Here is a 72089-nt window from a genome sequence, read left to right as displayed (position 1 = left end):
TTATTCAGGTAGTGAAGGGAGACGAAAATTTAATAGTTATGGGTGACTTGAATTCGAGAGTAGGAAAAGGAAGAGAAGGAAACGTAGATGAATATGGATTGGGGCTAAGAAATGAAAGAGGAAGCCGCCTGGTAGAATTTTGCGCAGAGCGTAACTTAATCATAGCCAACACTTGGTTCAAGAATCATGAAGGAAGGTTGTATACATGGAAGAACCCTGGAGATACTGAAAGGTATCAAATGGGTTATATAATGGTAAGACAGAGATTTAGGATCCAGGTTTTAAATTGTAAGGCATTTTCAGGGGCAGATGTGGACACTGACCACAATCCGTTGGTTATGAACTATAGATTAAAACTGAAGAAACTGCAAAAAGGTGGGAATTTAAGGAGATGGGACCTGGATAAACTGAAAGGACCAGAGGTTGTACAGAGTTTCAGGGAGAGCATAAGGGAACAATTGACAGGAATGGGGGAAAGAAATACAGTAGAAGAAGAATGGATAGCTTTGAGGGATGAAATAGTGAAGGCAGCAGAGGAACAAATAGGTAAAAAGATGAGGGCTAGTAGAAACCCTTGGGTAACAGAAGAAATATTGAATTTAACTGATGAAAGGAGAAAATATAAAAATACAGTAAATGAAGCAGGCAAAAAGGAATACGAACGTCTCCAAAATGAGATCGACAGGAAGTGCAAAATGGCTAAGCAGGGATGGCTAGAGGACAAATGTAAGGATGTAGAGGCTTATCTCACTAGGGGTAAGATAGATACTGCCTACAGGAAAATTAAAGATACCTTTGGAGAAAGGAGAAACACTTGCATGAATATCAAGAGCTTTGATGGAAACCCAGTTCTAAGCAAAGAAGGGAAAGCAGAAAGGTGGAAGGAGTATATAGAGGGTCTAGACAAGGGCGATGTACTTGAGGACAATATTATGGAAATGGAAGAGGATGTAGATGAAGATGAAATGGGAGATATGACACTGCGTGAAGAGTTTGACAGCACTGAAAGACCTGAGTCGAAACAAGGCCCCGGGAGTAGACAACATTCCATTAGAACTATTGACAGCCTTGGGAGAGCCAGTCCTGACAAAACTGTACCATCTGGTGAGCAAGACGTATGAGACAGGCGAAATACCCTCAGACTTCAAGAAGAATATAATAATTCCAATCCCAAAGAAATCAGGTGTTGACAGATGTGAAAATTACCGAACTATCAGTTTAATAAGTCACAGCTGCAAAATACTAACGCGAATTCTTTGCAGACGAATGGAAAAACTGATAGAAGCCGACCTCGGGGAAGATCAGTTTGGATTCCGTAGAAATATTGGAACACGTGAGGCAATAATGACCTTACGACTTATCTTAGAAGAAAGATTAAGGAGAGGCAAATCTACGTTTCTAGCATTTGTAGACTTAGAGAAAGCTTTTGACAATGTTGATTGGAATACTCTCTTTCAAATTCTGAAGTTGACAGGGGTAAAATACAGGGAGCGAAAGGCTATTTACATTTGTACAGAAAACAGATGGCAGTTGTAAGAGTCGAGGGAAGGGGAAGCAGTGGTTGGGAAGGGAGTGAGGCAGGGTTGTAGCCTATCCCCGATGTTATTCAACCTGTATATTGAGCAAGCAATAAAGGAAACAAAAGAAAAGTTCAGAGTAGGTATTAAAATCCATGGAGAAGAAACAAAAACTTCGAGGTTCGCCAATGACATTGTAATTCTGTCGGAGACAGCAAAGGATTTGGAAGAGCAGTTGAACGGAATGGACAGTGTCTTGAAAGGATGGTATACGATGAACATCAACAAAAGCAAAACGAGGGTAATAGAATGTAGTCGAATTACGTCGGGTGATGCTGCGGGAATTAGAATAGGAAATGAGACACTTAAAGTAGTAAAGGAGTTTTGCTATTTGGGGAACAAAATAACTGATGATGGTCGAAGTAGAGAGGATGTAAAATGTAGACTGGCAATGACAAGGAAAGCGTTTCTGAAGAAGAAAAATTTGTTAACATCGAGTATAGATTTAAATGTCAGGAAGTCGTTTCTGAAAGTATTTGTACGGAGTGCAGCCATGTATGGAAGTGAAACGTGGACGATAAATAGTTTAGAAAGAAGAGAATAGAAGCTTTCGAAATGTGGTGCTACAGAAGAATGCTAAAGATTAGATGGGTAGATCACATAACTAATGAGGAAGTATTGAATAGAACTGGGGAGAAGAGGAGTTCGTGGCACAACTTGACTAGAAGAAGGGATCGGTTGGTAGGACATGTTCTGAGGCATCTAGGGATCACCACTGGAGGGCAGCGTGGAGGGTAAAAATCGTAGAGGGAGGCCAAGAGATGAATACATTAAGCAGATTCAGAAGGATGTAGGCTGCAGTAGGTACTGGGAGGTGAAGAAGCTTGCTCAGGATAGAGTAGCATGGAGAGCTGCATCAAACCAGTCTCAGGACTGAAGACCACAACAACAACAACATAATGCACGGCAAGAAAATGAATGGGTGAATGGTGGAGAAAGTTCACACCATCACAGTATGGAATGACGGTCAAGTAAGTTGAAACACCCTCTACATATCTACATCTGGAGGCGAGGAATGAGTCCAGAAAACTTGTTCAAACAACCAATTTTAAGACTGGTGGTAAAACAAATTTGATATGTGTTGTTACTTGGTGGAGGAGGGTTTACATGCCAACTGCCACTGTAGTATCATTGTAATTAGTACGCTGGCCCGAGTGGCCGTGCGGTTCTAGGCGCTACAGTCTGGAACCGAGCTACCGCTACGGTCGCATGTTCGAATCCTGCCTCGGGCATGGATATGTGTGATGTCCTTGGGTTAGTTAGGTTTAATTAGTTCTAAGTTCTAGGCGACTGATGACCCCAGAAGTTACGTCGCAGAGTGCTCAGAGCCATTTGAACCATTTTTTGTAATTAGTACAATTAGTGGTGACTGGTTTTGAGATCCTGTGACATCTGCCTAGGGCATATAGACTATTTGTGCCACTTTAACTTTTTCCAACCTAATTTACTTCAGACAATTTTCTTATTAAAACATTTTCATTTTCACTTGATACAATTGTGGTGGTTCCAGATTCTCTTGTTACAATTTTAACTTCCGATCTCATTTACACAGGGTGAGTGAGCATTTATGCCACCTTGGATTTTCCCCCTGTTTTAGCTTATCACACGTGTGTTGTTTCTGTTGTCTTAGTTTCCCCACCGCCATTTTGTCGAAATGCTTGTCACGCTTGAAGTGATGCTTGACTGCACCGCCACATTTCGAAGTGGCGATATAAGGGCCAGAAACTGAATCATTGTTCTATACCGTGCGTCTCAGGAGGAATGATCAATATTCAGGAATATGACAAAAATGATAATTCGAAGCCAAAAGGTCTAGTAAGCATTCCCATTAAAATGTGTATCACAAGAGCTCTGAACACTACTTAATTTTCTACACTGTGAAATACAACTCTTTTACTGAACAAGTGCTCATAGCTCTCAAGGTAAGCATTTTACAGCCAAATGTTTCGGTCCATACTACCTACCCCTAAAATATTGCAGTAAAAGAGATTTGTTTCACGTTATCGGAGCTGTACATTATCGAAGTTGAAGAAGTGCTCACAGCTCTTAAGATATGCATCTCAGAGCCATGTTTACTAGACTTAGTTGCTTCGATTTATCTTTCCTGCCATATCACTGAATATTGACCATTATACCTGCGTCATCCTGTATAACACCCTAATAACTCCTAAAACGTCAGAATTATGCTAATACACTTAAAAGTGTAGACAGCAATGACGCTGAACCTGAAAGTTTTCTGCTTGCACTGGCAAAGGAACTTAAGTTTCCTTGCTGATTTTGCTCTTTGAATAAATAGTAACTCGCATTTAAATTCTGAGGTCGTGGGGCAGATGTCTTTAGAGAGCCTACATACAGAGAGAGAGAGAGAGAGAGAGAGAGAGAGAGAGAGAAAGAGGGGGAGGGAGACAGACAGTTTCTGCCAAAATGTGGAGGCACCTATGAACGGACGATAGCCCGTTGCAGAGACTGCTTAATACGTCTGGTACTGAGGCGAACATAAGATGAAATTACGGAAATACACCAGTAAACATGCTTTGAACTGTTGTATGCTTACTGGAGCTATAATACATCTCCCTATTTACACTTACAGTATATGGAGTTCAATACAGTGAATGTAAAAGATATTTATGGAGCTATATATTTTTACTTTGGAGCATGATAATATCTTAATTTAGACAGTAGATCTGCATGTATGCTATGTCATGAGACTACTAATTTTACAGTACCGATATTGCCAAGAAGATTTGTTCAGCAAAATATCTTCAAGAGGACTTTTATTTACGGTAAAAAGTGCTACATCAGCCAACTACAAATGCAAAAAAAACGTGGTTATGGTTTATCTGTACCAACAGTCAACGGCAATACCGAAACCAAAACAAAGTCTAGTTTTCTGTGTCGCGATAATACTGAGATTGAGATTACAAGTTACGAGAAAGGTCTGGGAGATACAACCTTTGTATCGTCTGGCGGGTGTATGCACGAAATTTTGAAGAACTGTAGCCACCAAAAAAATCAATATATTTTAGTGCATGGTGGAACGAATGATGTTTACAGAAACAATCTAATATTGTCACATAAAACTTTGAGAGAGTCACTGTGATTAAAGTGAAAAAGCAAACTTTTATCGTGACAGAAATACAAATCGTCTTTTCTGTTTGACGTAGACGCCGCCTTGTCCACCTGTGTACAATGGTACGGTACATTATATATCATTATAATAGGCTCGGGAGGAATATTCGGAAGAAGTTTATCCTGAAATGATGAGATGTAACTCGCGGCATTCATTTATTCGCGGGAATCTCCTGACTTCTTTGAAGCGAAAGCCCACAAAGCACCGTTTATGAATCCTGCACTTGTTCCAGTGTGGTAAATAATTAGTCTGCCACCTTTCTCAGTTGGCTGTGGTAGAAATGAAGGGCACGTGTCGTCGATACAAATGTGTGAAACACTGTGGTTTTTATTAATCCAAGTCTCATCCGCAAACAGTGCACATTTTTATGTGGAAACAGCAGCGCAGAATTACTAAGTCCGTCCTCTTGGTAATTTCCAAGAATGATTGCCTGTCGAAGTCGCGGGGTCCAAACGATATATATCGAACGCGCGATCGTAAATCGATCATGCGACTTTGGTGGCGGGCGTTATGAGTATGTTTACGGTGGTCACTACAGCAACGACAAATTTATGATCGTTGTATGTTTTATACCTGAAGCCTAAACAATTCAGAACCGAAGAAAGCGACGTCTTACTGCTGGAAAATAGCCCTGCTTCACGAGAGGAGCAATAAGTTTGTTCCTAGTTGGCAATTCACCTTTACAATAATAATTGTACATATGCTCCCGAATAACACACTGATTAAAATTGTCAATAGATGTCATTCGCTTCGTACCCTTTCTGAGTTTGCCTGGAGTGCTAAGCTTAAAGCCTTTCTCACCACTATCAAGGCCTATATGTTTTTCCTCAGTCACTCGTTTCACTGTAGCAGTTCCAATACCAAGCGCATCGGCTGTTCATCGCGATACATTTGATACGTCTTTCATGACGCCTCTCAGTTGCAAAGTAATCCCGCACACGAACAACAAATTCCCGCGCTTGCGAATGCAGGACCTGCCGTCCACCGCTAGCCATCTCGATCGTTAGCTACGCTGTCTGGCAGCAAACTAACTGATTTTGAGAATTGCTCCCCGTAGAGTCTTCTGATCATAGTATGAAGGCTTTCACGACCGGATGACATATCTTCTGGTAAACCTTGCGGGATGTAAGGTCGTGGTCCATGAAACTCTTCAGCTCCTAACGTTTCGTCCAGTGCTTCGCTGGACATCTTCAGAGGGGTGTTTCTCCTCCGGTGAGTCTTGCCGACTGACGGGTCGGACGTCTGAGAGCGACTTATGTATCGTAGAAAGTGGGCGTGACCAGAGTTACACGTGATATGCAGAGATAACCTTTGTCAGAGATAAAACTTAACTATCGATCGTAATCTTGTCACGGATAAAACTGTCTAGCAATTCTGTAGTGCTACTGTCCAAATATCACTAAGTTTCATGGTCTCTTCTTTCCGATTGAAATTATCCCTATGTTTATATATTTCAATTGCTTCTCTGCAAAGCCGTGGGTAATAGTTCGTCGTCGTAGATAAAATTTTTGTTTCGGAAAACTTCACTTGATGATTTCCTGGCTGAAAAGCGTGTTCTGCTACAGCCGACTTATCTGTTTTTCCTAATCGGCAAAGACTTCTGTGTTCTTTTATAAAGAAAGTAACGGATCAGATTGGAAAGATTTTAAGTAAACATGATATTAGACCTGTTTTTAGACCAACGAAGAAAATTTGTCACGTTCTTCGGTCTGTAAAAGATAAACGCGCTCCTCTATCAGCCAGTGGCGTATATAAAATTCCGTGTACATGTGGTAAAGTTTATGTTGGAACAACAAAAAGAAGCGTAAATACACGGTTAAAAGAACACAGAAGTCTTTGCCGATTAGGAAAAACAGATAAGTCGGCTGTAGCAGAACACGCTTTTCAGCCAGGAAATCATCAAGTGAAGTTTTCCGAAACAAAAATTTTATCTACGACGACGAACTATTACCCACGGCTTTGCAGAGAAGCAATTGAAATATATAAACATAGGGATAATTTCAATCGGAAAGAAGAGACCATGAAACTTAGTGATATTTGGACAGTAGCACTACAGAATTGCTAGACAGTTTTATCCGTGACAAGATTACGATCGATAGTTAAGTTTTATCTCTGACAAAGGTTATCTCTGCATATCACGTGTAACTCTGGTCACGCCCACTTTCTACGATACATAAGTCGCTCTCAGACGTCCGACCCGTCAGTCGGCAAGACTCACCGGAGGAAAAACACCCCTCTGAAGATGTCCAGCGAAGCACTGGACGAAACGTTAGGAGCTGAAGAGTTTCATGGACCACGACCTTACATCCCGCAAGGTTTACCAGAAGATATAGCAAACTAACTGTTTGCCGACAGGGTTGCTCTCCGTTTCTGCAGCCGGGACGGTCTCCCGGCCCCTTCGGCGGAGCCATAGATCATCATTTTTCAAAAAATGGCTCTGAATACTATGGGACTTAACATGTGAGGTCATCAGTCCCCTAGAACTTAGAACTACTTAAACCTAACTAACCTAAGGACAACACACACATCCAAGCCCGAGTCAGGATTCGAACCTGCGACCGTAGCGGTCGCGGGGTTCTAGACTGAAGCGCCTAGAACCGCTCGGTCACTCCGGCCGGTCATCGTGTTTCGGCCCGACAATACGCAACAAATGCGAACAATTTTGCATTTATCAGCCATCCGATATCATCTCAGTTTTCGAGGCACCAACTTTCATACCCTTTAAATATACCTGAAGAAAATCGCCCAGGATCAGTCTATAACTCATTGTAAGATAAATACGGTACTCTTGCATACGTTAATCTGACCAGAGTGCAAAAGACATACAACGTGCGCAACAAATTCGACAGTAACTCAAATACACTGCAGTCGTTTTACAAGTCTTGAGAAAAGCGACTTACTGAGTACGTCTAGTGGTAGAACTAGGTACCTGGCGGCGTGACGTCATAGGCGCGACCCGAGTTCCACGAATAAAAGACAGGCCGCGGCGCGTACGTCACGAAGGTAGGCCTGAGCTCGCTCGCTCGCTCAATAGCAAACAAAATGCGTTTCTAAATCTGTTAACTCGCAACTAAATGTGTATGTACTGATGAGAATTGTATCTTCTACTGGAATCTGCTATTATGATGTCTTACTGATTACTAGTCGCACAACGAAATTTATGATCAATTTTCGACATAAATGGTGTAACGGCTTGCTTGTAGCATTAAGTCCGTAACAGTCCTCATGTCATATAAGATGTGGTGCCTTATGCAACAGATAATCATTTTGACATGATTTTAATTTTGTTATACCCAGTACAGCCGTAATAAATTATCAGTAGGCTTGTAGACTTCCTATCATTGTAGGATTAGTAACGGTAAGTCTCCATAATAGTGCTTCCAGTAGAAGATGCAGTTCTCGTTTGTAAATACACACCCAGTTACAAGTTAACAGTTATAGAAACGCAATTTGTCTGCTGAGTTGAGAAAGCTCGGCCTATCTGCATGACGTACGCGCCGCGGCCTGTTTTCCTCGTGGGTCACGGCGCCATCTCAGGAAGCTCAGGGCTTAAACTGGGAGTTAGCTAAATAAAATAAGACTGAAGTACTGTTTCTCATTGTAAGATCTGAGCTGCAATAATAAATTAACTGTCGCAATGAAACTTGTAATGTCGAAGGCAAAGCTGCACTGTAAGAATAACTAATTGTCGTAATGTAAAGGGAAGTCTTTCATACTGTTAAAGTTAGCAATCTAACTGCAAGAATTTTGAACATTATAAACTGCGTGAATAGTGAACCTTGACATAAAACCTACGATAACTACTTTTGCAAAAATGATCCCAGAATTTAAACTGATATAGAACACAAAAAATACAGGATGTTACAAAAAGGTACGGCCAAACTTTCAGGAAACATTCCTCACACACAAAGAAAGAAAATATGTTGTGTGGACATGTGTCCGGAAACACTTACTTTCCATGTTAGAGCTCATTTTATTACTTCATGGAATGGATACACACAGCAACAGAACGTACCAGCGTGACTTCAAACACTTTGTTACAGGAAATGTTCGAAATATCCTGCGCTAGCGAGGATACATGCATCCACCCTCCGTCGCATGGAATCCCTGATGCGCTGATGCAGCCTTGGAGAATGGCGTATTGTATCACAGCCGTCGACAATACGAGCACGAAGAGTCTCTACATTTGGTGTGAGGAATGTTTCCTGAAAGGTTGGCCGTACCTTTTTGTAACACCCTGTATATCTGTCTCAAAATGAAAAAAGTTGGGCCTGAATGAACTGAACACCTAAAAATATTTAATCCTTACCTCTACTGTTTGCAAATCTGGATAACGCGTTGTTGTACTGCTCTGCCTTGCACGCCACTGTGCTGAAGCTGAAAATTACTATATCGACACAGAGACACTCGTGAAGTGCAATGAGTTCTCTCTTAGTTGCAAATTGAAGTATGTTCGGAACACACTTGGTTGCTTTTCCACTTTTGAAAAAACCATGGTTAATTAAAAATTGTAAGAGAAAGGTAGGTGAAAAATGGCGCTGCAGTAATGAAAGAGTGACTTCAAAAAACTTACTTTATAATTCCTGTACACGTAAATAAAAGATTCCATTATACTTCACTCTTCTCAGATCAGTTACCATTATATAATCATCTTAAATAAGCACATCGATAAATTGTGACTTTGCATTTGAAACATAACATTGCAACTGCTTCGTCACTTTAACACAGCTAACCACTATCTGCTATCGCGCCTTCGCGCACACCAAAGACAACAACCTAACTTCTGCGATACAGCGTTACAACATCGCTGCTTGCTCACAATCGATTCAGATAACCAAATTATACATAACATCTATCAAAATGATGAGTAAAATGTACACAACAGTGTATGATAGGTCTTTCATATCGAAGGGCTTTACTGCCTCACCAAAATAAGTTGTTCTTCCTATATGAAAATAAATTCGATAAACTCATCCAGCCAAAATAAACTTTTGTCCAATGAACTGCAATGTCTCATAACATAAAAAAGCAGGTCTAGAATTTCCTGATCATTAATTTCAGAAGCAAACAGAACATAGGTATTACATTAAACACAAGCATAAGGTAGAATGTGATCAAAGTTGCCAAGCAACGTTGTGGTACAAGTTTTACTGTATGAAATGACGGATTTGCAATTAAATTCTGAGAACATCTTTGGGCAGCACGTAATTCCAATTGAAGTGAAAAAGTTCGAGGACATTTATCTTTCCCAGTGCATAGTATCGGTTCGCAGGTTTCACTGATGGTTAATTAAACTTGTAGCCTTTATGATTAATTCGAATGCTCAAATGGTGCGGAAATTAAGAATTTCATGTTTTTCAAAAAATGGCTCAAATGGCTCTGAGCACTATGGGACTTAACATCTGTGGTCATCAGTCCCCTATAACTTAGAACTACTTAAACCTAACTAATCTAAGGACATCACACACATCCATGCCCGAGGCAGGATTCGAACCTGCGACCGTAGCGGTCACGTGGTTCCAGACTGAAGTGCCTAGAACCGCACGGCCACACCGGCCGGCTTCATGGTTTTAGTTGCATATATCGCTTCAACTTAATGACGTCCAAAACGAGCTGAAAAACTGGAAGCAGAACCAGAATTACGCAGCCAATAACTGGAAAAGAAAGCAATGTCTTTTGACGAACCATGCGACGACTCTGTAACAGGCTCTTCGGGAAATTTTTCGTGCAGGTTTGTTTTTACAGTTTAACAGACTGAGAGGAGACGTTTGATCATGTAAGATAAGATTTTTCCGGATGATGCATGCTATACAGCTTCCAGCAGTGTGGAAAATACGAGCTGCTGAAATGGCCCACTGAGTTGGAAACAATCATACGCTCTGTGGTCTTGGAAAAATTGCAAAAGAAACGGAATGCGGGAGTGCCTGCTAGGTAATCCTGTCATTCTTTTGCAATTTTTGTATGGGAATCCGCGCGTTTCGTAATCTCTTGATATCAGTAACGTCGTAAATATACTTCTGACACCGCTAAATCAATGGTCTCAGGATAAATATGGTTCCAAGATTAAACCTACCGGAAGTGTATTGGAACTTAGGCCAAATATAGTGACAGAAGATAGGGAAAAAGTCTGTTATCAATTTAGGAAAAGCAGGAATGACAGTGTGACGTGATGTGTGACTACGGCCACGCGTCGGGTAGACCGTTCGCCGGGCGCAAGTCTTCCGATTTGATGCCACTTCGGCGACTTGCGCGTTGATGGGGAGGAAATGATGATGATTTGGACAACACAACATCCAGTCCCTCAGCAGAGAAAATCTCGAACCCAGCCGGGAGTCGAACCCAGTCCCTTAGGATTGACATTCTGTCGCGCTGACCACTCAGCACCGGGGGCGGACATGAATTACAGCAGAGGATAAAGTTCTAGAAAACAATAGCATTTTTTGTTCAACGCTTCATAGTTTACTTACATATTAATTTTCGCATTTGTGATGGGACAGCATTAACAAAATCAATACACAGTATATACTCATTTCTACTCACGCAAAACTTACTGTAGGTCCACGCTATTTTCTGTTACGATTATGGCATCAGGTGTTTCGTTGACTACAGCGTTGTTCGTCTAGTAGCTTATTTTGCACATTATTGATTTTTTCCTTTGTGACTAAGCTTTTTGGATATCCTTCACGTGAATAGTTTTCGAGCCCCCTTAACTGCTGAACATCTAGGAGCAGACTGCGTTTTAACGAGACACACAAAGCACTGCAGGCAGTGAACAAAATTAAGTTCATCGGACAAAATATATTAGTCACCCCCTTGAAAGAGCACACTGGACACTTTGCAGCGCTGTAAAAGATAAGAACTACACCACTGACATAAGTCATGGCAGTGAAGTGGTGTGTGTGTGGGTTAGTCGGTTGTATGGAATCAGCGCAACTGGGGCCGATGTGGAGACGTGATAGAACAGACATTCCTCAATTTGTTGCTGCATCAGTTGGCCCTCACACTTGCAGCATCATTCACACCGAACCTGGATCCCTCAGACCCAGCGTTCACACTTGCGACCGACCAGGCGGTTACACGCATCTTGGCCCAACCATGGCGCAACGACATCAGACAGGCTAGCACAGCTGAAGTCAAATGGACCATCATGCCCAGGAAGGCCCCTGGTCACGATGGCATTCAAAACCGTGTCCTCCAGGAGTTCACGGATGAAGCAGTAGAATACCTTACACACATCACGAATGCCATACTTAAACACCAACAGTTCCCCGCCTTTTGGAAGACGGCCAAGGTCCTGATGTTCAGGAAGCCGGGGAAAGACCACTCCATCCCACAAAATTACCGTCCCATCAATCTGCTGAGCGCGCTCAGCAAGATCGTTGAGAAGGTAATACTAAAACGAATCACTAGGCACTGCATAACAAACGACACCCTGAGGCCGGAGCAATTCGGCTTTGGGAATCACCATTCGAAAATACAACAACTCCTCCGCGTCGTCGAATACATAACAGACGGATACAACACAAACAAAGCAACTGGGGCAGTGTTCCTGAACGTCGGAAATGCCTTCGACCGTCTGTGGCACAACGACCTCATACGCAAACTCAGCTACGCAGGGTTCCCCGACGGGCTCGCACGTGTCATACACTCATATCTCACGGACAGGAGTTTCAACACCGACGTGCAGGGCAAGCAGTCGACACGACATGGTATCCAGGCTGGAGTACCACAGGGAAGCATCCTAGGGCCCATACTGTTTAACCTCTACATTAATGACCTTCCAGCTACACTCAACACGATGGTGGCAATCTATGCGGATGACATTGTCATCCTCGCGCAAGATTGGAAACCGTCTAACATTAACTCACGACTACAGACTGCACTCAAGAGCGGCAGAGCCTTAGTAGGTGAAATGGCGTGTTAGAGTACGTCAACGAGTGCGATGCCATTCTGTTCACTAGAAGACCCAAACTACTGGGCAAACATCAAGACTGCAACCCAATAACACTAAATGCACGCCCAATACGTTTCCGTGAGAAGGTCAGATACATCGGTGTCTAGCTGGACCGGAAACTACTCTGGGGGAACCACATTCAACACGTGACCTGCAAAGTAAACGCGAGGCTCAAAAAACGCTATCCTATGCTTAACAGGCGTAGCACACTGAATAGGAGGGTGTCAAGGTCCATGTACACCACGCTTATTAGACCTTCAATGACGTATGCTGCTCCTGTCTGGGGATACGCAGCGCCTACACTCCTGCGCCGTCTGCAGCTCAGACAGAACAAAGTACTCAGAATCATAAACAATGCTCCGCGTTACACACGCACTGCGGATCTTCACCGGGAATATCGGCTAGACACCCTCTTGCAGGTATTCCAGAAACTCTCCACACGACTGTACAGAAACACGAGACCCTCGCATAACCCAACTACGACCACAACCAAAGATGGAAACATAATAGACCAAAGACACTATTAGCGAGAAACTAAACATCTGTGGTCCATAGCACGCTAACGCAACAGTACCGGCGAGCCCCAGCAACACAGCTACGACTGGCAACCCCAGACGCTCGACCCTCCGAGAAACAGGCAATCGCAGGGAAGCAGTACCGTACGCAACACGCAAACCAGCCACACACACCCCCTACACTGTGAGCTGATCTATGGCCGATCGCCCACTAATGTATGACGACCTCGGACTGTTGCAGGGACGAAGCTGCTGCAGCCGGTCCAGGAGAATTCACAGGTGCCCAGCTGCAGCGCCCGGACTGACCCATCTGCAACAAGCATCCGCAGCGACAAAGGTAACGATGCACGATACCTTGCACTAACGTAACTTCACCCTGCATGCCCTGTCGCAGCTAGCAAGCCGCTACTGCCCTTACTACCCGCCCTACTGTCGCAGAGGTTTTTTTCCTTGGCGCTTGCCTTGGCACTTTTTTCCCCTCTGCATTTACAAACCGCTACCCTTCGATCGCTTTCGTCCACCCTCTGTCTCCTAATGGACCATGGACAACATCACAGCCGCATCCCGTGACTCCTGATACGAAAACTAACATGTTATACGGAGGTCACAGTAGAACTTTTGGTTTGGTCACCACGTCGGTGTGGGCGTGGAGGGGCCCCATCCTATCGGGGGAGTGCATCAGTGCAGACTGTGCAACGGGTCTACAAGGAATGGTACACTATCATAGCCATACAATACAGCTTACTGATCGTAAGAAGTTTCTAACCGACAGGGACTGAAGACGGGTGTTACTCCTTGCCACTGAAAGTCGGTTTCAAATCCGACAGGAACTGCTGCAGTCAGTGAACGCAGGCCCATCTCAACCATTATTTGAATGCATGGTATCTGTTCCTTCGGAAGAACAGAAACACTACATGTAAGTTGAAGGGGGATAACTGCTGTCAGATGCAGCGGGACATTGAGCGGGATCAGCGGTGACGAGCGAAAAAGTGTACCTGACCGGGGTTCGAACCCGGGATCTCCTGCTTACTAGGCACGTGCGGTAATCATTGCGCCATCCGGGACACACCGTTATAGCAACTGCACGTACTATCTCGGTACGCCATACTCCCAGCGAGCGCCACCTATCCGCAGTCCCTGTCCATTACACTCCACTCGATGGGAATGTGGGTCGGCCGTGAGGCGTACCGAGATAGTCCCTGCAGTTGCGATAACGGTGTGTCCCGGAGGCGCAGTGGGTACCACACCTGTCTAGTAAGCAGGGGATCCCGGGTTCGAATCCCGGTCCGGTACACATTGTCTTTCGTCGCCGCTGATTCCGCTGCAGCTGACAGCAGTAACCCCCTTTCAATTTACATACCATCTCAACCAGTTTCTGGACGAACGCTGCGGAGCGTACTACGTGCCTTGGACATTAGGAGACGGGTACCTCGCGAAAGGCGAGCACATAAAGCTGCGGATCTTAAGTGGGCCAAACAGGATAGAAATTGGATAGGAGCTGACTGGGGGCGCTTAGTGTGGTGCTTCTTTACAAACGATGCAAGGCGTCGAGTGAACCTGCCACCCAATGAGGTATTTAATAAGTCGACGGCCGTTTGGCCACTGGTGGCTACAGCAGAGCATCGAGCCTAAAGTGCCTTGTGCCTAGCCATGAAACATCCGTCACTAAGAGTGGTGCGTGTAGTTCAAGCCGGAGGTGGTCCTATGATGTTTTGGGGGTGTTTTCTGTGGCGCGACTTGGGCTCAGTCATTCAAGTTAGCGTGAATACGAGCGAGAACATTTTTTCCTACGTTCTCCGTGACAAAGTATGTCTTTCCTTGTACAACTTCACGATGAGCATGCTGCGCATATTCCTATATTTCAAGATGACTACAGAGCTACACGCATACTTTCCTGGTTTGACGAACACACAGCCACCCTCTCCTGCATCGATTGTTCCGCTAAATTATCCCATATTAATCTCACAGAAAATGTTAGAACTGTTTATAATAGCAGGTAAAATATAGCAATCAACATTGATACAATTCGGTATCTCTTCGATCCTCTAATCTCGAATGTGCGACTTGAGTTCTATGTCTCACACCTTAAGAAATTGTGGACTCTTATTTCTCACCGAACTGCAGCTATTCTTGAAGTTAGAGGCGCTGTTACAATGTGTTAGCGTAATGTCCTTTGCTAATGTCTAACTTTATGCTTGGTACGCTTGTTTCCACATGTAAAAAGGAACAAAATTTATTTTGTCATTTAGTTCTTCTTAATACCCACTTAAAGACATTACTATGCTATGTTGTATGTGCTGATCTGAGCACAGTAACTTTAAATTTCAGAGCTAAACCCATGGCAACTGAAAGCTTCTTAATGCAAGTGCCATGTTCCCAATGACCCCCCCCCCCCCCCCCCCCCGAAGTATCAACAGCCTTTGGCTTAGAGATGAATGAAAACAACTTGAAATTAACGATCCAATTTGAATCCACACTGTATCTAGACACTTACTAGTGGATTTACTCACTTTGTTCAAAACATTATAGCCTGATTAAAATTATTTGGTAATTGAAATTTCACACGATGGAGCTGTCTTCCTCCAAGAGCAATCAACATCACGTCCAAACTGTTCGCTGTTGGGAAGCTGCCGCTTATGGTCTGTTCACTTCCACTATTTGGCTACTGCTGTGTAAGGAGCATGCATATTTCGTAACAGTCGTGTGTGTGTGTGTGTGTGTGTGTGTGTGTGTGTGTGTGTGTGTGTGTGTGTGTTTTGTTTTTCGTGAAATCCGAAGAAAAATGTTCAAATGTATGTAAAGTCTTCTTTTGGTCGTCCTCCCTCCTCATTCATTTCAAATGGAAACTTCCCTTGTTGTGAAGGCGATGGAGAAACTGCACCCTTCTTCAATGATCCTGACTTCAGCCGGCGATACATGTTAGAAGTAATAAACTGGTCAAAAATCGACTTATGAAATAGGTAGTGCACTGACAAAGCAAGTTTAACATTTAATGATGGGCCCGCATACATGCCAGCGAGCGCTGTGATTGGTCGACCAAGCTCGCCCCGCGCAACTGAGCTAGGTGGCGCAGTGGTTAGACACTGGACTCGCATTCGGAAGGACGACGGTTCAATCCCGCGTCCGGCCATCCTGATTTAGGTTTTCCGTGATTTCCCTAAATCGCTCCAGGCAAATGCCGGGATGGTTCCTTTCAAAGGCCACGGCCGACTTCCTTCCCCATCCTTCCCTAATGCAATGAGATCGATGACCTCGCTGTCTGGTCTCCTTCCCCAAACAAACCAACCAACCAAAGTGTTTTATAAGCCACTTCTTGCCCGGGTGAATTACATTTCCTTAAGATTCTTCCTGTCAATCTGAGTGTGGCATCTTCTTTTCCTACCATTTCTTTTACACTACTGGCCATTAAAATTGCTACAGCACGAAGATGACGTGCTACAGACGCGAAATTTAACCGACAGGAAGAAGATGCTGTGATATGCAAATGATTAGCTTTTCAGAGCATTCACATAAGGTTGGCGCCGGTGGCGACACCTATAACGTCCTGACATGAGGAAAGTTACGAACCGATTTCTCATACACAAACAGCAGTTTACCGACGTTTCCTGATGAAACGTTGTTGTGATGCCTCGTGTAAGGGGGAGAAATGCGTACCATCACGTTTTCGACTTTGATAAAGGTCGCATTGTAGCCTATCGCGATTGCGGTTTATCGTATCGCGACATTGCTGCTCGCGTTGGTCGAGATCCAATGACTGTTAGAAGAATATGAATCGGTGGGTTGAGGAGGGTAATACAGAACGACGTACTGGATCCCAATGGCCTCGTATCACTAGCAGTCGAGATGACAGGCATCTTATCCGCATGGCTGTAACGGATCGTGTAGCCACGTCTCGATCCCTGAGTGAACAGATGGGGACGTTTGCAAGACAACAACCATCTGCACGAACAGTTCGACGACGTTTGCAGCAGCATGGACTATCAGCTCGGAGACCATGGCTGAGGTTACCCTTGACACTGCATCACAGACAGGAGTGTCTGCGATGGTGTACTCAACGACGAACCTGGGTGCACGAATGGCAAAACGTCATTTTTTTGGATGAATCCAGGTTCTGTTTACAGCATCATCATGGTCGCATCCGTGTTTGGTGACATCGTGGTGAACGCACATTGGAAGCGTGTATTCGTCATCGCCATACTGACGTTTCACCCGGCGTCATGGTATGGGGTCCAATTGGTTACACGTCTCGGTCACCTCTTGTTCGCACTGACGGCACTTTGAACAGTGGACGTTACATTTCAGATGTGTTATGACCCGTGGCTCTACCCTTCATTCGATCCCTGCGAAACCCTACATTTCAGCAGGATAATGCACGACCGCATGTTGCAGGTCCTGTACGGGACTTTCTGGATACAGAAATTGTTCGACTGCTGCCCTGGCCAGCACATTCTGCAGATCTGTCACCAATTGAAAACGTCTGGTCAATGGTGGCCGAGCCACTGGCATGTCACAACACCCTAGTCACTACTCTTGATGAACTGCGAAATCGTGTTGAAGCTGCATGGGCAGCTGTACCTGTACTCGCCATCCAAGCTCTGTTTGACTCAATGCCCAAGCGTATCAAGGACGTTATTACTGCCAGAGGTGGTCGTTCTGGGTACTGACTTCTCAGGATCTTTACACCCAAATTGCGTGAAAATGTAATCACATGTCAGTTCTAGTATAATATATTTGTCCAATGAATATCCGTTTATCATCTGCATTTATTCTTGGTGTAGCAATTTTAATTGCCAGTAGTGTTGTAACCTCCCCACCGTAATTTAAAAGGAAAAGACAATACTTAATACAAATGGGAGCCGAGTGTAACCTCCCCACAAAGAATTCTACTGACAATGACAATTAAACAAAAATTAGCAATCTGACCCAAATAAGTTCTTCACAAAAAATTAAAGTCCATTCAGTGATAAGAAAATTCAATTAAACCGAAATATCGGTCTTTGGCCCTGTGCAAAAAATCAGAATTAAAGTCTTACCTCATTGTAACTGGTAGTCAAATTTCTGCTCTTATTCGTGCGCACGGCTTGGAGGAACTGCATTGCAAATAATAATATCCCTTTTTTTGTGATTTTACTGGAATTTTTCTTTAAAAGAAGTGGAATGAAATGGGAAGTGCAACGAAATCTTTAGTTCAATAAAAAATAAAATTTTTTTTGAAAAATGCTTTTGAAATCAAAATTATTATTGGGGGACTTGTTGGAGATTAATTACAATAAATAAATTTTCCATTATCTAATGATTATGTTAATTAACAGTATACCTCATTCAGCATCTTGACCAATGTTGCCGACCGCCTACATCACACAACCGCACCGGGCTGCTACTACTGACCGACCGCTCTGCATGACGACTACTAGCGTACTGCACTGCACGACTACTTCTAGCGAACTGCTCGCAACACTCGCGCGGTCAGGCGCAGACAAACTACGATAAAAGGCTCTCTGGTCAGAGACGCTGCAATGCCTCGCCATCGCTGTTGCGTTACATACGTGTTTCATAACCCTCCACTGGGGGGGCAAAAATTTGGCAGCGATGGTGAGTCATTTGGACTTGCCAATCGCGGCAAAATTTTTTTTTTACTTAATAAACTTCTACAATTTACAAAATATTTAGATGTAGTACATAAATTAAATGTTGTGCACACGCACTAAGTACAAAATATATACGACAAAGACAAAATGTGAGTACAAAACATAGTAGCAAATCAGAAAAATGTATATACAAATTATTTGACAGATAACAAAGTGCACACGCACTGAAAAAATTCTTTGGCATATTCAGAACAAATAAACAGACTGGCAAAAAATATTATGTTGACAAGTGACATGAGTGCAGATGCACTGCAGTTGAGAACATATCAGTAAATGATGAAACGTATATACAATTAGTAACAAATGACGTAAGTGCATACACATTGAAGTATTGAATATACAGAATAGTACAAATCATATTGAAAAATGAGAAAAGTGCACATGCACTGAAGTTCAGTAGAAAACATATTAACGCCTAACATAAGTGCACATGTACTGTAGTTCAGAACATATCATTAAAATAAAAATGTATATACAATATAAAAGACAAGAGTGTACATATACTGTACTTCAGAACAAATCGAAAAAAATGTCTTTAGCATTTTCGCAATAAATAAACATAATGGCAAGAAAATCATGTCCAAAGTGCACACGCACTGAAGAAATGTCTTTAGCATTTTCACAACAAATAAACATAATGGCAAAACATCATGTCGACCAGTGACATAAGTGTACTCGCACTGGAGTTCATCGAATCGAAAAAAAATGTATAACCCACGAACATAAATGATGTTACCAAAAAAATTATTTTCCTTATGTGACAAGAATCAGGATAGGAAAGGGAACGATTGCATCATGGTTGTAGCACTTTAGATTGCACACAGCTGTTCTGAAAGTCCATATCTTTCCACAGAAGTACAACACCAAGTGACACAATTTGAAGTTCTTTTCCCATCAGAATTTATCAGTGTAGCCAAGACACTGAATTGTCGTAGTAATATTCCATGTTTTCATTTTGGCAGTACATTAGGTACACCAAACAGTGGGACCATAATAATGTCTTCATCGCTCACGGTGGTGGACAGCATGTCGTGTCAACACCACGCTCTTACAAGGCACACCAACGTAGAATTAGTGCAAAACCAAAGATAGTGCTCCATGATCACTAGGATAAACAGGACAAATGGACATTGCAATAATTCAGGGTAGTTAGCTTATGAGGAGAAGGACATTATGTCACATAATATTGACAATTACAGACTTAATTAGTAGTTTGTGGCATTCATAGCCCAGTTATTGAACATTTCTGTACCAAGTATGTAGTATTACAGAAAAATGTTCATTAATTGTTTTACATAGAATCAGTAGCCTTCTTTTCCTAGTTACAAAGCATTATTAAATAATCGCATTCTTTTCCAGTTACAAAGTATAGCATAGTTAATTAATTATGTGTCATTCCAATATAGTAAGAATCATTAGCCTTCTCCTAATTACAAAGCATTATTAAACAGTCACATTCTTTTCCAGTTGCAAAGTATGGCATAGTTAATTAATTATTTGTCAGTTAATTAATCATTTGTCATTCCAATAGTAATAATCATTAGCCTTTTCCTAATTACAAAGCATTATTAAACAGTCGCATTCCTTTCCAGTTACAAAGTATGGCATCGTTAATTAATTATTTGTCGTTCCAATATAGTAAGAATTATTAGCCTTCTCCTAATTACAAAGCATTATTAAACAGTAATTAAGATTCATTAGCCTTCTAATTACAAAGCATAGCATCATTTGTCATTTCAATATAGTAAGAATCATATTCTTTTCCGGTTACAAAGTATAACATAGTTAATTAATTATGTGTCAGTTAATTAATCATTTGTCATTTCAATAGTAATAATCATTAGCTTTTTCCTAATTACAAAGCATTATGAAACAATAGCATAGTTAATTAATTAGGTGTCATTCCAATCTAGTAAGAATCATTAGCCTTTTCCTAATTACAAAGCATTATTAAACAGTCACATTCATTTCCAATTACAAAGTATAGCATTGAAAACAAGAGCTAATTAATGGCATAATTAATAACAATTCATCGAGTGACATTAATTATTGGCACTCAGTGGCCAGCAAGTATTGAATTGACTAAAACATTGTTCATCATTCAGTATTATTCATATCATTACGAAGTCATTATAAAAAATCAGCTAATTACAATCAAAGCATTAATAATCACGGGCATTATAAGTAGTCTCATTACAATAAACAGTGGCAGTTATTAGCTAGTGACAAAGCATTATTAAATATATATACTTTTTGTCTCATTAAGAGGTCATTACTCAAGTGACATACTATTCAGAGCTAATCAGTATTATTCAGAATTTTCTCAAACTGGTATCACTACTTGGGACTGGTAATAAATTTTTTTTTTTTGTTAGCAATGCATTGCGTTGGGATCGATAATTAATTGCTGAGACATAACACTATTTGTTTTTGACCTATTGCTGCAAATGAGGATAGGTAACGTCATTCGTCATGAGTCAGCTGTAGCAAGGTTATGCAACAAGGCAGTATATGTGATCACATTCATAAATGATAAACACAAATGGGTAAAAAAAATAAAAATGCAAGTACTAGAACAGGTATAATAAATAACAGGTTTAGTAAGTATCATGACAAGCTTCTCCTGGAAAAAATACAAAATGGATTATTGATCTGAAAGAAGAAACGCACACTATGCTGAAAAGTAGTGAACTTCGAATTAACAGGTAGTGAAATGTGTATAAAATGTGTTCCATAGCTGTCCTTTCCAAAACTTTCTGTCATCCTACTAAGCAATGTAACACCTGCTGTCAAAGCAAACTGCAACAAATACTTAAATAACTACGTAGCATAAATACATAACTTCAACATTATCCTCATCTGTAAAGAAAAAACTTCATTATCCATCACTTCATTATCCATATTATCATAACTTCAATATTATCATCACCTGTAAAGAAAAACTTCATTATTCATAATCCCATTTCCTTCATCATTATTCATCAGTATTCATTATCATCTGCAAAAAAATCACTTCATTACTCATTATACAACTATTCCTTATCTCTAGCATATTTCATCACTAAAACTAAGATGTGTAGTTCAGTTTGACAGCCTGTATCAATCACCTTGTATTCTGAAAGAAAAAATTAGTTAAGACTGCTATTCTACGATGAGTATAGTATATTCTTGTTAATGTTTGTTAATCCTGATCCATTTACTCTTCCTCATAAAGTTATTGCATCTCCTTTCGTTTATTCCGTAGGTGAAATTCCCATTTCTGTTGAATTTATTTCTTACATGCATCATTTCTTTCTGAAATTGATGACAGAGATTAATGTCTTGCATTTAAATCATATGCCCACTAAATAATAATTGGTTTATGGTGACACAATTAGCCATACAGCATAACATGACAGAAAACGTAATATGTCAAAGACATTGACAGTGTTCAGATGCAAAAATGTACACAGAATATCACAATGCAGCAGCAAAAAATGTAAAACAGTCACGATGTTGAGATGTCATAAGGCAAAAAAAATGTCAAAGTCGACTGGTGTGTGTTATATCTTAACTATTGCACAGTGCATACAAACAAAACTGAAAACAATCGTACATAAAAAGACAAAATGTGACGTTCGTTGTGTTCAGCTTGTATAGAGGCGAGAATTAAAGACTTTAATGGAAAAAAATGTAACGAAATTAACATGTCATTAGATAACATTGCATAATTAGTCATAAAATACGTAAGTGTCTCTGAAAAAATATGCACGGTCTGATGTGTAACAACAAGAAAAGCGACCTGCTAACCTTACCTTGCCGGGCACTTGCCAAGAAAAAAATACGATAATCATCAGTAATTAGTCAGGTGAAATAATTGCATTAGTAAATGGCATCATAGTGTGTTGAATCATACAGTGGTTTCACTCAATAAACGGTTTAATGTTTGAGATATGGTGATTGCCTTTCGATTTTCTGGTTCTCAAAGTTTCGACGTGTACAACATTGGGGTGAGGGATGCTGCGAATCCGATATGGACCTGCGTATAGAAGTTCAAATTTACTGCACTTACCTTTTAATTTACTGGATAAATAGTGCGTACGTATTAATATCTTCTGTCCAACGTGAAAGTCGCGGCGTGTACAAACCTGTTTTTGCTGTCTTCTCCGGCGCTCTGCGGCACGTTTGATGTTGTTCAGCGCAATGTCAATTATTTCGTGGTGTCGTAGGCGACGACTTTTGGGGAATTTTACTAATTCTTTAATTTTGTTTGGTGGTTCAACGTTTTTCAGTATAACAGACGGAGATAGCATAGTGGATTCATTTGGAATGGAATTAATTACATCTTGGAATGAGAGTATGTGTGTATCCCAATCAACATGTCTTTTGTGGCAGTATATTCTACACAGTTTACCAATTTCTTTCATTAACCGTTCACAAGGATTCGAAGAAGCATGGTACTTGGATATATAGATCGGAGAAATGTTTCTGGCTCGTAACATGCGTGTCCATACGCCACTACGAAATTGAGATCCATTGTCAGAAATTACTCTCATCACATGCCCTACATGAGATAGAAAATGTTTTACAAATGCTTTTGAAACAGTTTTAGCAGTAGCTTTGCGTAACGGAGTGAAAGTAACAAATTTTGAAGTGAGCTCAACAGCGACAAAGATGTAGCAAAAACCTCTGTTAGTTCTGGGAATCGGACCAAAAATGTCTACTGCGGCCATGTGTCTTAATTTAACAGGTATAATGGGATATAAAGGAGGAATATGTGAAGTGGTGTCTGATTTAGCTTTCTGGCAAATTTTACAAGACGCTAAAACTCGTCGTATACGTTTCTCCATGTTGGCAAAATAACAGTTCTGTCTCAGTATAAGAAAACATTTTCGTGCTCCGTAATGTGCGTAACTTAAATGAGTGTACCAAATTAATTTGTTAACAAGTTCGTCAGGAATGCATAATAACCAATTGTTGCTGTCAGGATGAGAGCGGCGAAACAGAATGTCATTGCGCACTGTGTAGTGGTTCCTAATCGTAACATTATTCTTATCTTGCCAAAGCTGTTTAATTTCTTTCCACACATTGTCTTTATTTTGCTCCTTTGCTATGTCCTGTAATGACGATGAAATAAAGTTTTCAAATGCAACTTGCTGAATGTACATGACACTGAAATTTGCTTTGCAGAAGTTGGTTGCTACGTCTTGCTGATTGTTGCTGAGAGAACGCGATAGTGCGTCTGCTATAACATTTTGTGTGCCGGGAATGTGAACTATTGTAAAATTAAATTCTTGTAAATAAAGTTTCCATCTACTTAATCTGTCATGAGTAAATTTAGCTGAAAGTAAAAATTGTATAGCTCTATGGTCTGTGTAAACGGTGGTATGTCTGCCATAAAGAAAGTGCCGAAATCTCGTAAAAGCCCATACAACACATAATGTTTCAAGTTCTGTAACGGAGTAATTTCGCTCAGCAGGTGACAGAATGCGGCTTGCAAATGCGATGTTTTTGATTACTATTGAACCATCTTCTTCAATTTCCTGGAAAATATGTACACCTAAAGCGGTGTTAGAACTGTCGGTGGCAATGGAAAAATTTCTAGTAAGATCTGGATGCGATAACAGTGGAGCATTCAACAAAGCATGTTTCAAATAACATTCTCGTGAACAAAATTCTGCGTGTCAAAAGTAATGTTTGCGTTACTGTAATATGCAATCTGTGCTGTATCTGGTTAAAATCTATCGTACGTGTTATTATTTACGGGAGAATGTTGTGGCATATCCACTATATGAACTGTTCTGTTATTTCTTACTGACGTGTTACGCTATGGATGACACCTATTGTCTGTTCCATTCATGATTATTTGTTGTTGCTGATGTTGTTGCTGCTAATAAGATCGACTGTTATTAAATGTACGCTGAAAATTGTGCTCGTTATTTTTACGTCTGTCATGATAGTAATTTCTATACAGCGCATTGCGATACGAGTTGAAATGGTGTGTTGTCTGTACGTAGTTATTTGTTTGCTGCCATGCGTTACTATTTGTTGGAGCTGGGACTATACGTGCACGCGGCGAAACATTAAAGTTTAGTTGACCTTGTAGACTGCATTGTTGGTTAGGTATGCTAAGCGGTTGACTTTCATGCTATTGTGGTGAAAAACATCTATTATTACAAAAATGTGGTTCCGATTGCTCAAAAATTTTACACATACTGATGATTACGATTTTATCTGTTATTTAAGTTCTCGTGATTCTGGAGTGCCTAATGAAAATTGTCACATTCGGTAAAAATTTGTCATATCCGGTTTTCATTACTCGTTTCTTAATACTACGTAGAGCAATAGTTAAAGAGCAGTTTGGATAGATATAAAGGATAGTAGAAGAAAAGGCAGCAGTGCAGAAAACTAAAGATGAAACAGCACTACTACAGCTCGGGGCCCTATGCTCGCTACGGCACATATTCATTAAAGCGTTATGAATCCCCTGAGGTCATTTACGCACTGAGAATAAATTTTAGTTTTTGCGTTACAGGCAATAGCGGTAAAAATTCAAAAGCAAATAGTTGTATCCATGTTAATTCTAGTTTCTGCATTATAGGCAATGCTGTTGTAAATGCAACAGCAAATTGTCGCATCAGGTTCAAAGCTAGCTTCTGCATTACAGATAATAGCGGTGAAGGTACAAAAATAAATTGACGTATACAATGCAAAGCGTGTACCTGTGTTCTGTCATTATTAAATTCTTTACATTTTCTGGCTGATAAAAATTGCTCGTAATCTACGTTCTCGTCATTGAATTTGAAAACACGTTCGGGTTTGTGTGTGAATCTGTTTGTCTGTGTCGTTTCGTACTTCAAGTTGCGTAGCTTTTCAGATTTTAAGTCGCGTGGCTTTTCGGATTTTACGTCTCGTAGTCTCTGTAAATTGCTCACATTATACGCGCTGCGTAAGTCTGACAAATCTTCGCAAAGTGGCGTCTGCTGTGATGTGTTATTAACTGAAATGCTTTTCATTTCTGTTACTTCTTGTTGTAAACTTGACAACTTCCTACGTAACGTGTTGTTAGATGAATCGATCTCATTAGTTGTCTGCTGTAAATTTTGAAATTCAGGTGTTTGGATAAATGAAACCGGTGCAGTATCGTCTGATTTATTGTCATTAGTATTTTCGATAACATCAATGCGACTGGCCAATTCATCACATTTTTCAGTCAGTATCTTAACCTGATCATCGGTTTTAGAATCAGACGCATTAATCTGTTTTGCAACTTACGCGTAGTTTCGCTCAGTTTTTTAACATCAGCTTTGATCACATCGCAATCCTGTGTTAATTCTAATTGTTCGAATCTGTCTGTCACTGTTTGAATATTTACTGTGTGTGTATCTGTTTTTGATTTAAGATCAGAAATTTCATCGCGTAACTCCGCGTTCAACTGTTCTATGGCATTAATTTTGTCGGACACTGTAGTAATATTATTGTCTACATACGTCTTCGCTTTCGCGAACATTTTACGTTTGTCTTCTTGTCTTTGTGCAGTGATTGTTTCCATGACTTGTCGTTTTACTTTGTTTTGATCTTGAATAAATTTGCGGAAACGCGTACCACTGTTTTGTATGTGAAGATTAAAGCGTTCGTCAATCTGAGTATTCTGTTGTTCGAATTTCGCGTCTATCTTTGCGTCCATTGTGCGCGAAAGTTATGCTGTCATTGCTTTAAACTCGTCGCGTAATTGCGTAGCTTTTTCAGAGCATTGTTTAGCGACTCCGCTAATTTCGTCTCTGAGTGTTTCTGTTGCGGCTGTTTGCATTTCCCTTAATTCTTGCGCAACAGACTTAATCTCTTCGCTATTTTTTCGTGAACAAGCCTCAATTTCCGTGCGCAACTGTTCCTTCGTGTCATGACACTGCGCGGCAACGGCTCTAATTTGTTCACTAAGCTGTCTGGAATTGTCGTCTAATTTTTCATTAAACCGTTTGTTCTGCTCACTAAGTTGTCTAAAATCTTCACTCTGTTGTCTCGCCTGTTCACTAAGTTGTTTGAGATTTTCGTCATTATTGTCAAGTTTCTCATTTAAGTGTTTGTTATCTTCCCTAAGTAGTTTGACCTGTTCATTAAGTTGTTTGAGATCTTTACTACTGTTGTCTTGTTTTTCGTTCTGTTCGTTCCTAAACTGTAGCATTATTGCTATAAATTGATCCAAAGTAACATTACCTACTCCATTATCTGTGCTGTTTGATTGTGTACCTGGAATTGTCGCGCTTTGTGTGACCATTTGGTCATTCTGCAATTTACAAAAAGGATTATCAGTCGGACCTACACTGTCACTCACTATTTCGGAATTAAATAAATCCGTCGTACTTTGTGTATCCTGTTCATTTTCATTACACAAATTTGTCTGTACGTTACTTGAGTTTTCCAAATCGGGTGTGTTAAGCTGGGCAGCGCTCATTACAATAGAGCGTTCTGCGTCATCAATTGTCGTCAAATTAACAGACGAGACAATTGAGTTCGTTTGTTCATTATCAGGGTAAAAGTCATCACTAGTGGTTGGAATGCACTGATTGTTAGTGAACGCAGGATTGTCATCATTACACTGCGTGTCATATGTCCTATCGGTAAAGTTGTTTGAGTCGGTAATTTCATTCATAATACCTCGCGATAGACTATTCACAGTCTTTCGCGGCATTTTTACAATAGTCACAATTTTTCAGAAAATAAATAAGCACAATGCAAAAGCAACACACAAATACAACAGAGCAACGAATTGCCGTTGACCTGTAGAAAGAAAGTCACAAGATTAATAAAAGCGTTGCGCCAAATCCTAATTATATCTAAGCAAATAAGAGCAGATATCTGACTGTTTTTCAAAAGACTCTCAACGAAATACGATCCTGGACTGGGTGTCGCCAAGTGTAACCTCCCCACCGTAATTTAAAAGGAAAAGACAATACTTAATACAAATGGGAGCCGAGTGTAACCTCCCCACAAAGAATTCTACTGACAATGACAATTAAACAAAAATTGGCAATCTGACCCAAATAAGTTCTTCACAAAAAATTAAAGTCCATTCAGTGATAAGAAAATTAAATTAAACCGAAATATCGGTCTTTGGCCCTGTGCAAAAAATCAGAATTAAAGTCTTACCTCATTGTAACTGGTAGTCAAATTTCTGCTCTTATTCGTGCGCACGGCTTGGAGGAACTGCATTGCAAATAATAATATCCGTTTTTTTTGTGATTTTACTGGAATTTTTCTTTAAAAGAAGTGGAATGAAATGGGAAGTGCAACGAAATCTTTAGTTCAATAAAAAATAAATTTTTTTTTGAAAAATGCTTTTGAAATCAAAATTATTATTGGGGGACTTGTTGGAGATTAATTACAATAAATAAATTTTACATTATCTAATGATTATGTTAATTAACAGTATACCTCATTCAGCATCTTGACCAGTGTTGCCGACCGCCTACATCACACAACCGCACCGGGCTGCTACTACTGACCGACCGCTCTGCATGACGACTACTAGCGTACTGCACTGCACGACTACTTCTAGCGAACTGCTCGCAACACTCGCGCGGTCAGGCGCAGACAAACTACGATAAAAGGCTCTCTGGTCAGAGACGCTGCAATGCCTCGCCATCGCTGCTGCGTTACATACGTGTTTCAGTGTATGTGGTCATTTCGCTCTGGATGGCTGCTCCTGGATATTTCAAAGTAATTACTGTTTCCAGAAATTTGTCATTAATGCTGTAATTTTACAATAATGGATTCCGTCTTCTATGTACGCACAACATATTACATTTCCTTAGATTCAGGATCAATGGCCAGCCCCTGCACTATTCATCAGTACTCTGCAGGTCTTCCTGACGTCGTCATCTAGCCTAATGGAGCCTAATGGAGCTCCCTACATTACCTGCAAGATCTTTTATTTGTTAAGTGCATTAAAAAAAAGAGTCGGAGGCTGGAAAGTGAAAATCTCAAAAGGTATCGTGATGCCGTTGCCTACGGAAGATGTGGTTCCTATAAGAGCGCTGAGTCTGAGGAAAGATCGAGCACGAATATAAGAGCACATCGACGGTCACTGCACTCAGTCGTGCTAGAAATGGTGGAATGGAGGCTTCAGTAGAAGTGCAAAGTGGTTTAGTGCGTTTCCTGATAGCGGAAGGAGTGTGGGGATCAGAAATTCATCTAACAATGGCACAAGAGTTCAAAGAGCATCGCCGAACGTCAAGGGTCAACGCGATGCGCAAGTGGATGGATAGATATCGTTACCCGATGAGGCGCGATGTGGAACGACTCTTCGCTTTGTCGATACCATTGTCTAGTAGTTCGATGCCCTTATTACTGAAGAGTGACGATTTACGGTGGCAGCCACTGCTTCAGAGGTCGGATTGAGTGTCGGAATTGCAATAGACGTGCAGTGTTCTCCGTACATTCGTGTCATTCTTCGATGAATTTCCTTTCGCCGTACACATTCCGCCGTGAGGAAGCGCACTATATCTCTTTGTCCTTCTACTGAAGCCTCTCTCTGTTTTCAGCACCACTGGACTGCAGTGGACGGTGCACACATGCACGTTCTCTCGCCCTCGTCACTTGTCCATTGAGTGTACTGGATGATTAGTAATATTATACGCGGGAGGTCCGCCTGTTCAAAATGGTTAAAATGGCTCTGAGCACTATGGGACTCAACATCCGTGGTCATCAGTCCCTTAGAACTCAGAACTACTTAAACCTAACTAACCTTAGGACATCACACACATCCATGCCCGAGGCAGGATTCGAACCTGCGACTGTAGCAATCTCGCGGTTCCGGACTGAGCGCCTAGAACCGCAAGACCACCGCGGCCGGCCGGTCCGCGTGTTATTGTTGTTATGTAGTCACAAAGCTGTTCGTGAAAATATTTTTTCTAGAAGCGAAAACCATATTGGTTTTGTTATTTATACGTCATGGGCGTAACTGCTTTTCTATGTGCTATTGCAGGGCTTCCCAACCTGTGGTCCGCGGACCCCTTAGGGGTCCACCGGCTCTTTCTACGGGGACCGAGGCCATCTTTCACCAAATCGCGTAAAATAATGAGTAAAATTATTGAATAAAAATGTGAAAATCAAATTCATGACAATTTTTTTTCGTGTGAAAAACATGTGTACTTTTACTTCAGGTCGTATCCCCAAGCAGCCTTTGCGGTTCCTAAGTGAGAACGTATACACAGTTTAGTGCCGGAGAATGCGGCTTCTCTGATCCACTGTTTAGCAACAATACAGAGGTCGTTTGTGCGCTGGCTTAACGCGCTAGATGCGCTGAAACCTTTTACGCATGCGCGGAGCGAGCTTTGTCGACCAATCACAGCGCTCGCTGGCACGTATGCGGCCCCAGGCATCATTAAATGTTAAACTCGCCTTGTCAGTGCACTACCTGTTTCATAAGTCGATTTTTGACCAGTTTATTACTTCTAACATGGATCGGTGGAAGAAGAAGGCGGCAGTTTCTCCATGCCTTCACAACAAGGGAAGTTTCCAGTTGAAATAAATGAGGAGGGAGGACGACCAAAGGAAGACTTTACATACATTTGAACATTTTTCTTCGGATTTCACGAAAAACAAAACACACACACACACACACACACGACTGTTACGAAATATGCATGCTTCTTACACAGCAGTAGCCAAATAGTGGAAATGAACAGACCATAAGCAACAGCTTGTCAACAGCAAACAGTTTGGTCGTGACGTTGATTGCTCTTGGAGGACGAAAGCTCCAGCGTGTGAAATTTCAGTTACCAAGTAATTTTAATCAGGCTATAGTGTTTTGAACAAAGTGAGTAAATCCACTAGTAAGTGTCTGGATACAGTGTGAATTCAAATTGGATCGTTAATTGCAAGTTGTTTTCAGTCATCTCTAAGCCAAAGGCTAATGATACTTCGGGAGGGGGGGGGGTGTCATTGGAAACATGGCACCTGCATTAAGAAGCTTTCAGTTCCCATGGGTTTAGCTCTGAAATTTAAAGTTACCGTGCTCTTGACTGACTAGGGGTCCGCCATGGATTTTAGATTGAAGAAGGGGTCCGCCAGCTGAAAAGGTTGGGAAGCCCTGTGCTATTGTATTGTTCTTGATCTTAGTCTTATGAGCTGCGAGCACAGTTGATTTTGATTATATTATTTTATCGAAAATTTCTTGTTATTTTGGTCAGTGAACGTGATCTACTTGTACGTCATATTCTACAGAAAATTATATTGAGAAATTTGGGGTAAGTATTCCTACAGTAGACTTGTTTTAGACACCAGTTGGTGACGGAAGCGGTCATAGATGTAGACTTAGCTGAGTATTAATGTAAGAAGCCTTAATTCAGTCAGAGACTGGTCTTCTAGTTGCATGTCCTATAGTTAATTGTGGAAGCTAATTTCGTTGTTATTTCTCCACCTGTGGCTAGGGACCACGTATGGTGGCCCGATTCTTTCTAGTGGGGCTATGTCAATTTGAATTTTGTTTATGTTGTTATTCTTTTGTTGAACCCCGTCTCCAAGAACTGTATTCGGCTGTATATTTTACTTTCGTTTATCTGTTGTCAAAAATAATATTTTACGTTAGTAAATTCTTAGTAAAATTGAGCTCATGCCTTCACAAAACCTCTCCCAAACACCACTCCATCCAAATCTTATGTTATATGTTTGTGCTCAGAATATGTTCTCACACTTTACAGCAAGTACATGTCAGAGGTATTGGACGATTGTTTTGTGGATCACTTTTGCTGCCCTTCTTATAGACAGGGCCTTGAACGTAGGAAAAGAAAAGAAAGCTTTTACTAGTTTGTCATATAGAGACTGTTTGTTCAGAAGGGGTGAGTAGAGTGGAGCAGGATTGTGGTCTGTTAGACAGTGGGAAGTTTTCCGTGTTTACTTGGGTTTATACGTCGTCTTGTACACTCTAAGACAAAAAAAGGAAAAAGGACGCACCACGAATGATTTATCCGAATGGGACGGAAAGCGATAGATGTGAAATATGTACAGACAAAAGAAATGATTACAGTTTCAGAAAAATTGGATAATTTATTCAAGAGAAATTGATACACCACGAAGATGAAGTGCTACAGACGCGAAATTTAACCGACAGGAAGAAGATGCTGTGATATGCAAATGATTAGCTTTTCAGAGCATTCACATAAGGTTGGCGCCGGTGGCGACACCTATAACGTCCTGACATGAGGAAAGTTACGAACCGATTTCTCATACACAAACAGCAGTTTACCGACGTTGCCTGGTGAAACGTTGTTGTGATGCCTCGTGTAAGGAGGAGAAATGCGTATCATCACGTTTCCGACTTTCATAAAAGTCGCATTGTAGCATATCGCGATTGCGGTTTATCGTATCGCGACATTGCTGCTCGCGTTGGTCGAGATCCAATGACTGTTAGAAGAATATGAATCGGTGAGTTCAGGAGGGTAATACGGAACGCCGTGCTGGATCCCAACGGCCTCGTATCACTAGAAGTCGAGATGACAGGGATCTTATCCGCATGGCTGTAACGGATCGTGTAGCCACGTCTCGATCCCTGAGTGAACAGATGGGGACGTTTGCAAGACAACAACCATCTGCACGAACAGTTCGACGACGTTTGCAGCAGCATGGACTATCAGCTCGGAGACCATGGCTGAGGTTACCCTTGACACTGCATCACGGACAGGAGCGCCTGCGATGGTGTACTCAATGACGAACCTGGGTGCACGAATGGCAAAACGTCATTTTTTTTTGGATGAATCCAAGAGAAAAAACTTTACTAATTGAGCAAGTTAATAGGTTATTGGTCCACCTCTGTTCATTATGCAAGCAGTTATTCGGCTTGGCGTGGATTGATGGGAGTGGTAGGTTGTCCTCCTGAGGGATGCCGTGCCAAATTATGTCCATTTGGTGCGTTAGGTCCTCAAAATCCCGAGCAAGTTGGGCCCTGCTCACAATGCTCCAAATGTTCTCAGTTGTTCAGAGATACGGAGACCTTGCTGGCCAAGGTAGGGTTTGGCAAGCAGCCGAACCTCTCACCGGGTGCGGAAAGATATTGTCTCGCTGAAACGGAAGCACAGGATGGCTTGCTATGAAGAGCAACAAGACAGGGCGTAGAATATCGTCGATGTACTGCTGTGCTGTAAGGGTGCCGCGTATGACAACCAAAGGGGTCTTTCTATGAAAAGAAATGACATTCCAGACCATCACTCCCAGTTGTTTGTTGGGCTGTATGGAGGGCGGAATACAAGCTGGTATTCCACCGCTGTAAGCGGCGTCTCTAGACGCGGCCTCGCTAGTCATCGAGGTCAGTTCGAAGCTGGACTCGTCACTGAAGACCATTACACTCCAGCTAATGGGACTCTAGACTGAAGGCGTCTCTGGAACCGCCCCTGACAGCGGTAGGATACCACTATGGCTGTTTGGTTGTCATCCGCGGCACCCTGACCGCACAGTGGTACGTCGACGATATTCTACGTCCCGTTTTGTTGTCCTTCATGAGAAGCCACTCTGGGCTTACATTTCAGCAAGATAATGCCCACCCGCACACGGCAAGAGGTTTTACTGCGTCATCGTGCTTGCCAAAACAAGCTCAGTCAGAAAGGTCGGCCTAAATCTTCAACTGAGAACGTTTGAAGCATTATCGCCAAGGATCTCCAACCATTTCGGGATTTTGGCGATCTAACGTGCCAGTTGGGCAGAATTCGTTTACGATATCCCTCAAGAAGACATGCAACAACTCTTATCACTCAGCGGCTTGCATAAGGGCTAGAAGCGAACCAATGCATTATTGACTTGCTCAATTGTTTTTCTAATAAATCTTCTCACAACATAGTTTACTGAATGTTTGTTACATTGAAAATTTCGTGTCTGGCTGTATACAAGGACACCAGTGTGAATGGATCGTCGCAGCCGTCACACAACTGTGGATTGTGACTGACGGTTTTCATTAGGTTAATTACATAGCTCATTTACAATGTTTTTTAGTTCTTTCATTTTGTTACCACAATAAATCACAACGTGGCTCTAGACAGTGTGGATCACATTTTTCTTCATGGTCGCTGGACGTTGTCTAATACATCGCTGTGAGTGGCGCTGCAAAACTACACGTCAACAGAGAAATACAATGCCGCGTTGTCGGGATCTCGTAAACTCACATGAAACAGAAAAAAAACAAAAAAACTCTGTATTTTGAAATAACGCTAACATTAGTCAGCTGAAAAAAATTATAAACGTTTACCCGACGACGCTCAGCCGGTGTGGCGAAGATTTTCTTCACTGCTAATGAATACTCTGAGTTTTAATGAAACCTGTGTCACATTAAATGCTTTTCGTACTGCACCGTACTGTACTGTACTGGGGTGCTGTACTGTATGTTTATGTATGTGTTGACACAAATGTAAAAGGAAGCACATATATATATATATATATATATATATATATATATATAGTTCTACGTAACTTTTGTATAGCGTAAATTTAAAAGGGATTACATTAGTTCTATATGAGAAATATTTATTACCTCTGTGATATTTAATTAAGAGAGAAGTGACAAATGAAGAGGAACGGTTGATGGTGGGACGTTGAAGTGTAAAGACAAGTGTAAAGTCAAATGAAAGGGACGTGTTTTTTATTAGTGGAGAAGAGCGGTACTTTGCAGAAAGGAGGAAGTTTTCTTTCTGATAATAGTTGGAGAAACTAACGTGAATTTATAGTACGGAGACAGTGGAAGCAATTTGAGAGAGGAGAGAAGAGCGGAAGGAAGAAGTTGCCAGCAGAATATCATAGCAGTATTATTGGGACGAATTAGCATTTTTTTAGAAGAGACACTGATTTTGAAATTATCAACGAAGAAGAGATCATGAAGTAATGAATGCTATCGACAGGGGATCCCAAACTGGTTCTGGAACGCTTTTGATACTGATCCTCACAAGCGGCTTCTAATCAAATCGCTTGCCTATGGAGTATAGTCTCTTGTTGTGCGAGTGGATTCGTGATTTCCTATCAGAAATGTTACTGTTCGCAGTAACTGGCGAAAAGTCATCGAATAAACGGAAGTAAAATCTGGCGTTGCATAATGAATTGTTAGAGGCCCTCTGCTATTTCTAATACTTATAGATGATTTAGAACACTATCTGATCAGACTTCCTGGATTGTCTGCAAACGGAGATTTTATTTACCGTCTAGTAAGGTCATTAGTAGATCAAAACCAATTGCAAAATGATTTATACAAGACATCTGTATGTTAAAAAAAGCGGCAGTTGGCTGTAAATATCGAAAAGTGTGACATCAGCCACATCTGTTCTAGAAGGAATCCGCCAATTTCGGTTACACGATAAATCACATAAATCTATAGACTGTCAATTCAACTATATACCGCGTTATAACTGGTTGCGAACAACTTAAATTGGAACGATCACATGTAACGTTGTGGGTTGGGCATCTATTAAGACAATGGCGTTTTTCACCAAATTTCAATCTCAAACTTCCTAATCCCAACGGCAAAGTATTTTGTTGATGACCATCTACATAACGAGAAATCATCATAGTAATGAAATAAGAGGATTCAGAGCTCGCACGGAGAGTTTTAAGTACTGTTCTTGAATGGAACGGTAGAGCAGCTGTGAAAGTGGTTCGAAGTACCCTCTGCCATACATTTAAATGTGAATTGCACAGTAGTTATGGAGCTGTAGATTTGAAGTGGGAAGATCACACGACTCAAGACTCGAGACTGAAGTTTTAGTAAAAGGATTGACACAGAAGACAAAAAGAGCTCAAGATTTACAAGACGCCGAAAAAAGCAGAATCGCAGGCGGTTTTCATCGCAAGAACGTGAATATTTGTATATCGGCAGAAGATGTGTACAAAGGATGTAATGGTGTTATCTCATCTAGGAGAGAGAGCGGGACTGTAAACTAGAGCAGTGACTCGGACTCAATTATTTTCGTGTTTGAAGAGGTCGACTATGAAAATGTTAATTATTTTCAAATTACTTTCTGTAAGAACTATGCACGCTTTAAAGCCGAGAGTGAATTATTAATAAATAGGTGACACATTCCTCAAATTAATCATTACGTGTTCATCCATTGTTGAGTGAATGATGCTGCAGTTACATTTCAGATGAGGAGAGGAATTGTACACCTTCAGAGGAAGCCATTGTCCAACACATCTGTGAATGTTTACGACACACATGTTTGCAGTACACAGCAGAATTAAATGAAGCAGGCACCAACAGAAAAGACATTATTATTAGGGACAATTATTTCACAACAATAAAAATATATAAAAAAATATTGTTTGCATTCAAAACAGGATTTTTTCGTCAACAAATGTTTTCTTCTATTATTTAAACCGAGTAGTAAAATCATATTTACTTGACAGCAAACTGCTAAATGGGTTTTATCCTGTGCTTTATCTGCCTTTAATAACTTAACAATTCAAATTCTTTTACAACGATCCAAGCTAAAACCTGACACATAGGGTAAGTAAGTGCAGTAGTAATATTATGATATATGCATCACGTCACCTTTTCTTTACGATCTTCGCTTCAATGTACAGATTTTTCAATATATTCAATAAATTATAACAGTTTAAACATCTTTAATTTCACTCAAGAAAACCCTCTCTATTTACGAGGGATAAAACTTAAATAGCGTCAACCATTTATTCGCAACCGATACAAAAGACTGACATGTTTTCACCTGTTACTGTCCTTCATAGTAGTCACCAGCGTTGTGTAGAGCCCGTTGCCAGCGATGTTGAGGTCGTAGCATACCGTTATCAGAGCCCGTTCTGTTGATGGTGCGAATGGAGCGGTCTACTGCTCGTCGAATCTCTGGAACAGTTCTGAAACGAATGCCACGAAGTGGGCCGGCCTGTGTGGCCGAGCGGTTCTAGGCGCTTCAGTCTGGAACTGTGCGACCGGTGCCTCGGGCATGGATGTGTGTGATGTCCTTAGGTTAGTTAGGTTTAAGTAGTTCCAAGTTCTAGGGGACTGATGACCTCAGATGTTAAGTTCCATAGTGCTCAGAGCCATTTGAACCATTTGAACCACGAAGTGGTTCCTTCATCTTCGGAATCAAATCAAAGTCACAAGGAGTTAAGTCCGGGGAGTATGGTGGATGGTCCCATCGATCAAACAGAGCAGCCACAGCCTGCGCTGTATGCGCCTACGCATTGTCGTGCTAAATCAGGGCCGGCCAGAAATTCTGCACGCGTGCGGTGCTCTTGCACATGTGCAACTTCCGGGTCACAGCGTGCACGCCGCAGCCGTCAGCGTTCATGTAGTGCATGTTTCTACGCACAGATGTCGCTCCTCTGTTACACAAAGTGCGTTATCGACACCTCGTGTGTATATCACAACCTGGGCTGTGTCTGTAAGATCTGTTGCTTCAGTGCCGGCCGCTGGTGGCCGAGCGGTTCTGGCGCTACAGTCTGGAACCGCGCGACCGCTACGGTCGCAGGTTCGAATCCTGCCTTGGGCATGGATGTGTGTGTTGTCCTTAGGTTAGTTAGGTTTAAGTAGTTCTAAGTTCTAGGGGACTTATGACCTCAGCAGTTGAGTCCCATAGTGCTCAGAGCCATTTGAACCATTTGTTGCTTCATCGAGCGCAACAGAGAAAGCAACAATGTATGTAGCCTTATTTATTAGCTGCCTGTGCAGATCGCCGGCCATAGCACTGATACGTCTTGTCACTGTTTGTTTGGATGGACTGATTTCTTGAAACCTGCTAACGTTCGTTGGACACACACGTTCCGCAGCATCAATCAGACACCCTTTCATAAACTCCCCTTCAGAAAAGGGTTTCCGAGACTGTGCAACTCTTAATGCGATTTTAAAACTTGCTCGCAGTGAAGATTTAGTATGGTTGTCATTCTGGAAAATTGAAAACAGTGCATTGTACAGCGTACAGTAAAACAGACATAAATGTAACACAAGAAACTAAGAGTTCAAGAAGTATCAGTTACTTTGACGTACAGTAAAATCGAGTTGATGTGTCTCATCCATTTTCTTAAGGACACTTAATTTTGCTTGCCGTTCTTCACTGTTGAGTTCACTACACTCGTCTTTGTGATGTGTATTGCAGTGTCTTTCAATTGAAAACTTACGCTGGCCCCCTATTATTCGGCGACACAGCAAACACTGTGAGTTTTCACCAACGGCTACAAAAGTGAATTGCAGTTCCCAGTCATTTTTAAACGACTGAGAACATTGGTCTCTCGTCCTTTGCTTTTTTACAGTACCTACCATTTCTCAGTACTTCTCTGTTAAGGTTACGGTCACCAGGGGTAAACGAGACTGGATATGTTGCGCTCTTGCTTGTACCACAGGGAAGTGGAGCCGCCGCCGTTCATTTAGGACACAAGTCGAATAACAGATGTCGCTGTCGCTCACTGTCGTGCGCACATGTGCAGCACTTCCGCACGTCTGCACACTGTGCAGCGTTTGGCCGGCCCTGTGCTAAATGAGGGGCGGGATGCACGGAAAGTGTCTTCATCTACATCTACATTTATACTCTGAAAGCCACCCAATGGTGTGTGGCGGAGGGCACTTTATGTGCACTGTCATTACCTCCCTTTTAATGTTCCAGTCGCGTGTGGTTCGCGGGAAGAACGACTGCCGGATTCCCTCCGTGCGAGGCTTCAATCTCTCTTTGCATTCGTGATCTCCTCGGGAGGTATAAGTAGGGGGAAGTAATATATTCGATACTTCATCCAGAAACGCATCCTCTCGAAACCTGGACAGCAAGCTACACCGCGATGCAGAGCGCCTCTCTTGCAGAGTCTGCCACGCGAGTTCGCTAAACATCTCCGTAACGCTATCACGCTTACCAAATAACCCCGTGACGAAACGCGCCGCTCTTCATAGGATCTTCTCTATCTCCTCTGTCAACCCGACCTGGTACAGATCCCACACTGATCAACAATACTCAAGTATAGGTCGAACGAGTGTTTTGTAAGCCACCTCCTTTGTTGATGGACTGCATTTTCTAAGGACTCTCCCAATGAATCTCAACCTGGCATCCGCCTTACCAACAATTAATTTTATATGATCATTCCACTTCAAATCGTTCCGTACACATACTCGCAGATATTTTACACAAATAACTGCTACCAGTGTTGTTCCGCTATCATATAATCATACAATAAAGGATCCTTCTTTCTATGTAATCGCAATACATTACATTTGTCTATATTAGGGTCAGTTGCCACTCCCTGCACCAAGTGCCCATCCGCTGCAGATCTTCCTGCATTTCGCTGCAATTTTCTAATGCTGAAACTTCTCTGTATACTACAGCATCATCCGCGAAAAGCCGCATGGAACTTCCGACACTATCTACTAGGTCATTTATATATATTGTGAAAAGCAATGGCCCCATAACACTCCCCTGTGACACTCCAGAGGTTACTTTAACGTCTGTAGACGTCTCTCCATTGAGAACAACATGCTGTGTTCTGTTTGCTAAAAACTCTTCAATCCAGTCACACAGCTGGTCTGATATTCCGTAGGCTCTTACTTTGTTTATCACGCTACAGTGCGGAACTGTATCGAACGCCTTCCGGAAGTCAAGGAAAATGGCATCTACCTGGGAGCCTGTATCTAATATTTTGTGGGTCTCATGAACAAATAAAGCAAGTTGGGTCTCACACGATCCCTGTTCCCGGAATCCATGTTGATTCCTAAAGAGTAGATTCTGGGTTTCCAGAAATGACATGATACGGAGCAAAAAACATGTTCTAAAATTCTACAACAGATCGATGTAAGAGATATAGGCCTTTAGTTTTGCGCATCTGCTCGACGACCCTTCTTGAAAACTGGGACTACCTGTGCTCTTTTCCAATCATTTGGAACCTTCCGTTCCTTTAGAGACTTGCGGTACACAGCTGTTAGAAGGGGGGCAAGTTCCGTCTCAAAGCTGGTCGCAGGTGATGATCCAAAAACAAACAGAAATACTGTCCATTGAAGTTCTGCCGTAGAGGAACGTAATGCGTTAGGATAACACCATCACAGTCCTGCACGTGAGTCACCATCACTTTAGCCAGCTCCATTCGCACCATCAACAGAATAGGCTTTACTAACGGTATACTACGCCTTCACATCGCTGGCACCGGGTTCTACAAAACGCTGGTGACTACTTTGAGGGACAGTAACAGGTGCAAACATGTAACTCTTTTGTATCGGTTGTGAATAAGTATTTGCCACTATTTAAGTTCCAACTTTCGTAAATTGATGCACAAACATAATTTACAACAGAAGTCACTTTTTGATTTAAACAATTGTTTAAATATTGTTGTGATTTTATACTATGTGACCCAAATAAATCTGAACAATTTTAATAAGTCATAATGTTTGAACCAATAATGGGACACATTTGCAATTTTTAGTGATGATAATACACAATTGGTAGATTATACACATACACACAAAGTCCTTACAGTAAATGTAGGAAGTGCTCTCCACCAGCGTCGACGCACAGTTGTTCTCCCTTCACGAAATTCCACGACGTTCTGTGAAGCGTATCCTTGCCAACGTAGCTTATTTCGTGTGTAGTGGCCTCATTGAGTTCAGCTATTATCCGTCGTCTGTTCTTGTACACTCGACTTTTAAGATAGCCAAAAACAAAGAAAAAAAATCCGGGGGTGGAGGTTAGATCACGTGATCGGGGACCACAAATTTTTTGAGATTGTTCGATCACCAAAGAAACTGGTTACAAGTTGCATGGAAGCGTTAGACGTGTGATACGTTGCTCCATCTTGTTGGAAATAACCTTCTGTAACTTCGACCTCATCCAGCTGCCCATATAAACCGTAATATCAAAGAAAAGGGGGCCAAAAATCCCGAAAGCCAATACTGTGAACCACACGTCATCCTTTTCGTCACGCATTGGCGTTTCGTGGGTGATTATGGGGTTTATACGAGCACAGTGTCTGCTGTTTTGTGTGTGATGTAACCTGACAGATGGAACCATGCCTCATATGTAAAGCAAGGCAAGGAATGTCTGGACGTTGAATATAAGACCCCTGAAACCATAGACAGTAACGCATTCTTCTGGTTCTTGCAATGCTTGCATCATGTGCACTCTGTGTGGTCGCAGTGACTACTTCCTCGGAGCTCCCTGCCATATAAAATACCTGTCTTCTGGCTCAATCGACGCAACAGTTTCCTTTAAGAGTTCTCCAAGCGTCTTCGAGCATTTTCTATAACTTCTGGTGATGGTCTATGTTCACCACTGTCATTTTTTAGTACAGCAGTTGTCTCCAACTTCCTTAGAATCAATAAAATTGTTGCCTTTGTTAGAACATCGCGCACATTTAATTCTCTCCGGAATTCCCGCGGTATTGTAACCGAGCCGGTTGCTGAGACCGAGCGGTTCTAGGGGCTTCCGTCCGGAATCAGGCGGCTGCTACGGCCGCAGGTTCGAATCCTGCCTGGGCATGGATGTGTGTGATACCGTTAGGTTAGTTGGGTTTAAGTAGGTCTAAGTCTAGGGGACTGATGACTTCATATGTCAAGTCCCATAGTGCTTGCAGACATTTGAACCATTTTTGTTGTAACCGATGTGTCTGTCTTCCATTACGTTCTCACAATAAAAACCTGCTCTGAAGTTTGTACCGCATGTTTCTGCCAGCTAAAGACTGCGAACGAATAACTCATATGCTCTTTACTATTACGCTGCTCAAACAACACACTTACATCGCAAATCGCTGCCGACGAAGATAAAATGACATACACGAGATGAACAAGTGCGGCATTATACAGTATTGGACAAAGGATCCCCATGAGAAGAAACAACAATCAACCCGCCAACAAAGGGCGGCACTTCTTATTCTGTCTGAGCTACAGAAATCAAACCTTTAACTCACGAGGTGGGTCACTCAAGCCGGGCGAAAATTTTCAAACTCCCCCTCCAACGTCAATTTTAGCGGAATGCGTCTTTATTCCCTCTACGATCATTACATCGCCAACCTGATAATGTTTCGTTGTCGGTTGCAGTATCCCCTTCTTTATTTGTTGTTGACACGCGTTACTGACACGTGTTATGGCCTCCTAGATCGCACCTCGTGGATTACGTAACTGTTTTCTTTAGCATAGTGCGAAATGTGTTCGCAGAAACATGTCAGTTTTAACAATGATTCACAGGAAGAACTTTTGGTCAGCTGTGATGGGGACGTTTCTGTATCTCCAATAAAGTACTTAAGGTCTTAGTTAAAATCAAATGTGTTTTGAGTGGTGAAAAAGAAAAAAATATAAATTCCAGCATTTAATGTCAATTTTGCAGACTTTCTTTTTGTATCTATTGAAGCGAAACAAGCGCTGTATCGTGTGTGAGATACAGAGGCAAGCGAGTGTGCCGGGACTTATCCTAGTTCACTACTAGTAGCGCCACGTCACGTTAATGCTTCTGCGCGTAGCGCACAAGTACTGCACCGTAATTAAGTATATTATTAAAAGTCAAAATTTCTTTTCAAACTTTGTCAACATATACTTTAATGTAATAACGTTTTAAATGTCAAGTTTTAAAGTAATTAAATCAATAGTTTTCGTAAAAATACCATTTTAAGAAAAAAATTAGTGGCGCTAAATAAGAAAGATAGAAAGCAGGAATTTTGTCATAATGCGCCAGTGCATGTCAAAAATAAATGGTGCAAGTTAGAATAAAAATTACAGTCAGAATCCCCATTTTTAAGAAAAATTGAAGGCGATAAATATTAGACTTACAAATGTAAAAATTTGTATGATGCTTCAGTTCAACCTAAAAATAATAACTAAGAGACCACGTTAAACCACCTCTAATAGTTTTTGAGTGATTTAGTGAAAATCAAATTTGTAACTAAAACATACCAATTTGTAATAGATTAAGTACTTGTAATTTTAATGCTAGAAAATTTGGTTACTGCACATGAGAAAACTTACTAAGCAATAGAGCTTTAACAAACTTTAGTACTGAAATATTAATAACAACCAATACAAGGTCTTTTAAAGTTATAGTTCAGAGGCAATGTTCTACCATCAGTTCCACTCTGCAAATTCTAGGAGGCGAGATGAAACTTTTTCTGTAATTTCAACCAACTTAGCTGAATGCAGGTAAAAATTAAGAAGATTCTAAATTAATTTATAACTTTGTTATTAAAGATTGTGTGTCCGAGAAAGCGGTCGTTCAGGGACTGCTGCCAGGCCGGCTGGTGTGGCCGTGCGGTTCTAGGCGCTTCAGTCTGGAACCGCTTGACCGCTACGGTCGCAGGTTCGAATCCTGCCTTGGGCATGGATGTGTGTGATGTCCTAAGGTTAGTTAGGTTTAAGTATGAAACGTCCCCTTTGGACAATTATACATGACTGTGCTTAAGCAGAAAAAATATTACATTAAAGACAACAATGCAGACAAGGGAAATGTATATTCACATCTTAATGTCTATGTAATTAAAGTGGTGCACCACAAGAAGTTATTCTACCAAAAAAATTACCGAGTAGTTGAAAAGAAAATTCCGTATGCAATTCCTGTGAAGTGAAATGTCTTTTTATGCTCCTTCGTTTTTTTTAATAGACCATAAAATTATTTACTGGATCTGTAGGCATAAAATATTTATATTAGTACATCTATTAAATTTTATTTTAACCAATGCTGCTGCAGCTAGAAACTTGATATTAAACAAAATGAGCAAACTCTCAACTAGCAAGACAATAGCCGTGAATGTTTCTCATCGTTTCATTAGGCATTTTAGTAAATATCATAAATTAAGGGCTCCACAGTATAATCATATGTTTTCAAGTTTGAGCGTGTCGTATTTGCGATGCTTTCTACAAAGGAATCTCAATAGCGAGGATAATGGCCTCCCTTTTTTTTTTCCACCTGTGCCTCTGAGAGGCACACACTAATGGCTTTTTCGCCAGGCGACTGGCACACCTGGGCGCCACCTGGGTCACTTAGCTTCCTTACCGAAATATTTACGACAGCAGTTTGTGCTACAGTGACAGTCTCATATAAAAAAATTTCAGAGGTCGAGAATTTGCGTTACGAATGTGTAGAAACAAAATCCTATAAATATAACAGCGTCCAAAAACTTTTTGCCGGCATTGTGATACATTATGCATATACACACATTTCATAACTTTTAAAGTACGATTCTTGGTTTCCAACATCCTTTTTCACAAGTCAGAGTCCCTAACCACTACTCATTATTCCTTACCTTATTACACATATACATATTCGTCGACACTTCTTCAATATTTCATCATAATAGATATGTAGCATACTCAAATAACTTATATAGCAACAGCTTATTGATCATAAACATACCGCAACAGCATAATACACATAGTCATTGTAATAATATCATAACACCTCAATCAACTCTCAAAATCATCGTAGCTTCCTCCAATAATTTCAAAACCTAAAAAAAATTCTCTGCTCATGTCAAAAGGGTCATCTGCCTCAAACCTACTTTAAAATCATGATCCCATACCAAATACATCATTCGAAGCTCTTGTAATATCACAATGGTTCCAAAAAAATATGAACATTTCACTAAGTACAGACAAAATACAATTTCATAAGTGTGAAGTTATCCAATTGTGTAATTGCGTAAACATGTGTCACTGACGTAGTAAAAAAAAAGTTTGTTTCTCTCAGTTAAATGATAAGATAGCTGTGTAATTATGCCTTAGAGAAATATGGTACCGATGTGTAAAGTTGTGTAAGCAAGTACCATATTAGTTAGGGCTCCTTGTGCTTGCGAAACACATGATACACAAAGTAAGCGTGTACCCCCCTGAGGATTAATGTAATTTACTGTAATATTTTTCTGCTTGAGCTTTGTCATGTTTAGATATTAGTTATTGCATTTGCTGCTGCTGTTTGCCAGGCATAGTGCTACTAAATTTCACTTTGCATTACTCTGTTAAGCTAGTTTTACTACTGATTTATTTTTCTTGTTGCTGCACATTGGCTTATATTACATGTAATATTGCATTGCTTGGTAATTTAGATTTACTGTAGCTTGCTTTGCAATTTTCCATTTTTTTGTCATTGCTGTTTGTGTTAATTGTTTTGTGCTGCTGCATTGCCTCGTCCCTTAGTTTAGCATCTGAGCTTAGTAGATTTAAGTTAGCTTAAGAGGGGGTAGCCTATAAGAGAATGAGTTGCGATGAATTTGAAGAAATGCACTAAGAGGCTATACGAGAAAATTACAGAAAGCAGGTATAGATAGGACTTTTGGAAATAATGAAGAACGAAGGGAGATCTCCGAGAAGTAAAGAAAGTTTTGTTTGCAATATACTGCAGTAAAACAAACCCTGTCCTTTCCATGTGTTATCCCACTATGTGTTTGTGTACCTTTGTGTATTTATGTTCTTCCTGTCTTTATATGTTTATCTGATAAGACTTATGTTGTAGAATTTTTCTAATACTCAGCTACATGAACTATGATGAGGAATACTGTTATCCTCAAATATAATTTGCATTAATAATATGTTATTTACTTTGTAAAGATGTTAGACATTATTAATTCTGTTTTGTTTTAATGCTCGTGTGTGAAGTTGATGTTTCAATAATTATTCTGATCTTTTATGTATTTACTTATGTCATAATTGCTGCAGCACTGATGTATATGTTTATTTCTATTCTTTTGTAAAGCCCCTATTACTACAAATGTTATCTGTATTATTATGTTTTTAATGATGTATTTTGTACCGTTGTTATTGTATTCTTATGTTATAAAATTGTAATTGATACCAGTTCATCATATTATTAACTTGTAAGTTACATTTCACTGCACACGTTTCTGTTGGTCGTAGTATATGGACAATATGTGAGAAGTAGGGACTGTTAGTGTTTGCACGTGTGTTAATAATTCAGCAAGGGACTGGATAACAGCATTGCTGGTTCTAAGGACAATTTCAAAAACTTTGTGAGTGCACAAGTGGTGGTTTATGGACTTGCTATATTGTCCGCAAGACTGTTCGATGGTGATTGTACACCTGCACAGTTGCAACAGATGGCTGCTGGCCGTCTCTACAAGGACTACAGTGGGTCTGCATCTTTGATGGCCCACCATTACCATTATTTCTACAAGGACTGCAATGGGTCTGCACCTCTGGTGGCCCACCAATACCGTAATCTCTACCAGGACTACAGTGGGTCTACTCTGTGATGACCTACGTACCAGTATTCTTCAAAACTTCGACTGACTCTGCGGTTTGTTTGCTCTGTTGTGGCCCATTACCTGTCTGCATGTCAAGAGTCAGCACTGTCTTTCCGTTGGAAGGACAACACTACTTCTTCAAGACTGCATGGAAATCCACTACTTCTGTGTGCATTTTCTTTTACTGCTCATACTTTGAGAAAAACACTGCAATTTTACTGTGATGAACGATCAGGACTGTCTTTATGGACTGGGAGAAAATTTTAGCTTTTGACCAACATTGTATCAATAAGTGTGTGCATTTGATATCTTTGTTATTGTAATTATGAAAAATTTTATCAAATCATTATTGGCCACTGCCCAAAACAATTTGTAAAATTTTTTGTGGGGAGCATGGGGGCTATGTAAGTAGGCTGTTTATGTTTTCTTATTGACAACGTTACGTAGCGCTCTGTATGAAAATCACTGACTGTGCTGTGTGCAGTCTGTGGCTAGTTTGCATTGTTGTCTGCCATTGTAGTGTTGGGCAGCTGGACGTTAACAGCGCGTAGCGTTGCGCAGTTGGAGGTGAGCTGCCAGCAGTAGTGGATGTGGGGAGAGAGATGGCGGAGTTTTGAAATTTGTAAGACTGGATGTCATGAACTGCTATATATATTATGACTATTAAGGTAAATACATCATTTGTTCTCTATCAAAATCTTTCATTTGCTAACTATGCCTATCAGTAGTTAGTGCCTTCAGTAGTTAGAATCTTTTATTTAGCTGGCAGTAGTGGCGCTCGCTATATTGCAGTAGTTCGAGTAACGAAGATTTTTGGTGAGGTAAGTGATTTGTGAAAGGTATAGGTTATTATTAGTCAGGGCCATTCTTTTGTAGGGATTATTGAAAGTCAGATTGCGTTGCGCTAAAAATATTGTGTGTCAGTTTAAGCCCAGTCACATATATAATTTTTCAAAGGGGACGTTTCAAGTAGTTCTAAGTTCTAGGGGACTGATGACCACAGATGTCCCAGTCCCATAGTGCTCAGAGCCATTTTTTGACTGCTGCCGTATGTATAAGGCACATGACAGCTGGTGTTCCATTGGCTCTCCGATGCGGCACCGAGCGAGGTGGCGCAGTGGTTAGACACTGGACTCGCATTCGGGAGGACGACGGTTCAATCCCGCGTCCGGCCATCCTGATTTAGGTTTTCCGTGATTTCCCTAAATCACTCCAGGCAAATGCCGGGATGGTTCCTCTGAAAGGGCACGGCCGGCGTCCTACCCATCCTTCCCTAATCCGATGAGACCGATGACCACGCTGTCTGGTCTCCTTCCCCAAAAACAACCAACAACAACCAATCTCCGATGCGGCACTTACATAAACACAGCCCGAGAGGCAGGTAAAAGGTTCACTTCGCACTCAGTCACTGTAAGATCCGCGTCTGTCAAACGCCAGATTGTGCTCTGCCTCGGATGGCGTCAGAGACGGACTGTGACAAAACGCGTATTTTCTATAATAACTGATTGTGAACTCGCGTGGACTGTACACCGCCTTGGATCGCTTAGATGTCGCTGAAGTATTTGTTAGTGTGCCGTCTGTGAGTTCTTCAGATCCGCGTGATAAGTGGTGACTATTATCTGTACTTTTGTGGCGAGTATTCATTTCGATCATTTATTTGAGGGCGAAAGACAATTTGGTAGAAACATACCGTAGAGGTCGCCTCCGAACTGGTAATTGTGCTGTTTATTAGTGACTTTCAAATTGTTGTGCTTGAGATATTTTACTAAATATATGTTTGAACTGGAACTGTATACCTTCATTTATAATAATAGTCCTGATCCCGCTAAGCAGAAGGAGAATAGAAACATTTCTTTCAGCGGGCTGGACAAGAATGTGGACGTGCAGGCTGGGAACTATGGTCAGTATGCTCCCCATCGCTTTCTGGCTAATCACAAAAATAGTTGCCAGGCTCGCTGAGAAAGACGGAGCACTGCATAAACTATCAACTAAGAAGTTATATAAATTTTACCCGCCGCCCCAAACTATCGAGTCCAATTTTTATGTGCAAGTTTAAACTCTAGACTTTATTTTTATGTGAACACTTACTTGCCACAGAGATACAGCAGTGCTTCATAATGTGCAATTTAATTCTCTAACAGTTCATGTGTACTATTTCCTAAAAAAATGCACAAAAGTGCGTGAAAAAAGTAAAATACTGCAAGCGTTATTTAGTGTAATACAATCGACTAGGAGTATTTAAACAACAGTTAAGCAACTGTAAAAATAATTGTTATATAACTTAAAGGTTTCAAACGATTTGTGCCATAATTCTCGGGTTAAACATAAGGGTCCCAGAACCCCATCTCGTAGTATTCAGGATTGAAACAACTTTCCCGTTTCTACGAGCTTCCGGGGGAGGTGGGGGGAGGGATTATGACTCATTGAAGTAGTTCAGGTTTATATGGATCGCACTGTATCTGATCCGTTTTAGGTAAATGGTACTGTGTGTATGCGTGTGTGGAATTAAGTCGCCTGACGGAGGCATGAACAGAAGCGAGAGCCATATACAGATTTAGGAAGGCAATTTGTTATTGCTGATGTACAGTATTTAGACGAAACAGCAACAAGCTTGATTGTAACATTTTGAGTGTTGGTTATTGAGAGTGACAGTTAGCATTCCATCGGGCACTGCTTCATATCTGTATCATCACGAGCAGTATTCAAGAGTACTTAGATGGTGTTCCAATGTTATTCAGTCAATCAGTATTAATCATTTATAACCGTTTTAGCAGGAAAGACATCAGTGTTGCTGTTCAAGAGTACGCGACGTCGCACCTTGATTCAAAAGAGGACAGTGCAGATCCATGCAAATCGTCTTAAAGGTAATGATATTTATTACTATAAATAACACTGTAGCGAATTTACTTTTCAGGATTTTGTCAGATGTTGAGTATGACGATAAGGGAGTGTTGTGGAAGGCAGTTCAGTTAACGAAGGAGTCAATTAATCATTATTGAAATAAATGTCGTACTTTATATGATTTCGCCGTATAAACATTATTTAAGAAAACGAATTGCACTTTCTTCAGTTAACTCCATAAAAGATCCAGATCCACGTGGCAGAGCTAGAGAAGCAGCTGGCGACTTGAATTTCAGCGAGATACACCGGTTAAACATGAGGTCGACGAAGTTTAGCACGGTGATAGATACTTAGGCCTAACGTACTGTGCCGTTGTAAGAGGGTAAGCGAAACGAACCATTTCGGGGACGAAATGCAATACAGTGAACGTTTGTGTGTTGGCGTTAAGATTGTGATCTATGCCGTTATGCGTAAATGGACGCAGAGGGAAACTCCGCTAATGGGGCCATCGTTCTGCGTTAGTCACTGGGTCAGACCATCTACAGTGCATGCAGCGATATGGGCGTCAAACGGCTTTAAGCCACTGCAATTAGTCTGAATCTCAGCCGAAACGTTCACTGTATCAATTGATGGTCTTTGCTGACTTCTGTGCACTGCGTACATTGGGCATTGTACTGGCAGGCCTGACACAGCTTGCACTCTCTCCATTCTCCCTAAGGGCTAGTTACGTACATATCTAACCAACATGATCGCAAGAAACGCGATCTACAGGAAAATAAAAAAAATAGTAAACGGATTACGACTGAGTTAGATCATTCCCCATAGGTAAAAGATTTTTTAAGAAAGGACATAGAACTAGAGAAAATGTTTTCCTGGTTTCTTACATCCCTCTACTGAATGTGACTGGCAGAAATTCTAAAAAAGACATGACATATATTACTTTTGTGAAATGTGAGATAGCAATTTTTGTAGTTGCCGGAATTTAAAAGTATTACGATATTATTGTTATTTCTCTATGTCGTTTTTTTGTATGTGAGAACGGCAAGGAGAGTAGAACAGCAGTATTTCGGAGGTGTTCAGGAATATTTTCTCAGTATTTTAGCGTAAGGGTGTGTTCCCCCATAGCTCGATACAGAGTAACTGCATCCTCTTGTATCTTTGTGTTGTACTGAAAAAATCTGCACAACAACAAAATTATCGACGTTATGCACTATGTGTTTTATTTGCAAGAAACCTTGTTCGATTCACTCACGGTTCTTTGCAATTGGCACCAGTAATACCGACTTTACTCTTGGTGTTCAAACTTGCATTCAGTACTGCTCGGATATACACTGAAGCTCCAAAAATGAGGCATGCGTATTCAAATACAGAGATATGTAAACAGGTAGAATACGCTGAAGTCGGCAACGCCTATATAAGACAACAAGTGACTGGCGCAGTTGTTAGATCGGTTACTGCTGCCGTTTTAAAAATTTAAGTGACTTTGAACGTGTTGTTATACTTGGCGCACGAGCGATGGGACAAACATCTCCGAGGTAGCGGCAAAGTGGGGATTTTCCAGTACGACCATTTCACGAGTGCACAGCGAGTGCACAGTTAATTTCCGGAATCCGGTAAAACATAAAATCTCCGACATCGCTGCGGCCGGAAAAAGATCCTACAAGAATGAGACCAACGACGACTGAAGGGATTCGTTCAACGTGACAAAAGTGCAACCCTTACGCAAATTGCTGCAGATTTCAGTGCTGGGCCATCAACAAGTGCCAGCGTGCGAAACATTCAAAGAAACACCATCGATATGGGCTCTCGGAGCCGAAGGTCCACTCGCGTACCCGTGATGGCTGCACGGCACAAGGCTTTACGCCTCGCCTGGGCCCGTCAGCACTGACATTGGACTGTTGATGATGGAAACATGTTGCCTAGACTTTTCCATCTGTATCGAGAGGATGGGCATGTACGATATGGAGACAACCTCATGAATCCATGGACCCTGCATGTCAGCAGAGGACTATTCAAGCTGGTGGAGGCTCTATAATTATCTGGGGCGTGTGCAGATGGAATGGTATGGGACCCCTGAAACATCTAGATACGACTCTGACAGGTGACACGTGCGTAAGCGTCTTGTCTAATTACCTGCATCCATTCATGACCATTGTGCATTCCGGCGTACTTGAGCAATTCCAGCAGGACAATGCGACACCCCACACGTCTAGAGTTGCTGCAGAGTGGCTCCAGGAACTGTTCTGTGTTTAAACACTTCCTCTGTCCACCAGATTCCCCAGACACGAACATTATTGAGCATATCTAGGATGCCTTGCAACGTACTGTTCAAAAGAGATCCCCTCCCCCTAGTACGCTTATGGATTTATGGACAGCCCTGCAGGATTCATGGAGACAATTCCCTCCAGCACACTTCAGACATTAGTCGAGTCCACGCCACGTCGTGTTGCGGCACTTCCGGATGCCCGCGGGGTGCCTCCACGATATTAGGCAGGTGTACCAGTTTCTCTGGCTCTTCAGTGTATATCGGATTTACTTTTCCGGCTTTGTTAGTTGTGCATTAACAGTGACTCTTGTGACAGTAGACGCAAGAGTCTACCGGCTTCGCTGTTTCCGAGATGCTCCTTCTCTGGCGCTGGACGATAGCAATTTGTCCTTTGCCAGAGTCGCTTTATGTCAACTGATTTCCCAAACTGCAGCCCGTATCGTCACTAGATTTTTTTCTTTTATGTTTCATTCCATCTCTGAAGGAGATGGTGGACCATGAGACAGTATAACCCTTTTCAGCCAATAGTCGTAGTATCTGCTGTTGTGACACCATTTATTTAAAGTTTCTTTCGTTCCAGATCCCAGCTGGGATGGGTTTCTGTTGTTCGGCTTATATATCTTCATATTATCTCAGTGGTCTTCATAATGTTGTATTATGATTTCGGAATTTTGTTGATGTAGATAATTTTCGTCTAATTCTCTAGAAGACGAAAAACTTGAAAATCTAGTCGATGTGGAGAATATTGTCTCCTTCTGTAGGTGTTGATTGAAGTAATTTTGCTCAATAAGTCATGCTTTATATGTCAGGCTGCTGTATCACCCCGAATCCTTGTAGGTGTTCTTGGTTTGTTGACAATTTCATTGATTTCTTCGTTTTTCAGAGGATTCTGTTGGACCGAATTCGATACTCCTTCGAGGATAATGTAGGAAGGAAATGCAGATTTGGATTTCGGAAAATTAAACGTTGTAGGATCGTGCTACAAGAGTGATTTTGTAAGTCCATTTTTTCGTAGTCTGTTCAGCCCGTATCTGGTGATTTGATCGTTTATTCTGTCTAGCATGTTCTTGGTTTTAAATGTTCCATGAAGGGAGTTCATTGGGAAGTCGTATTGTAGATCTCCAGCTATTCGAAGCATCATCTGGTCAGAAAACAGATTTTTTTTTTCGTTTTAGATGACATACTCCATGCATGAGATCCGTATTCGAGAACGAGTCGGATAAATATTTTGTATGTAAGAACGGCAACTGGTTGCTCCATTGCACGTGTTCAGTATTTCATGAGACGTACGAAATGAAGTCGGCGTTCAGTTTGTTTAATATTTTCAGTTGTGTTTTTCAGCCACTTTAAGAGTTTATGTATATAGATTCCAAGATATTTGACGTTTCCAGAAAGAGATTTTCACTCTGCAGCGGGGTGTGCGCTGATATGAAACTTCCTGGCAGATTAAAACTGTGTGCCCGACCGAGACTGGAACTCGGGACCTTTGCCTTTCGCGGGCAAGTGCTCTACCATCTGAGCTACCGAAGCAAGGTTCGCAGGAGAGCTTCTGTAAAGTTTGGAAGGTAGGAGACGAGATACTGGCAGAAGTAAAGCTGTGAGGAGCGGGCGTGAGTCGTGCTTCGGTAGCTCAGATGGTAGAGCACTTGCCCGCGAAAGGCAAAGGTCTCGAGTTCTGGTCTCGGTCGGGCACACAGTTTTAATCTGCCAGTTTCATATTTGACGTTTGTTTGTGGAGTAATTTCTAGTCCCCTAGGGGCCAATTTGAATTTGTAGGGGTCCTCCTGTTGTTGGCGAGTATTAAGATTTCTATATCTGAATAGGATAAATTGACTTTTTGTTGGATTGGGTCGGATTTTCCATTTAGTGAGTCAGCTTTTAAGTTTGCTGATGTAGCAATTGGCTTCTTTTTTGGTTGCACTGCAGGCGGGTGCATGACACCAATAATTGGCGTCATCCGCGTACAGAGCTATGTCTTCATCCCACCACCTGGATCTTGGGATGTCAGCTGTATGTATCGTATATAACAATGGGGAGATGACGGCACACTGAGGAACTCTCGCTTTGGGTGTGAAGGAGCACAATATTTGATCCACAACTCGTATTTTTATTTTGCTGTTTCCAGTGTTGTTGTTAATTGTATTGTTTCAGAAGGGAAGTATTTTAGCATTTTAGCATTTTGTCAAGAAGTTCCGCATGCCATATCTTATCGAAGGCGTGTTCTATGTCCAGAAAGAGGTCAGCAGTCGCATCTGTTAAGTTTCAGGCTCCTGATTCGTTGCTAGTTAGTCTTAATAATGATTCAGCGTACTGTCACTGTTTCTGAAACCCGGTTCTTCGTGTGGTATAACGCTGTTATCTTCTACCAGCTGTTGTAGTCTGTTGTTAATGATTGCTTCAAAGGTTTTACCAATTTTGCTATAAGTCTGAAAGAGTAATGGTTGATTTTTGGTTTTCCAGGTTTCTTCTCTGCCTCATGATGACTGGGTGTTGTGTGATGTACTTAGGTTAGTTAGGTTTAAGTAGTTCTAAGTTCTAGGGGACTGATGACCATAGATGTTAAGTCCCATAGTGCTCAGAGCCATTTTCCAGGTTTCGGACTCATTCTAATGTGCGTATGTTTCCATTGGCATGATACAGCTTTTTGAATTAAGGCTGCATTAAATAAAGGTTTTTAGGTCTGAGCAATTCCCCGTGGTAGAAGCAGTTTGGGATGAACTCGTCCATTGCACCGTTTCCGGGAGCTGTATTTTCGCCGCTTAGTATGGCAGAGGTTATCCCATATTCTCTTATTTCTTTGAACAGCTGATGATCGGCTGATGTGGTATTTTTGTATAGAAGCGGATGAAGTTCCCTAGTAACAAATTGCTTGTGGTTGTCGTCAAATTTGGGGTTCTATGGATGATCGTGTATTTTTTCGAATAAGTCGTGGAATGTTTCAGCCTTCTCTCTTTCGTCCGTCGCAGGTTCTAATCCTGACTCGGGCTTGGATGTGTGTGATGGCCTTAGGTTAGTTGGGTTTAAGTAGTTCTAAGTTCTAGGGGACTGATGACCTTAGCAGTTAAGTCCCATAGTGCTCAGAGCCATTTGTACCCTGTGAATCACGTTTCCATCTATTTGCTCTGAATTTGCGCATACCTGATCTAACTTGATTGTCAAGTCGGTTCCAATCCGTTTTTGCCTTAGGCTATCGTTTAATGATTTCCCATTCGTATTACGCTTATACAAACACCTGAAAAAAGTTTTGCATCACCTCGCTTCCGAGAGTACCGGAACCTATACAGAAAATTGGAACAGAGATAAATATAAACATAATTTCCGCCCATTTTATTGCTCATGAAAATCACACATTGCATGTTGTATCACCATACAGCGAGACCTTCAGAGGTGGTGGTCCAGATTGCTGTACGCACTGGTACCTCTGATACCCAGCACCACGCCCTCTTGCATTGATGCATGCCTGTATTAGTCGTGGCATACTGTACACAAAATCATCAAGGCACTGTTGGTCCAGATTGTCCCACTCCTCAACGGCGATGCGGCGTAGATCCCTCAGAGTGGTTGGTGGGTCACGTCGCCCATAAGCAGCCCTTTTCAATCTATCCCATGCATGTTCGATAGGGTTCATGTCTGAAGAACGTGCTGGCCAATTTAGTCGAGCGATGCCGTTATCCTGAAGGAAGTCATTCACAAGATGCGCACGATGGGGGCGCGAATTGCCGTCCATGAAGACGGATTCCTTGCCAATATGCTGCCGATATGGTTGCACTAACGATCGGAGGATGGCATTCACGTATCGTACAGCCGTTCGGCGCCTTCCATGACCACCAGCGGCGTACGTCTGCCCCACATTATGCCACCCGAAAACAGCAGGGAACCTCCAACTTGCTGCACTCGCTGGACAGTGTGTCTGAGGAGTTCAGCCTGATTGGGTTGCTTCCAAACACATATCCGACGCTTGTCTGGTTGAAGGCATATGCGATACTCTTTGGTGAAGAGAACGTGATTCCAATTCTGAGCGGTCCATTCGGCATGTTGTTGGGTCCATCTGTACCACGCTATATGGTGTCGTGGTTGCAGAAATGGACCTCGCTATGGATGTCGTGAGTGAAGTTGCGCATCATGCACCCTATTGCGCTCAGTGTGAGTCGTAACACGACGTCCTGTGGCTGCACGAAAAGCATTATTCAACATGGTGGCGTTGCTGTCAGGGTTCCTCCGAGCCATAATCCGTAGGTAGCGGTCATCCACTGCAGTAGGAGCCCTTGGGTGGCCTGAGCGAGGCATGTCATCGACAGTTCCTGTTTCTCCGTATCTCCTCCATATCCGAACAACATCACTTGGGTTCATTCCGACACGCCTGGACACTTCCCTTGTTGAGAGCCCTTCCTGGCACAAAGTAACAATGCGGACGAGATCGAACCGCGGTGTTGACCGTTTAGGCTTGGTTGAATTATAGGCAATACTAGCAGTCTACCTCATTCCTGATGGAAACACTGGAACTGATCGGCAGTCGGACCCCCTCCGTCTAACAGGTGCTCCTCATGCGTGGTTGTTTACATCTTTGGGCGGGTTTAGTGACAGCTCTAAACAGTGAAAGGGAGTGTGTCTGCGATACAATATCCACAGTCAACATCTGTTTTCAGGAGTTCTGGGAACCTGGGTGAAGCAAAACTTCTTTTGATATGTGTACTTTCTATGCCGCATCACGTGCAATTTCAACAATACTAGTTGAACTACGAGTGCATATTTTTGCAGCCACAGCACTAACTGACATAATTGCTGCGATGTGTCTGGGACAAGACTGATTACCAACTTCATGGTGAACTGTGTGAGTCTGTAACAAATAGATTGTGAATCGCCTAAAACTTGCACTGCATATATTCCGGAAATGGAAAGAGCTGTTGATGTGCACTTTTCGCAGAATGGATTGGTAGTCAGCGGCTAGTATTGTTAGCCAATGAACAGACTGTAATAATACTTAGAAAGTGTGCAAACAAACACTTTTTAAAATGGAACAATGCCTATTGTCATTAACAAACAAAAATAGGGTAAATTAGAGGCGATGGTGGTGGTAAGTTCCTACGGGACCTAATTGCTGAGGTCATCGGGCTCTAGCCTTAAACACTACTTAATCTAACTTAAACTTAACGCTAAGAACAACACACACACCTCCGACGGGGGGAGCCGCGCAAACCGTGGCAAGGCACTCAAAACCGCGCGGTTTCCCCGCGCGGCGGTAAAGTAGAATGTTGTTGGTGTTTGTTGCAGGATTCTAGTGCATCGTATTGTGCAAAGTTTGATTGTGCCTTTCACCCTGCGTTGTTGCTACCTACGATATTGTTATGTTTGCTTACAGTTTGCTTGAGTGTTCCTTGAGCGCACGACTTGCTAGACAGTTAGTGTGTGACACTCCAACCAGTAAGTCTTTAGTGGACGATGGGATTTGATCTATTGATGTGCGCTCTTTTTTTTTTGGGGGGGGGGGGGTTGGTGCTCGTTTCCTATTTGAGCTAGGAATATGGAGTAAAAAGTTTTTGTCTAGCCTGGACCACCGATCATTTGCATAGCCATTCGAACATCTGTCTTACAGTAGCTACAGTGCAGTTTATTGAACAATGTTTGAACGACGAACCGGAGCTGGCATCCAGGTAAATTGTACGAATCGATTAATCTCTTTTGCAAAAGATTTTAATTGGGCTCAAATTAATGCTCTCCTAATGCCACCATTTGTATGTGCACTGCTCTGGTTTTACGTGCACAAACAGCCATCCTCGTTCGAATTTTACTTGCAAAAACATTCAATTCTAAATAGCTCCGGACTGGAACAAGATCGATGGTCCAAATTTGGTCCATCGGTGTATCGGATCTTGGTGTAAGTTAAGCCTTAACAGTTTGAAAAAGTCTTGCTTCGTTTGGATTTTAAGTGCAAAAAAAAAATATTTTTATGGGAGGTTGTCAAGCGCGACACTTCTATAAACTTCTACGAAACGGTTCAAACTTTGCATGAAGGTAGATAAATGGATTAAGTCAGAAGGAAATTTCTTTACTCAACAATCTTTGTCCGGTGTCGAGATGCGATGGTTTAAAGTCGAACTAAATGAACCACGTAAAATTCGTTCTTGCGTGAAATGAATGAAACGGTTTAAAGTGAATCAAATAAATAAAAAATCATTCTTGCGATAAAATGAACACTCGCATTAAAAAATCTAGCTTCATTCGGATTTTACGTGTAAAATATACGTTTCTGTGAGTTGTTTTTTGCGCACATCACTTCTAGTTTCATACTCGTGCGAATCGGTTCAAATTTTGTTAGAAGGTCGACGAATGCCTGTAACTTCCGGTTGTCCTGTTGGTTATTGAAAGCTTTAACCGTTGCCACGATATAAGCAACATGGTTCGAAAGACAATTTAAAAAACCCGTACCAGATTAGTCGTCGCTCGATCCAACAAAAATCAGCATCGGTTGCTAAGCTATGGTGGCCTGATATCAAAATTATGGTACAGTAAAAGCTGGGAACTAGAAAGAAAAATATTATATCGTAGCACAAAAAAGGCGAGTATTTCGTAGGTAGATTAAGGGATGTAAAAGAAGGGAACTAGCTTTTTGACTTATCAGACATTTTCAAGGAGATTTAAATCAAAACATCTTGGCATATCCGCGTTTTTTTACGAGTTAACCCTACTTCCCCAGCGCAGGAACTCTCTCAAATCCACCCCCTGTTACTTGTTGGTGAGTGGCGTAAGGACAGACACACAGATATGTGCTTCTCGAGAGTGGGATGCATCCTAGAATAGGAAGTATCTGAAAATAGTAGTGTATCTATAATGGGAAGTATTCCAGAGTGGTGATGCATGTATCATAACCTTTAATGACACGTTGTGTCATACTGCCCGATGTTGGATCACATGATGGTGTGTGTCATGTTATACGACATGACATCATGTATCATTTTACCCTGCTTGACACATTGCGTTGTATTACATGTCGTGGTTACTAACACTAAGAAGTAGAAAACGCGCATAAGTCAAGATGTTTTGATTTAAATGTTCTTGAAGCTGCCAGATAAATAGTGTTGTACTCCCCACGGAAAAACAGTGCTGACTCTTGACATGAAGTTTTGAAATGATATCGTAAGACTGGTAATGGGGCACAACAGAGCAGACCCACAGCAGTGTCAGTCGAAGTCTTGAAGAATATTGGTAGATCTGGTGAGTCACCACAGAGCAGACCCATTGTAGTACCAATCGGGGTTCTGAAGAATATTGGTAGTGTTGGTGGGTCACCACAGATCAGACCCACTATAGTCTTAATAGAGATTATGATAGTAGTGGGCCACCAAAGGTGCAGACCCACTGTAGTCCTTGTAAAAATGGCCAGAAGCCATCCGTTGCAACTGTGTGGGTGCTCAATCACAATTGAAGAGTCTTGAGGATAATATAGCAAGTCCATGAGCCACCACTGTGTAGTCAATATTGATGCTTATTACAAGTGCCTGAGCCACCATTCGTGCACTCACAATTTTTTTTTTTTTTTGCAGTATCCTTAATCAGTCCCTTGCTGAATTAGCAACACACATGCAAGCACTAACGCAGTCATATAATCTCTGAGATTTGATACATATAGTACGACCAACAGACCAATATGTGCTGTAAAAAGAATCCCTACTATTTACCTGACTTGGAGAACTAGTGTCTATACAATTGCAATTTTAGAGCATAAGAATACAATAACGAATGTAAGGAAACATCATTATAGTACAGAACATGATAATACAAACAACATTTCTAGTAAGACAGGCTTCACAAAAATAGTAGAAATAAGAATATACATGAGTATTACAGGAATTATAAGCAAATAAATGAAAAATGAGGGTATCAATAGAAACATCAACTAGACACATGAATATAACAGAATAAATAATGTCTGAACATCTTCATAAAGTAAAGAACACGGTAAAAAAACAGAGATTAGGTTTGAGGATAACAGTGTTCCTCATCATAGTGAATGCAGCCTAGTACTAGAAGGAAAAAAAGTTCTACCAAATGTATCTTATCAGATAAACAAAAAGAGATAGGAAGAACACAGAGACACAAGGGTACACATAAACATATCATAATAACGCAAAAGGAAAGGACAGGATCTGTTTTCAAGTGTAAATGCGTCAAAGTGTAAGTGTAACGTTTGATACTGCAGTACTTGTGGTGTGAATTTATACCTGTGTTTCATTTTTATTTTTCCAATAATATCCTACATATTCATGGCTCCTTTACTTTCAACCGAAACTACTTCATTTCCAACCAAAACTTCATTTAATTCTCGCAGACCTCTCTTACTTCAACATCTGTTTCCACAAAAATCCTACCTAAGCATGCTATCTGTATTTATATCTTCAACCAGTACTTATACTTCCATTTTTTCTTACCTCATCATTCTTTTCCACGAAAATCCCACCTAAACCTATTGTCAGTATACCCTACTTATATTTGTTTATTTCCTCTTTCAAAATAATTGTTTCTCATTATACAATACACTTTGGCCAGACCGTTTCCTTATAGCTTCTCAATGCATTTCATCACAACTCATTTTCTTATATAGCAAACCCACTCTTAAGCTAACTTAAATCTACTGAGCTCAGATACATAAACTAAAGAATGAGGCAATGCAGCAACACAAAAAAATTAACACAAACAACAATGACAAAAATGCAAATTGGCAAAGCAAGCAGCAGCATATCTAAATTAGTAAAGCAAATGCAACATTACACCTAATATAAGGCAACATGCAGCAAACAAGAAAAATAAATCAGAGGTAAAACTGGTTTAGCACAGTAATACAATGTAAAATTCAGTAGGACACTGCCTAACAAATAGCAGCAGCAAATACAATAACTTATACCTAAACATGACAAAGCACAAGCAGAAAAATACTACTGTAAAGACAGCAATGCAGATAAGGGAAAAATATGTGTAAGCTTACAATAGCAGCCGGCCGGAGTGGCCGAGCGGTTCTAGGCGCTACAGTCTGGAGCCGCGCGACCGCTACTGTCGCAGGTTCGAATACTGCCTCGGGCATAGTGTGTGTGATGTCCTTAGGTTAGTTAGGTTTAAGTAGTTCTAAGTTCTAGGGGACTGATGACCTCAGAGGTTAAGTCCCATAGTGCTCAGAGCCATTTCAACAATTTTGAACAATAGAATGTGTGCACTTCTGATCATCAAAACTATGCAAAGAGCCAGCACAAGGAACAAGATCTATACTACCTCCCATGTGAAATGCAATGGTTCTATGTCACTTATTGTACCAAAAAAAAAATTACCAAGTCCTTGAAAAGAAAATTATGTATGCGGTTCCAGTTACTAGTCCCTTCTTCTGGTTAATCTTTCCTTTCCAAGCGCTCGTTTTTTAAAAACAGGGATCATAAAATTATTATTTAATGGATGTGTTGACAGAAAGTGTTCACATTAGCATATCTATTAAATTTTATACTATAAAAGCAATGCTGCAGTGCAGCTAGAAACCAGATATCGAATAAAATAAACAAATATGCTCAAAGCAAAGCATAAAAATATTCAATAGCCATGTGCCATTTCATAAATCAGTAGAAATTCTCTCAACTCTCATAGAGAGACACTTGTCATAATCAGATGCGTAAACACAGGAATATTTCTCATCATTTCATAAGCATTTCAGTAAGTAGGACAAACTTCCAACTCCAATGTGTAATCATATGTTTTCAAGTAGTAGTGTACGTCGTGTTTGTGGTGTGTTCTGCAAATAAATGACAATATCGAGGTTAATGGCCTCTCTTTTCTACAGGTATGCGAACGCTGCAGGAGTGCGACGAGCTTCAAAGCGGCTGCAGTGGACCAGTAAAGTTGGAAGGCAACACAACAATGGGTATATTTCAACGCAGCTAGCGCGCAGCACAGTCCAGCAGAGCATTACCTCAAGCTCACATATACTCTTTAACAAAATATGTACGACAGCAGTTTCAGCTACAATGACAGTTTCATACAAATAAAAAAATTGCACAGGTTGAAAAATTACAGAAGTATGCAGGAACGAAATCTCATCAATAACATTATTTTCATTATGGCAGCAACACCGTTAAGAAATTGTCTCTAATGAAAAACAGCCCACAGTTGCACTAATTATGTTTATTCTAAACCTTGACCATGGTTTCTGCTATAATAATATAGACTTCTTCAAAAGTCCTAAAAAGTGATCCAAAGAACATCTGGACCAGTAATACAATCTATACATAAACTTCTAAAATTACGTATGTGATAACATATTACTTACATAAGCTTTTAAAAATGAAAAATGTCTTATCCCAGCGGCTGCGTCAAGATCAATAAAATAAAATAACTTCAACAGACATAAGCCTGTTTCGATCATAAGTAAAACTGTATATGGCACCGTATGTCCTCCGCCACTACATCTGTTATACTAGGCGCATGGTCGTCAAACGTGTTGCACCCTGCGCAACACGTTTAATTCGACTACATTTCATTATCCTCGTTTTGCTTTTGTTGATGTTCACCTTATGTCCTCCTTTCAAGACACTGTCCATTCAAGACATTCATTCGATATACGTCGGATCCTGTAAGGTCCATTGTAAATCAGAAAGAATTTGTGACTCAAATGTTTCTTCTTATGTGACAATGAATGGGCCCTAATGAGAACTTTTTGACCAATGTGGGGTTTCTTTGCATTTGTCTTACTGTGTAGTTCTGTTCTTTTGTCTGCAGGAGAATTTATATTTTTAATCGCCAAATCAATTATGTCTTTATGTCGAAGTTTACTGTACTCAGAAAAGGTACAAGCTCTCTGATTCTGTTTGATGGTTCCTCATTCTTCAGTACAAGAATAGGTGGTAAAGCAGTGCTTCCTGTGATAATAAGGCTTATTAATTTCTTGCTTAATGCGTTCAGACAGGTTAAAGGGTGGAGGGTACAATGAAACAAATACAGGTTTGATTTTACAATTCCCAAGCATGCGTGACAGTGGCTTTACGCAACGGTGTGAAAGAGGCTAATTTTGAAACCAGAAGCACTGAAAAAATGGCTCTGAGCCCTATACGACTTGACTTCTGGGGTCATCAGTCGCCTAGAACTTGGGATTAATCCGAGGCAGGATTCGAACCTGCGACCGTTGCGGTCGCTCGGTTCCAGACTGTGTTCACCTTATGTCCTCCTTTCAAGACACTGTCCATTCAAGACATTCATTCGGTATACGTCGGATCCTGTAAGGTCCATTGTAAATCAGAAAGAATTTGTGACTCAAATGTTTCTTCTTATGTGACAATGAATGGACCCTAATGAGAACTTTTTGACCAATGTGGGGTTTCTTTGCATTTGTCTTACTGTGTAGTTCTGTTCTTTTGTCTGCAGGAGAATTTATATTTTTAATCGCCAAATCAATTATGTCTTTATGTCGAAGTTTACTGTATTCAGAAAAGGTACAAGCTCTCTGGTTCCTCATTCTTCAGTACAAGAATAGGTGGTAAAGCAGTACTTCCTGTGATAATAAGGCTTATTAATTTCTTGCTTAATGCGTACAGACAGGTTAAAGGGTGGAGGGTGCAATGAAACAAATACAGGTTTGATTTTACAATTCCCAAGCATGCATGACAGTGGCTTTACGCAACGGTATGAAAGGAGATAATTTTGAAACCAGAAGCACTGAAAAAATGGCTCTGAGCACTATACCGTTTGTCTTCTGGGGTCATCAGACGCCTAGAGCTTAGGATTAATCCGAGGCAGGATTCGGTACCAGACTGTAGCCCCCAGAACCGCAGCACTGAAAATAATAAATATCTAGTTAGTTTCAAAAGCGACTGCGAGATACTTAGTGCAAACCCACATTCATGCCACAGCTAGTTTACTCATGACAATACAGTACAAAAATAAGAAACTACAACTACAAAGGAAATTCCATACATACAGGGGTAAACAATAACTAATTTCTAATCATGCACTGATTATTTTAACTATAAGGAAATCAGATGATTATAGTGAGGTATCCTCGGCTAAGGGTCGATAGATGAAACAACCTCATTAATTATTTTTTTAATACTTACCTTCAGAATTTTCCCTGACAAAGACAACTCAGCTTAACCTATTCGTTTATTACCAACAATATACAAGCCCAACGGAATCTCACTGCTATACATTGACAATATGACTTCCAGTTAACACAAAAGAATGGCCCTGAACTGCGAGAAATCCTAACAATAACACAAATACAAAAAATGTGAAATTAAAGAAATATTAAACTACCTCCATCTCTGTTAATTGCCTAAACTCATTTCAATCACGAATCCCAACAGTGAAAACCCCATTCTTTTTCATAAGTCACTTACCTCACAGAAAATCTTCATAACACGAACTACAGCAATTACAGCCAGCTAAATAAAAAGATTCTAACTACTACAGACTCTTACAACTGGGAGGCATATGGTTAGCGAAAAAAAGATTTTGTTAAAGAGCAAACAAAGTATTTAGAAAATTTTAGCTTATTCATGTGACATCCAATTCCAAAAATTATATAGTTGTCAATTATCCCACTGCCCAAACGTTATCAACCAAACGTCCATCATCATACATTTCCATGGGTATTTTCTTGTAAACGCATCGTTTCCTCTCATTTACACTGCACGTTCTCCCAATATAGAGTCTGACTAAGAATATCATGTCCATACACTTCCATATTCACTCGCTCTGACTGCTAGTCCGTCCAGCAACCACAGAAACTTCTGCCGATGGCGCAGAGCGCTGTCAGCAATATTAATAAACTCTTTTTTTTCTACATTGTCCGGAGGTCACGTCACTTTGGGTTTTTGTATGTTATCGACTTGCACACCAGAGGGCGATCAAGTTATGTTACTGTTAAACAACGTTTGGTCTTGTCGTGGCACAGTTTTTGTCTCTGTGCAGTCTGATACATTCTAAATTGAAGTATGGTAGGAGATGGACGTATTTAGTAGCGCTGTATGGCCTTGTCAATGTATCTGTTAGATGAAGAAAGACTGATTGTAAAGTACAGCAAAGATGAGTAAGATGAATACATCTCGAAGCGAAGAAAATATACATTTTGAATAATGTCATTATTTTTGGAGAGAATTTTGAGGTGAGACTGCAGCACTGCGCACCTTGCTTGTCAGACCAGATGGGTAAACCTTTCGAAGTATAAGGTCGTGGTCCACGAATCACTTATGTTTCTAACGTTTCGTCCAGAACTGCGCTGAACATGTTCAGGGGCGTTGCCCTTCTTTCAGTCTTGCCTGTATGCATAAACGGTTAATATAGTATCATTAACTTATCAATCATGCAAGACTCAGTGGAGAAGCAAAGCCTCTCAAGACGTTCAGCGTAATTCTGGACGAAACTTTAGGAACAGAAGAGTTTCGTGGACCACGGAAGCTTTTCCAGCAGTAAATACCAAACATGTTATCCTGTGTTACTTTTATTTGATCGACTGAGTCCGGAGAAGATGATGTCGGTCTCTGAAAGCGGATAATCTGTGCCGCTTGCATTCTCCCATCTCGTGCTAGACTCAAAAACAGCAGTAACTGGCTCCTTCTCGTCCAGCCTCTGCAACTGAAACCCAAAGTTAATATCCCAGCTCACCCCTTCCGCATTGTCTGTGCTTGCGTCTAAGACAAAGGCCGGACTGTCGGTGCGGCCAATCGCAAACACTCCAATTACAACATCCCCCCCTCCCGCCTCCCCCTCTCCCCTCCCCCACCCACCCCCACGGCGGCAAGTCCCACGTCCACGATGCGCCTGAAGCCGGCTTCAACGCCCGTAGCTGGAATGGTGCCGCTTTTCACTGTCAAACAGAGAATCACTTTCCAATTAGTCTCGCACAACACAGCTGAGCTACCCGTGACTAAGGCAGGCATTTCTGGAATGTCAGCTTCACGATAAAGCTATTAAAAGAAATTATTGAAGAACCATTACGCCTGAACCTCGCAGCCACCCATTTATTGCTCGAAAACAAAATTGAAACTAAAATGGAAACCAAATTGCGTAAATTCGACTGTCCTTTATATCAATACGGAACTGAATGAGAGGATGTGGCCGATTAGGCCGCCGCCTCACACTTTAACTGCCTCGTAATGTGGGGCTAGCCCCGTTTTGAGCTACAGCCACGCTGACTTCGTAAATGTGACGTCCAGCTTTCTGTGCACAATTGGGAGACCTCTAGAAATACGCGGCCGCACATTAATTCATTTCCATCGAATTGTGTTTCTTGTTTTACCTCATGACTACCAAGCTTTCGTAGACAAGTATGTACCAAGGCCTTTTACAAACCACATAATACAAAATACTTACTTACAAAGTGGTTCACATGAGAGTCTCCGGTACATCTCAAACTGATTACCCTGTTCCACCCGATCGTGAAAACTGCCGCACTGTGCAACACAAATATTGGTGCTTACATGTTATACACTACTGGCCATTAAAATTGCTGCACCACGAAGATGACGTGCTACAGACGCGAACTTTAACCGACGGGAAGAAGATGCTGTGATATGCAAATGATTAGCTTTTCAGAGCATTCACACAAGATTCGCGCCGGTGGCGACACCTACAACGTGCTGACATGAGGAAAGATTCCAACCGATTTCTCATACACAAACAGCAGTGGACCGGCGTTGTCTGATGAAAGATTGTTGTGATGCCTCGTGTAAGGAGGAGAAATGCGTACCCTCACGTTTCCGACTTTGATAAAGGTCAGATTGCAGCCTATCGCGATTGCGGTTTATCGTATCGCGACATTGCTGCTCGTGTCGGTCGAGATCCAATGACTGTTAGCAGAATATGGAATCGGTGGGTTCAGGAGGGTAATACGGAACGCCGTGCTGGATCCCAACGGCCTCGTAACACTAGCAGTCGAGATGAATCGCATCTAATCCGCATGGCTGTAACGGATCGTGCAGCCACGTCTCGTTCCCTGAGTTAACAGATGGGGACGTTTGCAAGACAACAGCCATCAGCACGAACAGTCCGACGACGTTTGCAGCAGCATAGACTATCAGCTCGGAGACCATGGCTGTGGTTACCCTTGACGCTGCATGATAGACAGGAGCGCCTGCGATGGTGTATTCAACAGCGAACCTGGGTGCACGAATGGCAAAACGTCTTTTTTTCGGATGAATCCAGGTTCTGTTTACAGCATCATGATGGTCTCATCCGTGTTTGGCGACGTCGCGGTGAACGCACATTGGAAGCGTGTATTCGTCATCGCCATACTGGCGTATCACCCAGCTTGATGATATGGGGTGCCACTGGTTACACGTCTCCGTCACCTCTTGTTCGCATTGACGGCACTTTGAACAATAGACGTTAGATTTCAGATGTGTTACGATCCGTGGCTCTATCCTTCATTCGATCCCTGCGAAACCCTACATTTCAGCAGGATAATGCACAACCGCATATTGCAGGTCCTGTACGGGCCTTTCTGGATACAGAAAATGTTCGACTGCTGCCCTGGTCAGGACATTTTCCTGATCTCACACCAATTGAAAACGTCTGGTTAACTGCGGCCGAGCAACTGGCTCATCACAATGCGCCAGTCACTACTCTTGATGGACTGTGATATCGTGTTGAAGCTGCATGGACAGTGTACCTGTACAAGCCATCCAAGCTCTGTTTCACTCAATGCCCAGGCGTATAAAGACCGTTATTCCGGCCAGAGGTGGATGTTTGGGTACTGATTTCTCAGGACTTATGCACCCAAATTGCGTGAAAATGTAATTGCATATCAGTTCTAGTATAATGTATTTGTCAAATGAATACCCGTTTATCATCTGCATTTCTTCTTGTTGTAGCAATTTTAATGGTCAGTAGTGTAGCTCTAAAGACTAATCGTTACGGATGCGATACGAAAAAATAAAAGAAATATAAACCCCATGAGTGGCCAGATATGTCACAATGGGTACTGGAGAACGACAATGATTTTAATGAGCACAAAAGCAGAAAGCAACTCTTGAATGATGCTGTTGGAGAATACCATTGAGCCTGTTTGTTGAGGCGGGAATACGTGCGCTCTTAACGCGACCTGCCGACCATCCGGGTTACCTACACGTGTCCACCTCATTTCATAACGTTTCCCACGGCCGCAGCAGTTATTTGATCCGAGCGATTGATTCCAGTGAAGGCACATTTAGTGCAGTAATCGAACGCAGCCGGCGCTAATTCCGGCCCGCTCCGCCCGGTCCCAGACACGGCCTAACGGTGTGGAACGGCCGGCGCTGCGCTGCGTTGCTCTACGCGCACATCAATCTAAATCCCGACGCCCGCGCCCGGCGCTTGCTGCTGTTTCCGCCGCCGTTCGTCCCCGCCGGTCCCGATTAGTTTTAATTCCCCTTTTGTTTTTGCCTTTTTTTTTTTTTTTGAGCCGGCACTTTTCTCTCCGCGGTAGTCCCGGCGGAGTTTTCCTTCCGGCCGGTGCGGGCGCTCAGAAGTTTTTCCTCGACATTAATCTGGCGCGCAATACGCCCGTTCGGTGTTGGCGGCCGACGACCCCGCCTCGCAGGAGCGAGGCTCAGCGCCACCGCTTGCCTGGGTTTTCACGATCATCTTACGTTCACTTCGTCTGCTTGTGCTTCTAAATGTTCGACAGAATACGAGGAGTGTCCTAAAGAAAGCAGGTGTTGACAGATGTGAAAATTACCGAACTATAAGTTTAATGAGTCACAGCTGCAAAATACTAACACGAATTCTTTAGAGACGAATGGAAAAAACTGGTAGAAGCTGACCTCGGGGAAGATGAGTTTGGCTTCCGTACAAATACTGGAACACGAGAGGCAATACTGACCTTACGATTTATCTTAGAAGAAAGATTAAGGAAAGGCAAACCTACGTTTCTAGCATTTGTAGTCTTAGAGAAAGCTTTTGACAATGTTGCCCGGAATACTCTCAAATTCTGAAGGTGGCAGGGGTAAAATACGGGGAGCGAAAGGCTACTTACAATTTGTACAGAAACCAGACGGCAGTTATAAGAGTAGAGGGACATGAAAGGGAAGCAGGGGCTGGGGAGGGAGTGAGACAGGGTTGTAGCCTCTCACCGATGTTATTCAATCTGTATATTGAGCAAGCAGTGAGGGAAACAAAAGAAAAATTCGGAGTAGGTATTAAAATCCACGGGGAAGAAATAAAAACGTTGAGGTTCGCCGATGACATTGTAATTCTGTCATAGACAGCAAAGGACTTGGAAGAGCACTTGAATGGAATGGACAGTGTCTGGAAAGGAAGATATAAGATGAACATCAACAAAAGCAAAAAGAGGATAATGGAATGTAGTCGAAATAAGTCAGGTGATGCTGAGCGAATTAGATTAGGAAATGAGACACTTAAAGTAGTAAAGGAGTTTTGCTATTTGGGGAGCAAAATAACTGATGATGGTTGAAGTAGAGAAGATATAAAACGTAGACTGGCAATGGCAAGGAAAGCGTTTCTGAAGAAGAGAAATTTGTTAACACCGAGTATAGATTTAAGTGTGAGGCAGTCGTTTCTTAAAGTATTTGTATGGAGTGTGGCCATGTACGGAAGTGAAACGTGGACGATAAATAGTTTGGACAAGAAGAGAATAGAAGCTTTCGAAATGTGGTACTACAGAAGAATGCTGAAGATTAGATGGGTAGATCACATAACTAATGAGGAGGTATTGAATAGGATTGCGGAGAAGAGGAGTTTGTGGCACAACTTGACCAGAAGAAGGGTCCTGTTGTTAGGACATGTTCTGAGGCATCGAGGGTTCACAAATTTAGCATTGGAGGGCAGCGTGGAGGATAAAAGTCGTAGAGGGAGACCAAGAGATGAATACACTAAGCAGATTCAGAAGGATGTAGGTTGCAGTAAGTACTGGGAGATGAAGAAGATTGCACAAGATAGGGTAGCATGGAGAGCTGCATCAAACCAGTCTCAGGACTGAAGACCACAACAAGAACAACAGTGCCGGCAGTAATGGAAAATTTGTTGTGACATCTTCATTAACTGGTGTACAGGGGGTGGACAGAAATATGGAAACGACAAAAACACAGCACATCACTACGTCGAATACTGTCTAGGTAAACCGCTGGCATTCAAAACAGCTTCCAGTCGTTATAGATACACATCCTGTGTGGTTTTCATGAGAATGGACCATTTATGCTATAAAACAGTGGCAACTTCAGGTAACGACGGTACACGTGGGTAGCGATCACACACCCATCTCTCTAAAGCAGACAAAGGCTTAGTAATATTGAAATCTGGTGATTGTGGTGGCCAGGGGAAATACGACAATCCATGATCGTGCTCACAAAAGCGGTTCTGGAGAGATGCGAGCTATGGGAACAGGGGCACTTTCGTCTTTGAACACAGCATCACCATTGGTGATCAAACGTTATACCGTGGGATGAAACTGATTAACCAAAATGGCCATATAATCACTGAGAGTAATGTGACATTGCAGAGCAACCATGGGGCGGCTGTGCAAGCCATCACCGAATTCTCGCCTTGTTTCACTCTTAGGAAACAAACGCGGCCAGGAGTTGGAAATAGCGTGAAGCAAGAATCATCTTACCGAATGACTTTCTTCCATTGCCCCATAGTCCAGTTTTCGTGGCTTCAGTACTTCGTTTGACATCAGTGATGAGCGGCATTTACATCAGTAAAAATAAGGCATTTCAGTCTTAGATCGCTATTTTTCATTTTCAGTGACCGGTTTCAGGCTGGCTGCCCATCTTCAGATCATATATTGCAGTTACAGAGTAACTTGTCAGTACAGAACTATCGGTTCGCTGTCATTAAGACAATCATGTCTAGTTTTGATTTACATCAGTGATAAGCGGTTTTGGAATCCCAGCTCGTCCTGCAGTTCCCTGCTTATGGACATCTCTTCGACTTGTTTTGGTGCTGACAGGGTTCTCGAGTGCGACATCAGTTCTACCGTGACTTCTGTAGCTGTGGTCCTCTTATTTTTCGTCACAATCCTCTTCAATGGCCATCTGTCAAGCTCACTCAACACACACTTCTTTAGCGGGTGATGTTTTTCTGCTTTCGCAGTATGCGGTATAAGTCTTGGATACGGTGCCTCTTGAAACACCAAACACTTCGGCTATCTTGTTTACGAACTCACCCACCATACGAGGACCAACAATCCATTCATGTTCGAATCGATTTATCTCCGACATAATGCACTCACAACTACACAGAACATTGTTCTGACCACAACAGGCACTCGCAACGTTTTGAGAACATTCCATAGGTGCCTTTCGCTGTCAAACACAACAGCGAAACTTGCAGACTTGGCTATCAGTTCCTTTTATGTTCAATAATCCAGTTCTCGTAGTGTTTCCCATTCTATTTGTTGCTTGCCACTTGTGCGGTTGTTTCCTTGATTTCTTTGGAATTAATTATGGCGTTCAGCAATCAACTATAACTAATAAATCTAAATACAAATAAAAACTTCTTCCGTTGCCTTTTGCAGCGCCAGTCGACAACATGTCATCTGGTGGGTGCAGCTGTTAATCTTTGGAGGCAATATTTCCTCCAAAGGTGTACTGACGTTGTTCTTATTGACTTGGTCCCAGTAGCTTACAACTGTGATTCTGAACATGCCACACTGACTGCATTTAAAATTATTTCATCAACATTGTTACTTAATACCTATCAATTGTGCTATCTACATTGTAATATGTGACATATATTTCTGTATCACATCTTGATCGGAATTACCACGTGCTCGTGATTCAGTAATAATGGTCAACTATTTCATCATGATTGCAAGCCTCGTGCACGTATTTTTCTCTTTATTTAAAGCATCATGATTAGTAGTGTCCACTTGGGGGCGCCAAGCTGAGAGGGGCGTCAGGGCCACCCGAGTGCAAGATCTGCATACAGTGCGTATCACAATTAGCAGCGAAAACTAACAGTGGTGAAAGTCTACCAAGAAAAAAAGGGGTAAGAGGGGCGCCAAATGATACACCGCCTTCATGCAAAAATGAACTCGAACCAGACTTTTCGGAAGAAAAGAGACACTGTCTACATAGAACATCGAACAGCCTACGACTGAGGCGCAACTTACAATAACATATCACAGACTCGATTTCATATATTACACTACTGGCCATTAAAATTACTACACCAAGAAGAAATGCAGATGATAAACGGGTATTCATCGGACAAATATATTATACTAGAACTGACATGTGATTACATTTTCACCCAATTTGGTTGCATAGATCCTGAGAAATCAGTACCCAGAACAACCACCTCTGGCCGTAATAACGGCCTTGATACGCCTGGGCATTGAGTCAAGCAGAACTTGGGTGGCGTGTACAGGTACAGCTGCCCGTGCAGCTTCAACACACAGTGTTTACGGTTACTACAAGCCATACCACAAGTTGGGAAACGGGGCCAAATTTCTAGTAGTTTACTGTCGACTTGAGATTCTCACAAATATTTTATTCGTATCTTACAGAAACTAGCAGTACGGCAATAAACAGCCTTTTAAACACGCCGCTAACGGCAATCAAGTAATTTATAACATTAACTCTCAGGTTGGTCACTGCACCGACTTTTAGCCAGCGAAAACTTATTATAAGATGGCTTAACTTTCTGACAGAATTAGAGCTAACCTCGTGCAAGGAGACATTACACCACACAGTCCTGAATGAGCGACCACATGATCAACCAACAAGAAGCATGAATTTACTCATAACCCACGACAGAATAGCGAAACAATTAAACTGCCAATACTACACCTCCCATCGGACAGTAACGAGAGGAGGAGGAAAGATCACTGTCTACAATTACACCGGTGCCAGGGACAGGAAACCCGGCTGCCGGAGGCCACAAGGCAGAAGAGACGCTTGTTACACAAAATTATTACTTAATGATTAAACCTTCCACGAATTTAACTTGCAATTATGCTCGAACAGGCAGTACACGACCTCCGATGGCAAGGATCCACACATCCGGCCGTGCACGCGTCGCCAGCGTACCCAACACGCCACGGTCACGCGACAACACGCTCTGTCACTGGAGTTCAC

This window comes from Schistocerca piceifrons, chromosome 2, assembly GCF_021461385.2.
Source record: "Schistocerca piceifrons isolate TAMUIC-IGC-003096 chromosome 2, iqSchPice1.1, whole genome shotgun sequence".
In the NCBI taxonomy this organism is placed as follows: domain Eukaryota; kingdom Metazoa; phylum Arthropoda; class Insecta; order Orthoptera; family Acrididae; genus Schistocerca; species Schistocerca piceifrons.
The sequence above is the reverse complement of the archived record's forward strand: the minus strand, read 5'-3'. Positions refer to the sequence as shown.